Raw genomic sequence first — 72,089 nt, forward strand, 5'->3', positions numbered from 1 at the left:
AAGAGTGCTATTAGTGATTCGCTCTGGGGTTCCTGTCTGATCTGAACAAGAGTGACACTTTGAGGAGCAGTCATAGGGCTGGAGCTCCTAATGGGGCTGAAGAGAAAGTAGGGGAGAGGAAAAGGATAGGGCAAATAAAGGGACCAACTGTTGTGGTCAGAGCTTGGTCTCTCTTTGAAGAATCCATTGCTATTTCCACTGGGCTTTCTAAAGTAAGACTTAAATTATTTTTATTAAAAATATTTTATTATTGGAGTATAGTTGCTTTACGAATGCTGTGCTATTTTCTGCTGAACAGCAAAGTGTATCTGCTATACGAATACATACATCCCCTCCTTCTCGAGCCTCCCTCCCTGCCACCCCCCACCCCTCCCCTCCAGGCCATCACAGCACTGAGCCGAGCTCCCTGCGCTATACGGCAGCTTCCCACTGGCCATCTGTTCTACACACGGTAGTGTATACATGTCGATGCTACTTTCAATAAGAGTTAAATGTTTTAAAGATTTTGAGCAGAACCCTGTCTGCCTGAGAAACATAATAAGAACAATCCTTTCTTTAATTATTCTAGTTAGCAATTATTTTTGCACCGCATATTAAGTGCACCCAACTTGGGGAGTGTAATGGGTGGGTGTTAAAAGCACAGCAGCTGAAATTACAGATTTGTATCCTTGAGCAAGTATTTAACGCCTCTTTGCTTCTTAGTTCCCCTACTTGTAAAATGGGGGTGATGATAGTACCTGCCTCATAAGGTTGTTGTGAACTTCAGATGAGTAAAAACCATTACTAAGGCATGCTAGGCAATGTGTTTGGTTTAGATATGAAAACCTTTTCGTTAGTTCAATATGCCAACAATTCATGGTGGGGGAAAGTGAGGAAGGTCATAGGAACCGTAGAGTCAACATACCTTCTTCAGTTCAGTTCCATTCAGTTGCTCAGTCGTGCCCAACTCTTTGCGACCCCATGAACTGCAGCATGCCAGGCCTCCCTGTCCATCACCAACTCCTGGAGTTCACTCAGACTCACGTCCATTGAGTCGGTGATGCCATCCAGCCATCTTATCCTCTGTCGTCCCCTTCTCCTCCTGCCCCCAATCCCTCCCAGCATCAGAGTCTTTTCCAATGAGTCAACTCTTCGCATGAGGTGGCCAAAGTACTGGAGTTTCAGCTTTAGCATCATTCCTTCCAAAGAACACCCAGGACTGATCTCTTTTAGAATGGACTGGTTGGATCTCCTTGCAGTCCACGGGACTCTCAAGAGTCTTCTCCAATACCACAGTTCAAAAGATCAATTCTTCAGTGCTCAACTTTCTTCACAGTCCAACTCTCACATCCATACATGACTACTGGAAAAACCATAGCCTTGACTAGATGGACCTTTGTTGGCAAAGTAATGTCTCTGTTTTTGAATATGCTATCTAGGTTGGTCATAACTTTCCTTCCAAGGAGTAAGCGTCTTTTAATTTCATGGCTGCAATTACCATCTGAAAGCAAGGCAATCAGATATCCATAGTGAAGCAGGACTCTTAAAAATATTCTTGGGTATCGGTGGATGAATGGATAAAGATGCTGTGTACACACACACACACACACACACACACAAACACACACACACATATATTCAGCGATGAGAAAGAAGGAAATCCTGCCATTAGCAACAACATGGGTGAAACCTTATACTAAGTGAAAGACAGAGGTAGACAAATATTGTGTGATTTCACTTATATACAGGATCTTTAAAAAAAAAAAAAAAAAGATCACACTCATAGAAGCAGAGTGCAGATGGTGCTGCCAGGGGTGGGGAAGGGGAGAGGGGAAATGGGGAGATGCTGGTCAGAGAAGAGCACACAGTGACAGCTTTATTGGATGAGTCTGTCTAGAAATCTAATGTACAGCATGCTAGCTACACTATTGAATACTGGAAATACACTTAAAGTAGATATTAGGTGCTTTAACCACACAGAGAAAAACAGTAACCATGGGAGCAGTGTATGTATATGCATTAATATATATGTATATATATATACACACACACACATATATGCATATTTATGTGTTTAAATACCTCATTATATATATGTATATCAAGTTATCATGTTTTACATCTTACATATATACAATTTTTATATTAAATAAAATATTTGGGCATTTTGTTTCTTCAGACTTTCATGTCAGAGTTGAAGTTGCTTGATGATAGATGTTGTGGTTTAGTCCCCATGTTTCTCATAACGTCCACATTATTTCTGATAGCCCTGGCTCATGAGTAACTAGAATTTGGCTGACATGTGTGATGCTTGGGAATTCAGGATTTCTCAATATATAAAAAAACTCTCAGATGGTTAGTTCTTAATATATGCCTGCTATTATTATTATATGACTTATAAATAAGCCCCTGCCTGCCATGGGAGATTGTTTATACAATGAGGAAAGAGGGCTATTCTGGTTTATTTATTCAGCATAATTTATTCTTGAATACTACTACAAACTGAAGGTAGAGATGAAAAATATAGTGTTTGCCTTCAAGTTGTTTTCCTTCAGTTGAGCAACAGACACATAACCTGGCAAGAAGAGATTTATGTATTACATGCAGTGGATATACTTCTTCCATGTTTCCAGCAAAGACGGGAGGGAGAAAGAGACTAAGAGAGTGATGGGTGAGAAACTGAAGAGAAAATTGGAGGAGGGCTCTCTGCTGCCCTTCAACTCCCTGTGAGGACAAAGGGACCTGGGAAGGGAAATCCCAGAGCTGAGAACTCATTTTCAGGCTATGCATTCTTTTCCTAAGGATGGCTCATTGGCAGAAATAAATTGGATATATGTATTAAATCTATTTTTCTTGTACTCTGGGCAGTAGTGAATGGAGAGTACGGTGTTTTTTTTAACCTAACTGACTTTAAGGACATTTGCTCAGAGGGGACTCATTAATCAAGTAGCCATCCACTGTCGGGGGTCCACCCACCCCTGGACCTGAAATGTGAACACGGCATCAGTTGACAAAGGATGCTCGCTAGTCCACTGGCTGCAGAGGAGGTTTTCCAAACAACACCTGGGAGTCTGGTCGATACCCTGGGGTGGGTAATTTGATGGGTCTCAGCATTCTACTATACACCTGGGCAATGGCACAGGGCAGGACAGCATTCTCGGCTGAGGTATTAGGACGTAGAGGTGGATGAGAAGCCTGTGGATATCATCACAAGTCACCTATTAGAAATAATAAACAGATAAATGATGCTTGCTAGTCATTGTCTTTAAAAATACATTACAGAGGATATAAGCACCTGCTTATACTGATAATAACATGAGTGTCACACACTCTTTACTGATATACTTTCTTCAGTCAAAACACAGGGGTCGTGGGACTTCCCTGGTGGTCCAGTGGCTAAGACTCTGCACTCTTAATGCAGGGGTCTGGGCTGGATCGCTGGTCAGGGAACTAGATCCTGCATGCCTCAACTAAAGATCCCACATGCCCTAACAAAGACCTGGTCCAGCCAAATAAATAAATATTTTTTAAAAAAGAAAAGAGAGAGGGGTCATGTCATACATAGCATGCAAGAAATGTGTAACTCATGGGAGCATGTCACACACCAAATAGCATTCATCATCATTTTAATAAAGAGTGGGCAAGTCACTTGACCTATGTGATCCTCAATTCTAGGTTTGTTTGTGAAAAAAATAAAATAAAATAAAAGAGAGACATCTTACAGAAAAACCTGTGAAAAGTAACGGCATACAATTAAATTTAGCACAGTATCTGATAAGGTATGTACGGAACTGCACAGACATCAGAATTAGTATAAAGATTATTGTAAAGTGAAAACATCTGAGCTAAAATGATGCAGAAAGAAATCTTATCTGAATGTTTCATATCTAACTGAAGCAGCTCCCCAAAACACAGCTGCAATTAACCCCCTGTAAATACACCTTTTCTCTTCTCCTGTTAATCGGCTTATTGTCAGTTAATTTGCAGGTCCCAATCACTAGACCCAAGCTGGAAGAGGATAAATATGTCTTCCTTGACACTTAGATGTTATTTTTCTTTCTTCTCAAATTGTCACTGAAAGTGGTAAATAAGATGATTCCAATTCATAGCAGAAGCTTTAAAAGGAAGAAATAATTGTGAATGCTTAAGACTTAGTATAACCCAGAACAACAACAAAATGTCCTCAAGCCCAAGCAAACTGCAAGAATGAATAAATTCGCACTAGCACCCAAATTCTGCAAGCTCACAGCCCCACCTGCAGGATCTCAACTCTTCCTCAAAGATCCCCTCTTATTTGACGGAGTCCCTAGGTCTCAAAAGTCGCTTCAGTTCTGTCTGACTTTTTGTGACCCCCATGGACTGTAGCCTGCCAGGCTCCTCTGTCCATGGGATTCTCCAGGCAAGAATGCTGGAGTGGACTGCCATGCCCTCCTCCAGGGGATCTTCCCCACCCAGGGATTGAACTGCACCTATTACATCTCCTGAATTGGCAGGCAGGTTCTTTACCTCTAGCACCACCTGGGAAGCCCTTACTTTCTCAAGATTACTAGTCTAGTAAGAACTTAAGAACGAGTCCAAACTTGTCCTATTGCAGTAGCCTCCTTGCTGATGAACATTGCTCCAAGACACTCGAATGTCTCCACCACCACTGATGCCTTCCCTGACCATCCTGCTTCCCTACCTGGCCTTCCCTCATCAAACCCCCAAACCCTGGTATGTTGATGTTTCACTGTATCAGAATCATGCATGGTGGGTTGTGCAGAAATGTAAAGAAAGACAGTGTCTCACACTGGTGCTTTGCCACACCCTGCCCATCCTATAGATGACATAAAAACCAGTAGGACATGCAAACAGCTTCTGCTGAGGCCAGATAGAACAACAGACCCTGGGCTAACCCCTCTCATATGCTGCCATTATCCTGCCATCCACTCATTCATCCACCTACTCACCCACCCATCCATCCACCCATCCCTCCATCCATCCATCCACCCATCCATCCACCCACCCATCCATCCACCCACCCATCCATCCATCCACCCATCCACCCACCCATCCATCCACCCATCCATCCATCCATCCACTCATCCATCCACCCATCCACCCATCCATCCACCCATCCACCCATCCATCCACCCATCCATCTACCTATCCATCTTCATGTCCACCACAAACCATATCCGGATCTTCAGTCATTCAAATGGAGAACTTCCTACTCTTATTTCTCTGTGATCCTTGAGCTCTTTTAAATCCTTTGAAATTCAAAATGCTCTTAATATTAAACATATGTATCAAACATACGACTAAATGCTTTACATATACTGCTGCTGCTGCTGCATCGCTTCAGTCGTGTCCAACTCTGTGCGACCCCATAGACGGCAGCCCACCAGGCTCCCCCGTCCCTGGGATTCTCCAGGCAAGAACACTGCAGTGGGTTGCCATTTTCTTCTCCAATGCATGAAAGTGCAAAGTGAAAGTGAAGTCGCTCAATTGTGTCCAACTCTTAGCGACCCCATGGACTGTAGCCCACCAGGCTCCTCCATCCATGGAATTTTCCAGGCAAGAGTACTGGAGTGGGGTGCCATTGCCTTAAATTTTTTAACATTTTGAGGTAAGTACTAGCCTTAATCTCATTGGACAGATGAGGAAACTGGCACATAGATGTCAAGCAGTTTGCTCAAAGTCACACTGGTGACTGTTGACAGAAACAGGACTTGAGCCTGGGTTTCATGTCAATTTCTCTAAATCTAGAACCCTTAATCTCTATAAAACCCTGCATCTCTAAGGGGAAAATGAAGCTGTTATATTACAGGATAACTACTTTTTTCACTCTCCCCCAAACAATGAGCACATTTAATTTTATGAAGTACTATTCATTTCAGTTGATGTTTTTAAAGTACTTCTTGGGATCAGATTCTCTGCTGGCTACTCCTTACAAGGCAGGACCTGTTTCTTAGGCTTCTATGTAGCCCAATTCCCATCAGTGCTTGGATCCCTAGTGTCTGACGCATGACCAAATGACTAAGCATATACAACACCAAACAAAATTCCTAGACAAGGAAGGAAATCAAATAGAAGTGCAGATACTAATTAAATTAGCAGGTCACAATTTCTCCCAGACATTCCTTCCCTGCCAGTCATCATAGGTCTCCTCCTTCTTAATAATGATTAATCCTCCTTGGGTGAAGTATGCTTCTTAAATGCGAATATTTTTCCCCTCTAAATTCAACAACAGTGCTGGATTCCAAATTGGCTGTTAAAACTCCTGCAAGCACCAACATCACAGATAATCCTCAAGGTGATTCATTGCCTTTAATCCAGAACTTGAATTGATTAATGCATGGATACATATGGGAACGTGCCTGATAACCCTGGAGCAAAGCAGCTTACACTGCCTGGAAACAGGACCCTGGGGACTGCCCTGATGGCGTTAAGGCTTCTACCAGGTGACACTCCTGCCAAAGGAGGAAATGCAGGAGACGTGGGTTTGCTGAGTCAGGAAGATCCCCTAGAGGAGGAAATGGCAACCCATTCCAGTATTCTTGCCTGGAAAATCCCATGGACAAAGGAGTCTGGCAGGCTGTGGTCCATGGGGTCACAAAGAGTTGGACCTGACTGAGTGACTTAGCACGCACGCACAAGTTCACAGGCCTCACAAGCCCTCAAAGGAATGAGGATGTTTATTCTTCTGAGGACCATCCCAGAGAAGAGAAGAACATCCTCATGTCCTTGAAATACTCAACAAACACTCCTGTTGATCAATTGCATGGATTTAGGGGTATACAGTGATATCATTTCCTTTTTTGTTCTCCTCTTTATTTTCCAATGTAGGTGCTTAAAAGCAAAGAGATGGATAAATTAGGTCTTAAAGAATTTAGGGTTAACTTGCCTTTTTGTGTACACTGAATCATTTTCCTGTTCAGTTGTGATATATTGTTTTAATGAATACATTTTAAATGGAGTAGACAAAATCCTTAGATTTCTCAGATGGCTGATGCTGCCACAGGACATTTGCACAGACTATTATTTCTGTGAGAAATGCTCTTTACCTGCTCTTCACTTAGCTCCTATTAACTTCAGATCTCAGTGAAGTACTACTTCCTAGAGAATCGTCACCTGACCTATCTTAGTAGTCAGATCACCTCATTATTTACTTATAATGATGCATGCAAGTCCACCTTCTACCACTGGTCACGATTGTAATTATGTATGTATTTGTGTGACCATTTGATTTTCCATCAAGTCCATCTCAAAAGTAAAAGAACTATGTCCATTGTTGCTCATCATTTCTTGTCAGTGTTTTGCACAATGCCTAGCAAATAACAGAGGCTCACTATATATTTCTGGAATATATGAATAAATTAATGAAACTATTTTTAAAGCACTCCATTTCACCACAGTAATAAATATATAGAACAGGAAGAGCACATAATCTGGAAACCTGGTTTTACGTCTATAATTCACTTATTAGTAATATTGTGATCTTGGCCATGTTAACATTTCTTAGCTTCTAGGTCCAGGAGTATCACCTATGTTTTTTGAGTGCTACAGATACAGAAGTTTTCATCGAATACTTGCTACCCTAAGGAAGATATGTTTTTCTTGAGCTTTGAAAACATATATACACACACAGACTGATTATATAGACTGTCAAAACTCATAAAAACACAAATGGACCGTGTGGCTTAAAAGGGCGTGCTGTAATTCTCTGAGAATGTTTGAATGATCCTAGAAGCAATTAAACTCCTACCTCACACCATATACAAAAATGAACTCAAATAGTTCAAAGTTGAAAATGTCTTAGAAAAAAACATAGGTGTAAAATTCGTGACCTTGAATTAAGCTATGGTTTCTTAGCTATGGCACCAAAAGCACAAACAACAAAGAAAAAATAGAAAAAAATGGACTTCATCAATTAAAACCTTTGTGCTTCATAAATGTCATCAGGAAAGTGAGAAGACAACACACAAAATGGGAGAAAATATTTGCAAATCATATATCTGATAAGAGAAAAATAACATATATACAGAAAACTATTATCAGAATATACAAAGATCAAACTCAACCAGAAATTCAAGAAGAAAATGACAATTCAAATAGCAATGGGCCAAAGATTTATATGCACAGTTCTCCAAAGAAGATATATACACACATCAATTACAACACATTCCACTGTAGAGAACTTGTCGACACAGTCACACTTACTGCTAGAAGACTGGGAAACTTAGCCCTTGATAGAGAAGCTACAGCTGCCTATAATAAAAGGAGGAACACAGATTTTTGGTGGAAGTCTACCCATGTTGGTCTCAGTAGCAATTGTCGGTCATATTATTCCATCATTTGAGGCAGAAGGTATATAATGCCTTAAGAATCGTTTCAATCTCAAGGTCACTTCAGTTCAGTGAGGCTGACCTTTGGTGTCTCAGTGTTCAGGTTGTTATTCTATCCTTGCAGCCCAGAACTCTCCTCATCCAAGGCACGTAGTCTGGTGACACCGGGTTTCCTTTAATCCCATGTGGAATATGTAAACTCAGAACAAGAAAAATATGTGCTTTGTGTCATTTGTACATAAGTCATTTCCCCTCTTGGCATCCCAGAGGCTAATGAATGAGACTTTTTCATCCTCTCTAAATAGTCTTCATGCTTCATGAGCTGTCGTGAAAAGGAATGACATGCTCTGAATCCATTTGATGTAGGTGCATGCAGATTGAATGTCTTGTCATTAATTATACTTTTTGATTTGTGGTAACCCACGTGATAATACCATTTCCCTTTTATTCTAGAAAGAAAAACTTGGAAGAAAAAAAGCAATGCAAAGACTCCCAGCCCAGTTTGGTTACATTTGGATTAGTTAGCTATGTGCTGATGCCAGTAACAAAAGACTGACCCAAATCCCAAGGCAGGCAAGCACTCAGAAAGTTATTTTATTTTCAGAGTGAGGTGATCTCAACCTTATTTGAGTCCTACCCTGCCAAGTAATAAATCTGATTTTCTAAAGTCAACAAAAAGATAATACAGTGGCAAAGCCCTTTGCAGCTTTGCAAATAGCTCTCATATCTTTTGTTGCAGCGCAGCAGAACATCTAATATGCATTTAGTGAGTACCTACTATGTCCAAGACACTGTCTCAGGCATTGGGTTTTTATTTCCCTTTATTTATGAAGAAATTGAGATTCAGACATGCAAAGTGGTTTGCCCAAGGTCACAGCCAGTGGGATTAAAACCTACTTTTCTTAACTCTGGCTCTCTTAAATTAACAATAGGCTATAAGAGCAACTGTAGATTACTTACCTGGTGCAGGCGAGGTAGTAGAAATTTTATATACCGTATCTCATCTAACCTTCTCATCAACTGTGAATAGGTATTGTTTTCCTCATTCCATAGATGAAGAAATTAAGGCTCAGAGAAATAAGGAGCATTTCTTACCTGAAGCCCAACACCTGTAAGTGGCAAAGCTAGCATCTACACGTAGCTCCATCTACGGGAGACCTCCTTTGCCTGTACTACTCTTCCTCTCTGCTGATTGGCTGTGGCCTCTTCCTCTCTGCTGATTGGCTGTGGCCGTGAGACTCTGCTGGGGGCCACAGCTGATTGGCGGATACACACCGGAAACCAGCGCGGCTTTCCTAAGCCCAGGGCGCTGTGCGTCAATTCCCCCGAGGCACGCTTCAAGACACAGTTCTACTGCAGTGTCAGTTGCCGCCAAGGTCCTTGCCTATTCAAGCTGGGTCCCTAACCTCTGTTTGGTTCTAAATATTAGGTTCTAAAATCACTTGATGACTGCCCCCGTCCCCTGCCCTAATAACCAGGAGGGGTAACTACTTCATGCTTCTCTTGTTTATGCCAGCTTGTATTTCTGGAGATAAGTCTTCGGTTCAATGCTCCCTGGCCAGGATCAGCAACATAATTTTCAAGGCCCGGTGCAAAATTAAAATATAGGGTCTCATGTTTAAAACTTCTTAAGAATATCAAGACAGCAACAGCAAAGCACTTAGGTAAGCATGGGGCCCTTCTGGGGGTGGGACCCCATGCAACCCGACAGCTCACACGCCCATGAAGTCAGTCCGGGTCCTGCAGGCTTTATTGAAATCTTTAGAATGACCTAGTTTTTCACCACAGATTCTCCCTCTGTTTTTGCAACGCATCTATCTCCCTGCTCTAACCTAGTACAGGCTTGCCTTGACCATGGCTGTTAGGACTTCTTGTTGTTCAGTTGCTCAGTCATGTCTGACTGTTTTGCGACCCCATGGACTGTACCACACCAGGCTTCTGCCCTTCACTATTTCCTGGAGCTTGCTTAAACTCATGTCCATTGAACCAGTGTTGCCATCCAACCATCTCATTCTTTGTTGTCCCCTTCTCCTCCTGCCCTCAATTTTCCCCAGCCTCAGGGTCTTTTTTGATGAATTAGCTCTTAGCATCAGGTGGTTAAAGTATTGGAGCTTCAGCTTCAGCATCAGTCCTTCCAATGAATATTCAGGGTTGATTTACTTTAGGATTGATATTGGTTTGATCTCCTTGCTGTTCAAGAGACCCTCAAGAGTCTTCTCCAGCACCGCAATTTGAAAGCATCAGTTCTTCAATGCTCAAGCCTTTTTCATTGTTCAACTCTCACATCCGTGCATAACTACTGGAAAAACCAGTTTGACAATACTTGTCAACAAAGTAATGCCTCTGCTTTTTAACATGCTGTCTAGGTTTGTCATAGCCTTTTTTCTAAGGAGCAAGGTTCTTTTAATTTCATGGCTGCAGTCACCATCCACAGTGATTTTGCAGCTCAAGAAAAGAGTCTGTCGCTGTTTCCATTGTTACCCCATTTATTTGCCATGAAATGATGGGACCGGATGCTATGGTCTTCATTTTAGGACTCGGTCTCCATTTATTGACCCTTTCCCTCATTTGTCCCAACCCCCACCCTCCCCAACCTCGAGTAACCTACCCCACTCTCCAGACCCGCCCTCACACTCGGACATTCTCAGGAACACAGCTCACCCATTCAATGTTCCAGTCAATGACTATGCAATGTGTACAGATAGGGAACTGATGGAGAGAGAAAGAAGGCTGTGCATGTTTGGCAAGGTATTTGTTTATAACAATCTCTGGCATCTGGAGTAGTTTTTGCTTTTTATTAAATATATCTCTGTACTCTGAAGTTGACTCTCAACTTGGCCTGAGCTTCTCGAGGGAAATTTTGGGCGTTTTGCCAAACGACAACACAGAGCTTCATATTTATGTTATACAAGCCAGCACTGTCCTCACGGACAACTTCCTTCCTTTGCCCGAGCAATTTTCAAAAACACAGATCACAGCCTTATTCAGTACAGTAAACCACACCCTCCACCCTTTTAAAGTTATTGACAACAGCAAGGCAAGAACATGGAAGTCATATCCAAATGGAAAACACTGGCTCCAGCGCATCCTGTTGTGAAATCCTCAAGCATCGGGTTCCAGCACTGACAACAAGGGAGAAATGAACCAACATCAAGAGGGGAAACAGAAAGCGACTCCAAATGGAGAAAGACAAAAGGGGGAGGAGTTCAGAAGGCCCCATAGGCCAGAATGTCCTGTGGTACCCAAGACTCCGGCTCTTCTAAATCACTTCCGGCGGATAATAGCGATAATTTTTGGGGTATTTACCATGGGCCTGGCATGGCTGGATTACATGTCATATTTATCTGGTCTTCCTAACAACCGTGGGCTTCCCTGGTGGCTCAGATGGTAAAGAATCTGCCTGCGATGCAGGAGACCTGGGTCCAATCCCTGGGTCAGGAAGATCCCCTGGAGAGGGGAATGGCTACCCACTCCAGTATTCTTGGGTGGGAAATCCCATGGATGGAGGAGCCTGGAGGGCTACAGTCCATGGGGTCATACAGAGTTGGACACAACTGAGCAACTAACACTTTCAGTTTTCACTTAACAACCCCAGGAAGTAGGTATTATTCCCCTCATTTTATAGACAAGGAAAACTAAGGTTCAGAGGAGAAGGAAGCCTTGCCCAGAGTCATGTGTCTTGGAAGTGGCTCGGTTGAGTGTATGATCCTCTGTGGGTCAGGAACCTTCCCTCATCTATTCTCTCACTTCCGGCTGACTGACTGCACCCATGATAGGTGATGGCATGAGGCTGGACGTCTGAGACAAGAGCAGCTAATTCATGGGACGGCCAGCAGCCTATGACTTGTGCAGCCAGGCTCAGAAATGCGATCTGGGCCCATCGGGCTCCTCTCTTAGATTTTAGAGTCTAGAAAATTACAGCCACCAAGTCATGGAAGCTGAGCTGAAGGCTGGAAAGATGCACTTAATATAGGAGCAGCCATTCTGGGTCACATGTTAACAAAAGTGAGGAGAACTACAGGCAGAGGGAGGGGAAAACAGCATGGATGCACAGAAAGAAGAAGAGATGTCAAATGTCAAGAGAAAGTTAGTATAAAATCAGAGAGAGACACAGAGATGGAGAGATCAGGGCGGGGACACAGGGTCAAAGGGAAGAGAGCCAGGGTTAGCCTCTCGGGTTCCTGCCAAAGCCCCGACTTTAGGCCCCAGGAGTCTTGGCTGCGTTATGGTGCCCAACTTGGGTTCCTGTGATGTCTCTGGGACCCCACGACAATCCTTTCTACCTCAGGAGAGTGGGCCTCCATGGCAACCCCCTGCCAAAGTTCTGACTTCAACAGCCTGACTGCAAAGCTGTGCTTACTCTACGTGACTGCATGCCCCACCCCCTTATTCACGATAAGGGCGCCACTCACCGTGTGCCCCAGGGACAGCTGAGAAGCCAAAGGTCCCCTGGGCCGAGCTCCATGAATCTCTTACTTTTCTTAACCTTCCATGGCCACCATCCCTGAGTAAAGACCGGGTCTCTGCCTCTGGGCCACTCCCCAGCAGTCCCAGCTTCCCCTCCAGGGTCACTCTTCAGGCCTCCTGTTGCCATGGTTACAGCCACCATCCTCTCAGGTCCCTGACCTGGAGCTCAAGGGGCACCAAAGCAGATGGTTAGCCTTGAACTGGCCTCCTCACTTTCCTCTATGTCCCCTCCTCCCCCAACACCCAGATGTAGGCTTTGTAGAGTCTAGAGATTAATCTGGATAGTGAGTAAACAAAAGCATAAATAGTTGAGTCAAGAGGTTAAGATGTGAGCAGACCCTGGCTTCAGGTCTGGATCCTCCTCCTAATGGCTGGGTCACCTTGGGCAAGCTGTTGATCTGAGTCCTGGGTGACGTGGATGTCTGTAGAATGATAGGGAAGGTGATGAGCTGAGGCCCCTTCCAGCTCTGACTTTCAAAAATCCCAACGTAGATGCCATTCCCTGTGTATGGTGTTTAGAGAAGGTCACCCTGTCTGGATCCTTTCTGGAATTTGTGCTTAATCATCATACCATTTTGGCTGCAAATATCAAAAAGGCTCTTCCTAGGTGGCACGGTGGTAAGGAATCCATCAGCCAATGTAGGAGACATGGGCTCGATCCCTGGGTGGGAAAGATCCCCTGGAAAAGGAAATGGCAACCCACTCTGGTCTTCTTGCCTGAGAAATCCCACGGACAGAGGAGCCTGGTGGGCATGGTCCATGGGGTCAAGAAGAGTCAGACACGACTGAGCACAGCCCATAGCACATCAAAAGGGCACATACAGAGGGGCTGAGCAGACTACAGGAAAGGACCCACCTTCGCAGGAAAGATACGGAAACAAACTAGCTGAGGGTTCAAGCAAGAAGGAAGTTCTCACACCTGAGAGAAGCCTGGTCACACCAACGGCCCCAGGAACTTGCGGGCAACTGTGTGAACAGCAGAGGTGCAAGGGCGTGTGCATTGCTGAATTAGCAAATTTCTAAGGCATCTATCACAGCAGGCCCGCTTGCAGGCTTTATTTAGGTAAAACTCCCATTGAGCCTCAGCTCTCAGGGCTCAGTCTGACTCAGAGCTTCAGAATCTTGGCCTGCAGTGCGATGAGTCATGGTGATGAAATTTCAAGAGAAAAGGACATTCTTAAAATTAGCTTTGAGACAGCAACTGGACGTACTTTTGCTCTGGAAGTGCCGTTCCCAGGTTATTTCAGTTGGTGTCCTCTTTAAAGGGACTCAGATGGCTGGGTTTGCCTCTGGTTCCCTAACCCTCGGGCCCCTCAGAGGCCCAGTACTCCAGACCCTCCCCGTGCAGTTTCTTTCCAGGAAGCAAGTGCAGGCCCCGGGCACAGACCCTCAGGCCTGCTCTGACCCTCGCACTTCCGGCTGTGGTGGTTCCAAGAGGGGCTGGAGCTCTCAGAGGAGCCGAAGGCGAGGATGGGGCTGGCTTGGCTTGACCACCCCCAGTGCTAGAAGTTCCACCGCCGAACACAGATGGGGTGTGGGGGTCTCTGCTCACCCCATCTCACGAGCCCTCTGACTCTGCACAGGCCTCCTTGGCGCCTTTTGACCCGGCCTCCTCCCAGGGCAGGAAATCAAAGCCGATGCTGACTTTGCAGTCGGAATATTTCCATGAGCAATGAGATGTGGATGAACAATTTCTCCACTGTTCCCTGTACAACAGAGGGTTCTGTTGAAATTGGGCAGGAGTGGCTCAGCTCCCATCCTTGATTTCCCCGGATGGAGAGCTGGCCCTCTTCATCTCCATCTCTCCTCAGGGACATGCTGTCTTATGGGGACAATTGGGATTGCCCTCAAAAGTACAAATGGGCACAGAGTTACTGGGTCTTCAGGGAACCTGGTAGGAGCTGTAAGTAGAAACAATGGGCACAGCCCAGCTGATGAGCTCTGAGAAGGTCCCAAAGGTCTAAATAAACACATCTCCCTTTTGCCATCCTTACACTCATTTAATCATTCACTTAACAAGAACTGAGGGCAAACCAACCATACAGCATCATGATGCTATTTTACAGGAACTACTGCCGTGAAGAAGATACGGCTGCTGCCCACAAAGAATTCACCTTTTTAGATGGTTGTTGTTTGAATTGCTAAGTCATGTCCAACTCTTCATGACTCCATAGACTCTAGTCCACCAGGCTCCTCTACCCTTGGGATTTCCCAGGCAAGAATACTGGAGTGGGTTCCATTTTCTTCTCCAGGGGATCTTCCCAAGCCAGGGATCGAACCTGCATCTTCTGCTTAGCAGGCAGATTCTTCACCTCTGAGCCACCTGGAAAGCCCCATTTATATGGTGGATACTGGTAAACAGGGCAGGGCAGTGTGCACTCACAGAGGCTTCTACAAAATATGATGAGATACAGAGAGAAGAAATGGAAGGTACAGATGAGGGCAGGCTCTGAGAGAAAGGTGAAGGTGTTTATCATTAATTAAGAAAATTAAAAAAAAAATTCTTCAAGCCAGTCTTCAGCAATAGATGAACCGTGAAATTCCAGATGTTCAAGCTGGATTTAGAAAAGGCAGAGGAACCAGAGATCAAATTGCCAACATCCGCTGGATCATCAAAAAAGGAAGAGAGTTCCAGAAAAACATCTATTTCTGCTTTACTGACTACACCAAAGCCTTTGACTGTGTGGATCACAACAAACTGTGGAAAATTCTGAAAGAGATGGGAATAGCAGACAACTTGACCTGCCTCTTGAGAAACCTGTATGCAGGTCAGGAAGCAACAGTTAGAACTGGACATGGAACAACAGACTGGTTCCAAATAGGAAAAGGAGTACATTAAGGCTGTGTATTATCACCATGTTTATTTAACTTATATGCAGAGTACATCATGCGAAATGCCAGGCTGGAAGAAGCACAAGCTAGAATCAAGATTGCCGAGAGAAATATCAATAACCTCATATATGCAGATGACACCACCCTTATGGCAGAAAGTGAAGAACTAAAGAGCCTCTTGATGAAAGTGAAGGAGGAGAGGGAAAAAGTTGGCTTAAAGCTCAACATTCAGAAAACAAAGATCATGGCATCTGGTCCCATCACTTCATGGCAAATAGATGGGGAAACAGTGGAAACAGTGGCAGACTTTATTTTTTGGGGCTCCAAAATCACTGCAGATGGTGACTGCAGCCATAAAATAAAAAGATGCTTCCTCCTTGGAAGAAAAGTTATGACCAACCTAGACAGCATATTAAAAAGCAGAGACATTACTTTGCCAACAAAGGTCCATCTAGTCAAAGCTATGGTTTTTCCAGTAGTCATGTATCAATGTGAGAGTTGGAATATAAAGAAAGCTGAGTGCCAAAGAATTGATGCTTTTGAACTGAGGTGTTGGATAAGACTCTTGAGAATCTCTTGGACTGCAAGGAGATCCAACCAGCCTATCCTAAAGGAAATCAGTCCTGAATGTTTATTGGAAGGACAGATGCTGACGCTGAAACTCCAATACTTTGGCCACATGATGGGAAGAGCTGACTCATTTGAAAAGACCCTGATGCTGGGAAAGATTGAAAGTGGGAGGAGAAGGGGATGACAGAGGATGAGATAGTTGGATGGCATCACGGACTCAATGGACATGAGTTTAAGTAAACTCCGGGAGCTGGCGATGGACAGGGAGGCCTGGCGCGCTGCCGTACATGGGGTCGCAGAGTCGGACATGACTGAGCGACTGAACTGAACTGAACTAGTATGGTTTGTGTAACTAGTCTGTTGGACAAACATGACTTGTAGCACGTTAGAAATGCAACTTTTTGGCTGACTCCTCCTGTCCTGGTTTTTCCCCATTCCTCCCTCTCTCTCTCTCTCTTTCTCTCTCTCTGCTGTTTGAAGTCAAAGCCATGAGCAAGAGGAAAGGTAAAGAGATTGGAGAGCTTTGATTTGGCCAAAGGAAGAATCCCTGGTTGGACCAGGGCAGGACTCGTCTCTTGGGGTCATGCCATGGATGCTCCCAAGACCCCTTTCAGAGGCCTCCATCCTACAGTTTCCTTGACTTTGACAAATGCAACTCCATTCCTGGAGCCACTTGAGGCACTGGGACCTGCACATCTCACCTTTCTGCCCTATTCCCTCCTCCCTCAGGCACTCTCAGACAAGATCTAAGGGGACCTAATCACACACTTATTTTTTGGCATGACCCACATCTCATGGGCAGGAAACAGTTGCATCCTTTACCCTGAAAAACTCTGCGGGTGCAGTCTAAGCCCCTCCAGCACTCTATCCTGCCTCTTGCATCTATGTCGAAAGTAACCCCTCCTTCATTCTCTACCTCTTGGGAGGAGCCAGGTGCTAGTCACAGTTGGCTAGGTCACCAGTGCCTGTGTCTCCCTACTGCAAAAAATAGCTCTCTGCATTCTCTGGCAGCATCTGCACGCTCCCCTGAAAGAGGAGTCTCCTTCCCTCAAAGGAATCTCTTCTCTCACCCTCTCCCCTCTCCACCCTCTCTGACCCTTTCCCCTATCTTTTATGTGGATGAAGAATAAAGACACATGAGCCCTTCCCCTTGAAAATCTGCATCTTGGGGTATGCTGTTATACTCATTGTTGGATCCTGATTTCATCTTATGAAGTCTCAGTGGCAAGAATCCCATTTCAATGTCTTGTTAATGTCCCATCATTGTAGCAGCCCATCTGGACATGGCATCTCCCAGGATGCTCAGCCAAGCTATGGTCTGCTTGGATGCAGAAGTAGGGGACCTCTCAAAGATCCAGTTACTTTCAAGAGGCTCCTCATTGGCTGATTTCCTTATTCACAACCCAGGTGAGTTTTTTCCATCCCAGAGTTTACCTGGAGGACTTCAGGGTGGGGTTTAAAACAGGAAGCTACAGACTGAAGTTTTCTGAGCAGTGTAGTTGAGAAAGGATAGGGTTGAAGTGAATCCATGTTTCTTCACACAGAGGATTTCTTCCTCTACAGGGTGTTGTCTTCCTCTGACAGACCACAGCCACAGAAGGCCACCCACGGAGTGGAGGATCCACAGTCAGCGTCTACACAGCAGCAGCAGAAATGGAGGCTGACCTCACTGGTGAGGCCACTTCAGCACCCTTGGTCTTGGCCCATCCATGAGCACCTCTGACAGATTAGAAGATGCTCCCATGAGCAAAAGGAAAGAAGTACAGCCCAGGATCCCTGGATTACCAGCATATCGCTAACCTTCTGTTACCTCCATATAAAGCCAACCCCAGGAGCCCAACAGCCAAACTCTGAGCCCTGAGTAGGATGTGAAAACTGAGTCATAGATTGGTGACTCATCAGTGAGAGACCACACAATGAGTCAGGCAGAGGAGCCCTGGGGACAATAGTTTTAAATCTGAATTCTCTGGACTGCCTCTAGAGAACCACCCTTGAAGGAGAGAAAGCCCCAGAATACATGGGTGGGAAGGCAGGTCCAGACACCAAGGTCCCCTCTGAGAACAATGACACACCTTGGCTTTCTGCATGGCTCTCTGGGAGCCTGGGGTTTTGTGCAATAGATTCTAAAGTTGTTCTGTAATCTCTGCTTCATTTACTGAAAACAAGTTCATCCATGTCCTCACGTTTGCTGCCTGCCCTTGGTGACTCATCACTGTTCATTTCATTATCTGACCCTGGACACAGAAGGACCGTCGGGGGACAGGATGGTGGCACAGAACAGCAGCTGAGGACATAGCCTGACTTATTACACAAACCTGGGTTTGAAACCTGGCATCACATTTGATGGGATCTGGAGCAAGGCACTTGCTTCATTTTCTTTTTCCCATCATTAAAGCAGAAATGATAATGCACTTGAAGGGTTGCATGGAGAAATAAGAGAGATGCTGTTTCTAAATGGCCCAGAGTGTAGTAAGTGAACTGAAGTAAAAGCTCAGTTGCTTCTGACTCTTTGAGATCCCATGGACTGTAGGCCACCAGGCCCCTCTGTCCATGAATTCCCCAGGCAAGAATTCTGGAATGGGTTGCCATTCCCTTCTCCAGGGGATCTTACCAACCCAGGGATCGAACCTGCATCTCTCGCACTGCAGGAAGATTCTTTACTGTCTGAGCCACTAGGGAAGCCTCAGAGTGTAGTAAGTACTCTATAATTGGATAAATATTGTATTGTTTACTAAGGATTTGTGTTTCATTGAGGATTTCTCTTCCTCAGAAATTTGCTATTTGCTTACAAAGTTAGGTAATTATTTATCACTTACTTGGGGGCAAAAAAAAAGAACACTGTGCCAATATATCCCCTCTTCCCCACCACCCTCCAAAAGTCAAATAGCCGGAAGGATCTAAACTAGCTGGAACACACAAACCCTTGAGACAAGGGCCTCATTCAGTCCATTTTGTATCTGCAGGGCCTGGCAAAAAGTTCTTGGGGAGCGGTTCGAGATAAATACAAGGCTGAACAGCGTGTATGTCGACATTGAACATTTTTGGAATTTGTCTCATGCATATCTGGACACATTCATTCATCAAGAACCTCCCTGTAGAGCCTGCACCCCATATTATGTGAGACATGACTTGGCCATCCACATGTGTGCGCATGCTCAGTCACTAAGTCGTGTCCACCTCTCCGCAACCTCACGGGGACTGCAGCCTGCCAGACTCCCCCATCCATGGGATTTTCCAGGCAAATAATACTGGAGTGGATGGCCATTTCCTGACCTGGGGATCCAACCTGAGTCTCTTTGGTCTTCTGCATTGGCCACCACACCACCTGGGAAGCCAGCAATCCACACACAAAATAACAAAAACTAGACGTGCTCAGGTGAGGGGATTCAAGGCCACAGAGTGACTGGGAGGATTCGAATAGTCCTGGAAAACGTTTCGGAGGCAGACTTGGAAGCTAAGACTAGAAAGAACAGGTGGAATCCTACACCAGGCAGGATGAGATGGGGCACCTTGAGAGGGGCAGGGCTAGCTCACGAGGGTGGTGGCAGCCGTTGCCGCGTTCGGCAAGCAGCGCCCAGCACGGATTCATGGATACACGAGCGCTCCAGGGGCTTTTCAGAAATGTCTCGGAGGGGTTTCTGTCAAAGGCTGGTCTTCCGACTTTCTAACAGGTAGAGCCTCAGTGACCTAGAGACTTGGGTTCTTCATGTAAATGTGATTGCCTTGGTAACACGTGGGATGTTTAGATCACGGACCTATAAGATTGGGAACAACCCTCATCAAATAGGTAATCTCTGGCTGTTGCTTTGTTATTAAGGCTTCCTTTGGTTTAGTGGTTCCTCCCTACAATGGAAACTGCTTTCCCAAACGACAGCTTGCTTCTCACACCAGCCACTGGGCAGCTCATCCACCATCTCTTTTTCTGTCCCTTAATCTCAGGGTGATGGGAGGTGTATCCCAGTGAACCTTCCCTCCACCGCCACTGCCCTCTGCACATGGCTTCTGGTTTCCCAGGTAACAGCTGCTATTTAGCCTCAGAGTTGCAGGAGAGACCCTGGGGACTGATTGCAGTGGATTCCGCTGGGTTCACAGTCATTCTCCCTCATGTTTTGCCAACTGGGTTCCACCCAGGCTTTTGGTGAGGGCAGCTGCAAAATATGTGGTGTGGTTACACAGAGTATTCTTTTTTTTCTAATGGGGATATAGTTGTTTTACAATAGTGTGTTGGTTTCTGCTGCACAATACAGTGAATCAGCTCTGTGTATAAATACATCCCCTCCCTCTTGAACCTCCCTCCCACCCATCCCTCTCCCCCATCCCACCTCTCTAGGTCATCCCAGATCATGGAGCTGAGTCCCCTCTACTATACAGCAGGTTCCCACCAGCTGTGTTTTACCCATGGCAGTGTATATGTCAATCCCCATCTCCCAATTCACTTCCCATTCCACATGTCTGTTCTCTATTCCTGCCCTGCAAATAAGACTCATCTGTACCATTTTTCTGGAGAAGGCAATGGCACCCCACTCCAGTACTCTTGCCTGGAAAATCCCATGGACGGAGGAGCCTGGTAGGCTGCAGTCCATGGGGTCGCTAGGAGTCAGACACGACTGAGCGACTTCACTTTCACTTTTCACTTTCATGCATTGGAGAAGGAAATGGCAACCCACTCCAGTGTTCTTGCCTGGAGAATCCCAGGGATCAGGGAGCCTGGTGGGCTGCCGTCTATGGGGTCGCACAGAGTCAGACACAATTGAAGCGACTTAGCAGCAGCAGCAGCAGTACCATTTTTCTAGATTCCACACATATACGTTAATATGTGATATTTTTCTCTTTCTGACTGACTTCAGTCTGTGTGACAGTCTCTAGGTCCATCTACATCCGCCATGAAGATGTCAGGGAGGCAGCATAAAACTGTTGAAATAATGAGTTTGGACCCTGAAAGGTGTGGCTCTGAACCCCAGTTCTGACACTGACCAGCTGTGCAGCGTTGCACAAATCGCTCAGCCTCTCTGAGCCTTAGTGTCATCCTGTGCAAACCAGACTTGGTAACTCTGCCTCACAGGGTTGTTGTGAGCACGAGCGACGGTGCAGATGAGGAACCTGGCACAGAGGGGCTCGGGTAGTCAGTGGCATTAGGGTACCAGGGAGGGAGGCTGATTTCAGAGCCTGCATCTCAGGACTGTGCTTGCAGCCCATCATTCCCAGACTGCCAGGCACCATCCTGGGCACATGGCTGCGCTGATGCATGGAGTTCACCTCCTCTACCCCCTCCAGTGGGCTCAGTCCAGTGACCATCCCGTCTCCTTCCCAGTGGCACAGCCTGTGTTGGACTCTTCCTGACTCTGGGTGGGGCCCGTTCTGGATGCCTCTGACTCGCGCTGTGCTGGGAATGAAAATAAAATGGCTCTGGGATGTAAACAACAGATTGGTGTGGAGCTGGGAAGCTGGCAGTGGGAATGTGAAAATAAGATCTTGGTTGAATAGCTGTGGCAAATATTCTTGACATTCAGACATTCAGGCAAATAATCAGACATTCTCAGTCTATTCTTAGGGTGAGAGGAGCTCTCGCCCCAGATTGTGGGGCTGGAAAAATCCGTTCTTCATGAGGGGGAGCAGTTCTCCCAAGCAACCCCATGGTGACAGCCTGGGTGCTGAGAAGCCAGGCCAGCTCTCACCAGCACAGGGAACCAGAGCCCAGGGCACAGGCTGCGGAGGGCGGGGGGCTGTGAACAGCCAATGGAAGTGGCAGCTCTCCCTACCCTTCTGTTCTGCTCAAAGGCGTGTTTCTCACGGTACCCTCCATAGGCAGAAAGGGAACGATCCTCCTAGCACAGCCCCATTCATTGAACTCCTGCTTATCAGAGGGGGAGTGAAGACACCCCAACATCTCTAACCAGTCTTCTCTGTGCTTCAGGCTTTGCTTGCCCTCCTCTTGCCTGGTATCTTGGCTAATCATTCATTGAGAAAATAGACCCCCATCAGGCAAGTGCACGTCACTCCCTGCAGCCGTCAGAATTCAAGCAGAAAACAGAACCTTCCCAAGTGTTTAATCAGAGGAAGTAGCACTGACATACATACAGCACCATGCGTACGACAGAGGGATAGTGGGAAGTTGCTGTATAACACAGGGAGCTCAGCCTGGTGCTCCGTGATGACCTAGACGGGTGGGATGGGGGAGGGAAGGAGGCCCAAGAGGGCCGGGAGATAGATATAGATATAGATATAGATATAGATATATGTAGTTAGTGGCATTAGGGTACCAGAGAGGGAGGCTTGTTTCAGAGCATGCATCTCAGGACTGTGCTTGCATCTCATCATTCCCAGTGTGCCAGGGACCATCCTGGGCATGTGGTTATGCTGATGCTTTATATGTAGGTATTTTATATATATATATATATATATATATATATATATATAGTTATGACTGACTCATGTTGTTGTACAGCAGAAACCAACACAACATTGTAAGCAACTATCCTCCAATTAAAAAAAGAAAACAGGGAATCTAATACCAGGAAATGGCTGTGGAGAAGAACGAAGACCACAGGGGGTGATGCCTAGGGGGTTTCCGACGAAGAGGAGGAGGGAGGCAGTCTTGTCCCCCAGGAGGTGCTGGGCTCCCCTGCAGAGCCCGACCACGGGGGGCGTGCCTGCAGGAAACAGGCTGAGAAGCAGCATCTGCTCTGGAGGTCTCACCCACAGACAGAGGGAGAAGGAATACCCCCGCGTCTCCCTTCCCCCACCTGATAACCTCCCATCAGCACCTCGAATTGACTACACCCGGAGAGGAGCCAGCTGACGCGGGTCGTGGGAAATGCAGGGGCCGCCCGCGGCAGGCAGGGCCAGGCAGGGAGGGCCGTGAGACCTCGTCAGGGACCAGCACGCCAGGGGCAGCGACGCTGGCCTTCCTTTCACCCTCAGAAGAAACAGTCACACGCTCAGGCAGGCGTCCCTCTTCACCCGTTTTTCTGATACGGAAAATGAAGTTCAGAAGGGTTCCAAAAAAATCGCCCATGGGCTCTTAGAGCTGAGATTATTTTGGCATCCGAACTAATCTAAGCTGTCTGAGATTTAAGCTCTCAAACTTTGTTTTCTCTCCTGACAGGAAAGCTGGGTAAGTTTTGATGAAAGTGAGCCAGATCTATCTTTAGACTCAATCAAAGGCTTTAAACTTAATTTTTGAAAACCGCAATTAATGGAAAATACATTTGTGCCAAAGAGCAAGCAACTAAAGAAAACAAGCCTGTGGCCTGCTGGAGCTTGACAGCAGGTCAGCCTTGAAGAACGAGCCTGGGGCTTGAACCATCTCCAGGGACAGCGCGCTGCGCTCAGGAACGTGGACGGGATCCGCTCCCGGCCGGTCAAGGCCACCCCAGGTCTCTCCGAGTCACTGAAGCCTTTCCGCCCGTGTCCCTGCCCGGCACCACTCTGTGGAGTTCCCACAGCTTTATGTCAGCGATCCATGAAGTCCCTGCACTGAAGGTTATTCCAGGCCACCGTGGGACCCCTCCTTCTGGGACTCTGACCCCCAAGTCGGGTCATTTGATGCCCCTCCCCACTCTCCTCTCCACATCCTGTGCCAGGCTCCATCACGGGACTGGATGCACGGCTCTGCAATGGTCTGTTTTCTCCGTGATCTGTCCTAAGGGACTGTGAGCACCACAGAGTGAGTGCAGGGATATACAGGGACCCGGGATATTCTTAACAACACAGTTCAGTGAAAAGAATGTGCAATCGGGTGTCCCTTCGACCTCGAATTATATCTCACGGATGCTATCCTTAAAAGGTAGTCATTTAGGGTCTGAACTTCAGTTTTTTCCTCTAAAAAATGAGATTACTATTACCTTCCTTAGCTGTGTAACACAGGGAGTTCAGCTCTGGGATGACCTAGAGAGGTGGGATGGGGGAAGGGGTACTCAAGAGGAAGGGGATATATGTATAGGTATATTGCTATTTCACGTTGTACAGCTGAAACTAACACAGCATTGTAAAGCAAATATACTCCAATTAAAAATAAATAAAAGGAAATGTAATTCAACTTAAGAAAAAGGAATAATAAGAATTAAAGAACTTAAATATTACCTTTCTTTAAGAAAGGGTTGCTGTGGCTGTTCACAGTTTAGACTTGCTCAAGCCCTATCATTTCCTTTCTTCCTTGACATTTTGAAAGCAAACTACTCTGTTCTCTCCTAAAATGTTTTTGGATCATGAAAGAATAAAATATTGGGATAGATAGGCCATGATTTTGAAGCAAGGTGATGATAGGAACTAAAATTCAGTATAGGAAATGGAAACCATTCCGAGTAATTCAAGAAGAAAGTGATTTAACGGGGGATATTCAGTTCAGTTCAGTTAAGTCGCTCAGACGTGTCCAACTCTTTGCGACCCCATGAATCGCAGCACGCCAGGCCTCCCTGTCCATCACCAACTCTTGGAGTTCACTCAGACTCACGTCCATCAAGTCAGTGATGCCATCCAGCCATCTCATCCTCTGCCGTCCCCTTCTCCTCCTGCTCGCAATGTGGGATATTAGGGGAGTAAAATTGCCAAAGGAGCTAGAAGAATGGACGTCACAGGCCCAGCACGGACTATGGAGTTCAAGGGCATCCAGTCCATGGTGGCTGCCCACGTCAGGAGGCTCTGTTGCTGCCACAACAGCCAAATCATCTCCCAGCTATAACCTCACGCGTTCGCTTCCTAGGGCTTCCCAGGTGGTGCCAGTGGTGAAGAACCCGCCCGCCAGTGCAGGAGACATAAGAGACGTGGGTTCCTTCCCTGAGTCGGGAAGATCCCCTGGAGGAGGGCATGGCAACCCACTCCAGTATTCTTGCCTGGAGAATCCCATGGACAGAGGAGCCTGGTGGGCTATAGTCCATGGGGTCACAAAGAGTCAGACACAACAGGAGTGACTTAGCATGCACACACATTAGTCTTCTATTGCCGCATGACAATTTCATCATAAACCTAGGGGCTGAAAGAAACACACATTACTATCTCATAGTTACTGTGGTCAGGAATCCAGGCATAGCTTACCTGGATCCTCTGACTCAGCGTCTTGTGAAGCTGCCATCATGGTGTCAACTGGGGCTGCAGTCTCATCTGAGTCCTGCCCAGGGAAGGAACTGCTTCCAAGCTCACATGGCTGTTGGTGGCATTTGGCTTCTTGCAGGCTGTCAGAGAATGGGCTTCAGTTTCTTACTGATTATTATTAGCTGAGGGCATCCTCAACCTCTTGCCACATGTCTACTAGCTTCCCAAAAATCAGTAAGAGAAAGAGCATCTCCTAGCAAGATGGATGATGCTGTCTCATACAACATAATCATGTACATGTAATTCCATCACCTTGCCACATCCCATGGCTTATTACAGGGGTCCCCGACCTGTGGGATCTAATTCTTGATGATCTGAAGTGGAGCTGAGGTAATAATAGAAATAAAATGTACAATAAATGTAATAACCTTGAATCATCCCCAAACCATCCCCACTCTGGTTTATAGGAAAATTGTCTTCTATGAAACCCTTCTATAAATCCATTATAAATCTATAATGTCTTCTATAAATCCCTGGGGCTGCTGGAAGTCACAGGTTCTACCGCCCATATTTCAGGAGAAAGAATTTCACAAGGGTGTGAATGTCAGCAGGGAGAATCTCGGGGCCATCTGAGAGTCTGTCCGCCACACCTTGTTTGCCAGCAGCCTTAGCAGCAGGAGGATGGCTTCACCTCGCTTCTGCCTCTCATGTTACTCACCAATGCATTTAACCTCAAAGCAGAATTTCCATTATAACCCTAGACACCAAGGATTCTGGAAAATGTCATGTATCCTTTGACAACGTCTCTAACTAGATGGAAGGTAGAATTGTGGTTGAGAGAGTCAGTTCAAAATACCCACACCGGTGGCATGTGGTATTGAGCATCTGCTCTAGTGGGAAGTTTTACTAACGCGATGACAAAACACGCATTGAATATTTGTTGTGGGAGCATCAGTGTTACAAAATGGTCAAGAGCATGGGCTTGTAGTCAGATTGCCTGGATGCGGATTCTGTTTCTATCTTAAAATCCTCATCTGTAAAGTGGGCATGATAAGCACACCTATAGAATCACGTAATCAGTGAGGGTTTGGCATAGAGTCACAATTCAATAGAGGTTAGACGACATCATTATTCCTGTGGGTCAAGCGATTTCCTAAGTGCTTTCCACACATCATCTCATTGGATCTTCACTAGAGCATTATGAAGTTGCTACTGTTATTCCCATTTCACAGATAAGAAAACCGTCTCGGGGAGGTTATGCAATTTCCCCAAAACTATTAAAGCCAATTATCGGAAGAGTTCACGGCTCTTAGTCATTGGGTTAAACTGCCTCCTCTTCACCCTTTGAAGATAAAATTGATTTTTATAAATGGCTGTAATCAAAATAACAGGAATAATAATAATCCTTTAAAATCATGGAGGGCTTTACAGTTTACAAGTTGCTTTTTCACTTGAGCCCTCTGATAAAATGCTGTAATGTGTATATTCATTGTTTGGTTTGAAAATACTCAATTCTGAAACAGAAATAGAAAAAACTAGACAAATGAAATTCATAAAATATGTTATTACAGAAATTATGACGTGTATATTTAACCATAGATAGAAAGAGATAGAAAGTTAAAAAGATATCTACTTTTTGCTGCTGCTGCTAAGTCGCTTCAGTCATGTCGACTCTGTGTGACCCCATAGATGGCAGCCCACCAGGCTCCCCCATCCCTGGGATTCTCAAGGCAAGAACACTGGAGTGGGTTGCCATTTCCTTCTCCAATGCATGAAAGTGAAAAGTGAAAGTGAAGTCGCTCAGTCATGCCCAACTCTTTGCGAGCCCATGGACTGCAGCCCACCAGGCTTCCCCATCCCTGGGATTCTCCAGGCAAGAATACTGGAGTGGGTTGCCATTGCCTTCTCCAATGCATGAAAGTGAAGAGTGAAAGTGAAGTCGCTCAGTCATGTCCGACTCCTAGTGACCCCATGGACTGCAGCCTACCAGTCTCCTCCGTCCATGGGATGTTCCAGGCAAGAGTACTGGAGCAGGGTGCCATCGCCTTCTCCGATCTACTTTTTAGGAGGCACTAAATATTCCTGAGGCACCTGTGCACTAAATATAAGTGACACATAAATATGCATGAGTCCTGTGAGGTTCTGATGTTCTGGGTGTGCTACATATACATGAGCAATCAATATCCATGAGGCTATAATTCAGCCACACATTGATTGACACCCATTCTGACTTGTGTGCCCCCTGCAAAACCTCATGGCTGAAACTCAGGCCTGCTCAGCAGGTGAGCTGCAAGCTACAGCTATTGTGCTGATGTACTTGTGCTGTCTCTCCAACAATTTGTGTGCTCTTGGCAGTGGACTTTCCACTGGGGAGCCCCTTAGCTCAAACCTCAACTCTCATCCTGTAACAGAACCATCAGTGGGGAAGGTCCCCAAGGGGGAAGGTTGATGTGGTAGAGGGTGAGGTGGGCAGATGAACACTGCCCGCCCCATGGTTTGGTGCTGTGGTCCTTCCGCCCTGATCACACGGCACCCGAGTGCTCATCTCTTTCTTCTTGCTTCCTTTATGTGTTTTACAATGATTCTGTAATCCATTTGGTTAGTGAGCCTTTCTGTTCCATGACCTCAGGTAGGGTGTACCAGTTGGCCTGGTAGTGACCTTAGAGGCTACCACTGCAACATGGTAATTTCCCTTGCGATAAGTGATGGGAAGCAGGTAATGATCATGCTCCTCTCATTATCAATAAGGAAATTAAGAAATACAGAGGATATGTGATTATCTAAGGACACTCAACCAATTAGTAGATTAATTGGAATTAACACATAGGTTTCTCCAAGTTTAGTTCCTTTTATTCTAAACAAGATCCACATAACAACAACAACAACAAAAATCAGAAGGTACAAAAAAAAAAAGAAAGAAAGAAACAGGTTTTTCTTGTGGGCCTCCAAAGAAAATTTGCAAAGAAAAATTCCAAGGCTGTTCTGAGCAGCGGGGTTCCTGGGCAGAACAAGGCATTGCTCTGGCAAATGCCTTGTTTTTATGGAGCCACTTGCACACGTGCCCATGCTGGAAGCATCCTTAAAAGAGGCCTCTTGTTTAGATACACAGATGCCCTTCCTCTGTTCCTCATCGATTCTGTAAACACCCTCCTTAGGGACAAGGCTGCCAGCCGACAGACGCATGAGAGACTCTGATACTATTAGGCATTACATCCAGAAAAAAAAGAGGCTTGAGCCAGAAAGGGGTCAGTCATCTGTGTGTCCTTCCTGAAGTTGGATCTCTTGCTAGACAGTATAGCCCTCAGAGATTTGACCTGTGTGTTTGATCTGGCTTTTTTAACTGTTGACTTTTGGATCAACTTTAGTTTGGCTAGGGTATGAAACTTTCTTTCCTCAAATTAATAGTTACTTGAATAAGCACTTTCTGGTCTTCCTTCCATTCCTTTCCTCACTGGCTTTGAAGCCACATGTAAATAATGGTTGCTGGCCGAAAGGATCTGGGGGCTATGACTAAGGCCTTTCTAGAGAGGGAAGGCTCCTGGGTAGAGACTATTTATGCCAATTCCCAAGCTTTTGTAGGAAGCATCAGTCTTTTTAGGGTTTCCCCGGTAGCTCAGATGGTAAAGAAGCTGCCTGCAATGCAGAGACCCAGGTTGATCCCTGGGCCAGGAAGATCTCCTGAAGAAAGCAATGGCAACCCACTCTGGCATTCTTACTTGAATAATTCCATGGACAAAGGAGTCTGGTGGGCTACAGTCCACGAAGTCACAGAGAGTCACGACTGAGCGAAAACACTTATCAGTCTTTTCATAGGAGAAAATGGTTAGCCACAATGGAACCTTGGAAATAATTTTCAACAATCATTAGGCACCCCAAATGTGTAAATTTTCTGCAAATTTACACTGGCTTTGCTCTTGTTTCCATTTCATCATAGCCATATTACCTCTTTCAATTGTTCATCACGTCACTAGGTTCGAAGTACATCACAAAAACTACTCTATTCATGGATATGAAGAACTCAAGTTATTAACAAGGAAAATGAACACAACGTCTTCCTGTATTTTTCCAATCATGTTTTTGTGGATGTGTTTGAGTGTGTGCAGGCACACACAGAGACAGCAATGAAAACACCTGGAAGGAGAAATAACAAAATGTTTACGTGTACTTATGGAAGAATTATGAAGCTACTGGTGGAAGATGGTAAAGAATCTGCCTGCAAAGCAGGAGACAAGGGTTCAAATCCCTGGGTTGGGAAGATCCCCTGCAGAAGGGAATGGCAATCCACTCTACTATTCTTGCTGGGAAAATCCCTTGAGCAGACGAGCCTGGTGGACTGTAGTCTATGTGGGTCACAAAGAGCCAGACACACTGAGTGACTCACACTTTCACTTTTCATGGAGGAATTATAGGTAATTTGTACTTGATTTTTTAAAATAACTCTCTGTATTGCTTAAATTATTATAATCATCTTTCATTGCTTTTACCATTTTATTTTCTTTAAAAAGTTTCTCTATTTCCTTTCTGAATAGAAATAGCAATATTGAGAAGGTCTTTACTGTTATCAAGCAGCTTTTTGAAAGCTAAATAACCTCAGTGGAATTTATAACATCCCTGGGCAGTTAGTATCATCTTTATATCCATTTTATAGATGCCTCAGACAGCCTGTTGTATCCAAGGTTACACAGCCTCTAAATAAGCAAAATTGAGAGGCAAAGACAGATTTTTTTGGTGTCAAAGCCCATGTACTTTCCACTCTGCCATAGCTGCTCCCTGTAGGGACTTTCAGCACTGTGTCCCCAATTTCAATCAACAATTGTTTTCTGGCATGGCACTCCGGGGGGTACAAAGATAAAAATCTTGCCCCTCCAGGAATGCACAGTCCAGACCAGGGGTTCACAGCCACAGCTGCACAATAGATTCACTCAGAACCAATTTTCAAACTTTTGAGGCCTGGGTCAGCCTCAGACAATCTTTAAAACTCCTCAGATGATTCCAATGTGCAACCAAGGTGAGAACAACTGGTCTACCAAGAAGTTGGCATATCCGTAAATGCACAGATCCTGCCAGAGACAATATATATATACATTCAATTATGACAATTCACAGCCTTGTTTCCAGTAATTGCTTCTTTCCTGGCATCTTATGGGTCCTTGGCATATGGGTCTCTTTGCATGGATGTCACAATTTAAGACTATAAATTTAACACTAGGTACTATAAACAGCTTTTCATGTTTATTCTTAAAATTAGTTGGAAATAGCTCTTTTACTCTCTTAATGCAGTGTAGTTGGACAGTGTCATGTAGCGAAGAGAATTCTAGATGTGGAACTCTGAAGACGGGTTTAGTCTTGACTCAGGCTATAAAAACTGTGGTTTGGGACAAGTCACTTCTCCTCTCTGGGCTGGGTTTCTTCCTCTATAAAATAAAAGGGTTTAATTACATGCTGTCTTCATTCCTCTAGCTCAAACTACCCATATAATTCTCTTTCATGTAACCCTTACTAAAAAGCAGCTAGCCCAAGATAGACAATGAATTTAAAACCTATGTATTTTAGTTATCAATTGCTTCATTACAAATCACCTCAAAATTTAGTGGCCTAAGACGACGGCTTACTATTTTTGATTCAGTGGATTTACTGGGAGGTTGCACTGGTTTCTCCTGGGCTCACAGGTGTGGCTGCAGACAAGGGGAGTCAGCTGTAGCTGGAATATCCAAAAGGGTCTTACTCAATTGCCAATTGGTGCTGGCTCTGGGCTGGAGAGCCTTCATCCTCTCCATGTGACCTCTCATCCTCCAGGGGATAGCCTGGAATTTTGGTGGCCTCAAAATTCCAAGAAGGTAAGAGTGGAAGTTGCATAGCCTCCTGAGCTCTAGGCTCTGGAACTCCCACAGTGTCACTTCAACCATAATTATTAATCAAAGCAAGTCATGCGATTAGCCCAGGTTGCTGCTGCTGCTAAGTCGCTTCAATCATGTCCAGGTTAGATAGGAAAAAAAAAAAAAAAGAGGGTGGAGCAAGAGATTCCACTTCCCGATAAGAGAGGCAACAATGACAGACTGCAAAGGGGTGTGGACACATGAGGTGCGGTGCATGTGTGGCTATTATTGTAATAATCGTCCGTGTTATTTTTGCCTGGAGGTGCTATATAATGTAGTGGTTAAGGGCACAGTCTTTGGATTTAAACAATCTGGTTTCAAATCCTGCTGCTTCTGTTGACTTGGAACATAGGACAGGAGACTTAAATCTCTCTGTGCCTGATTCCTCATTGGTAATTTGGGAAGGATAACAACAGTGCCCACAACCCTTATGAGGCTGACTGTGATAAATAAATACGATTATATCTGTTAAGCCCCTGTGTAGTGTGCTCAGTCCTGTCTGACTTTGACACCACATGGACTGCAGCCCACCAGGCTCCTCTGTCCATGGAATTTTCCAGACAAGAATACTGGTGTGGGTTGCCATTTCTTTCTCCAGGGGATCTTCCCGACCCAGGTATCGAACATGTGTCTCCTGTGTCTCCTGCATTGGTAGGCAGATTCTTTACCACTGCACTACCTGGGAAGCCCGTAAAGCCCCTAAACTCATAGTAAATGTGTCCTAAAAGCTCTTTGCTCTTACTACTGGTCCTAGTTTTCTGCAGGGAGTGAGGGAGCTACTTCATCCTTCAGGTCAAGGCAGCAACCCTTATCCCACTCCTTCCCAACGTTACATCAATTAGACTGCCTGCAGTCACTTGTTATGATCCTGAGGGGTGACAACGCATTTGGTAATGATTAGCACCAAGCTCATTTGCATACAGCATCTCTTCCGTGAAAAGCCAGCTCTGAGCACTCATCTGAAAACAAGGAATGTGATGTATGGTCTCAGTGGGAAGGGTGTGCTTCTGGCATGAACAGCTCTTGTTCCTCGGTAGCTCCTGGCTCCTGACTGCCCAGTGGGGTGCAGTCCCAAGTGAGAGAGCCCTCTGCCCCCTGGAGCCTCAGCCTCAGCTGCACAAACCACGCCACCACTTACTGGCCAACGGTCCCACCAGGACTCACCTGACTGTGGGCTGGAAGGGCCCTCGGGTCACTGGTGTGGTCCAGCCTGTCCTTAACTGCCTGCTGTGCACAGGCTCCCTAAGTCAGGACTTAACCTGTGACTTGTCTTCTGGGAGACACAACCTGAGCTTTCTGCAAGGCAGTTCAACTAAGCTCAGTAGTCTGACTTGCAGCTTTGGAGTCAGACAGACATAGGTTCCAATTCCTTACTGACACTTACAGTCATCATGACTCAGGGCAAGGGGGATAACTTCCCTATGCCTTAGTTGTTTCCTCTGCAAAAAACATCTACCTGGGACTTCCCTGGTGGTCCAATGGTTGAGAATCCACCTGCCAATGCAGGGGACATGGGTCCGGGTCATTCCTTGGTCCAGGAAGACCCCATATGCTGTGGGCAACTAAGCCCATGTGCCACAACTTCTAAGCCCGTGCTCTGGAGCCCCAAGCCATAACTACTGGAGCCCATGTGTCTAGAGCCTGTGCTCTACAACAAGAGAGGGACTGCAGAGCCCATTCACAGCAACGAAGACCCAGCACAGCCAAATAAATACAAAATTGAAAAAATCATCTACGTTACAAGGTTGATGTAAAGATTAGAAATATGTATACAAAGCACTCAACTCAGACTCTGGATATTAGTAGGATCAAAGTAAATGATTTGTTCAAAGTGCCCGTGAGCTCAGGGTACATAATAGGCACCCCCCTCAAAAAATGTTACTTCCCTTTCAAGTACCAGGGTGAATCTAAGCCTGAAGCTATTCCTTTATTAATGTATTCCACAAACCACTGCAAATGTTGCAGAGAACGCAAATGTATATATCCAGTTCCAAACTGGAAGCCCATGAAAGCAGGGATCCTACCTTTTGGTCACTTGTCGTTTAAAAGGTACCTATACAGTACCTGAAATACAGTGGGTGTAAAATGAATGCTTGTTGAAGGAAAGATAACCTGGTCTTTGCCATCCCTGAGTTTGGATTTAGAGAGAAGATGAGGAATATGCATAAATAACCGTATCCAGGTTGATTGATTCAAGTGGTCAGGGAGGAGTAAGGGGTATGTAAGAAAGTACCCCCTGCAGGGGGCTCAGGCAAGGCTTCACGGGAGAGGCACATGAGAATCAGCTTTGAGGAAAGGGAGGATTTCAAAGTGCAAGTATGAGAAAGAAGGCTGAGTATAAAAAGGAGGACCCGTTTAACCCATGGCTGAAATTTACAACTGAAGCTGGAGGTGGCTCCCTCTCTGTGTGTTTGTTGTTGCCGTTGTTGTTTAGTGGCTCAGTCGTGTCCAACTCTTCTGTACTCGGTGGCCTGTAGTCCCACCAGGCTCCTCTGTCCATGGGATTTCCTAGGCAAGAATACTGGAATGAATTGCCATTTCCTTTCCCAGGGAATCTTACCAACCTAGGAATCAAACCCAAGTCTCCTGCATTTGCAGGTGGATTCTTTACCATTTAGCCACTAGGGAAGCTCTAAGTTGGCATTACTTCTACTAAATATATAGAATTTTAGAATGTTTTAATTCAAATATTTGTTTAATCATACCAAATCATTCTGACAAGCTTTATTTCAATAGTAATTATGTTTTCTAGTATGTTAGCTTGAAGATAATTTCCAAGATCATTAGGCAACTCTCAAAATCCTGGACAGATACTAAGCTGACTTCATTAATAAATATGTTAGATACTAAGATCATTTCTAAAAAGACAGAATACTGAAATGGTGTCACTAAGTATAATTTAGATTGTATACTTTTGCTTATTTTTATATGCTATGTGGGTCTGTTAATAAATGTGTTTATGTTTTGCCACTTTGAGAAGTTATAATAAAGGATATGCAATGGATATAGCAAGTTGTAGAAGGTTCCTGAAAGGGGATTTAATTGTGGTCAGAGCTGGCTACATTTAATGAGTCTATTTATGAGATTGTCATTGTATTTGAGCTATTTTATACCTCTCTATAAACTGCAGACAATGGATACACAAACTTTGTCTTGTCAGGCAGAGATTAACTGACTTCCTGGAAAAACCAGTTTTGGTACCTGGGTACCTGCAAATTGAACCAGATCCTGTTACCTTGCCCAAATAGTCAGTTTTCCCCCAATTTTCAGTTCTTCCAGATTCCTTCAGTATCTGGCTACAACCTTCCAAACTAACTTTTCCAATTTATCTGCCTTCTGCCTCGTGGCATCCCTAAGAACTACAGCGTCACTGTCCATATTCTTTCTGGGACTCTTGGTTGCCTTGCAGCTGGCCATTGGCCCCAGGACCTGAAGAAGGTCTGGAAGCTGGAGCTCTATTGCTTGATATAAAGCTTGAAGCACTATCCATCACACAGAGCATGCGTGAGCTGGAATTCTCTCTTGACAAGCCACTCTCTGGACTACTAAGGAAGGCTGGTGAAATGCTTGGGTCATGCATGCCCTTAGAGAGGTGACCTTGATTGTGGACAGCAATTTCACCAAGAACACTGACATTCTAGCTCAAGAACTTCAAGAAACTCAAGGAGCTGTGCTGCATAACTGGATGTATTCCTCCACTGGCCTGTGGGAATCCACTGGACTGGTTACTCTTAGAGTACAACTCCTGGTTCTTTAATATAACCTTTTATATCACTCTTTCCCTTTTTCACTTTAAAGTGAAAGTCGCTCAGTCATGTCCGACTCTCTGTGACCCCATGGACTGTATAGTCCATGGAATTCTCCAGGCCAGAATACTGGAGTGGGTAGCCTTTCCCTTCTCCAGGGGATCTTCCCAACCCAGGGATCGAACCCAGGTCTCCTGCACTGCAGGCGGACTCTTTACCAGCTGAGCCACAAGGGAAGCCCTTTAAACATATTTCTTTTAAGATGCCTGATCTCCAGGACCCTAAAATAACCTACCTTTGCCACCACTTCTCTGCAGATGGTTGAACTGGTTTTGCAGGAATAGAAGCAACAAAAAGTCCTTAAGAGACTATTTCTCAGACTCTGCTTCACTCCATTCAGGGGTTTATAAATTACTTCTGAGTTGGTCAGTGACAAGTGATATTCATTCATTTTTCAAAAAAAGGGCAGGCAGTGTTGAACTTTACCTGAGGCCTGTGCTCTAAGAAAACAGAGCTGGCTAAGAAATTCCCCCACACATTTGTCCTCTGAAATCTCTCTTCTCTTTTGTATTCCAAGAAACAGCTACAGCAATGCTCTCCCATGCACTAAAAGAAGACTCATCTCTAGTCTTCTTCATGACTCTTATAAGACTGTGGACGACCCCTTTGCTGACCTACCCTTATTAAAATTCCAGGCCCCCCTTTCCTTTCTTAGAGAACTTTCTCATTCATGAACATTCTTCCTATTGCAATAGCTTGAATAAAATCATCTTCTTACTCGACAATCTGTTCTGTCTGTTATACTTTCCAATTTAAAAAATAAAGATAGATGTGGGAGGCTTTTTTCCAGTCTTTGGAATTGTTGTGTAAGGAGGTGATGTCTGAGACAGTGTCTGCCAACTCCAACCATGGAACAAGCCTGACAATGGAGGGGCGGGGGGCACAGTGGGGGGGAATATGCAAAGTACCTGGGTCCTTGATGACATTGTTATATTGCTGAAAAGAGTCAGTCTTCTTACTCCCCATCACTTCCAGACTTCTTGTTCCAGTAAACAATATTTCGTCTTATGCTTTAAGTTACTGTCTTTTGGGTATTCTGTTTTGAAGCCTCAAACACCCTAATAAGAATGCTTGCAGGTTTCAGGAATAAAGAAAACCTGTGCCAGAAATCTCGAAAGATGTTTGAGAAGAAATGATTGCCTGTTATATGCAGGTTATGTTGCTGTTCAGTTGCTAAAGTCATGTCCGACTCTTTTCTACCCCATGGACTGCTGCTTGCCAGGCTTCCCTGTCCTTCACCATCTCCCAGAGTTTGCTCAAACTCAAGTCCATTGAGTCGGTGATGCTATCTAATAATCTCATCCTCTGTTGTCCCTTTCTCCTCCTGTCCTTGATCTTTCCCAGCATCAGGGTCTTTTCCAATGAGTTGTCTCTTCGCATCAGGTGGTCAAAGTATTGGAGCTTCAGCATCAGTCCTTCCAAGGAGTATTCAGGGTTGATTTCCTTTAGGATTGACTGGATTGATCTTGCTGTCCAAGGGACTCTCAAGAGTCTCCTCCAGCACCATAATTCAAAAGCATCAATTCTTCAGCGCTCAGCCATCTTTATGGTCCAACTCTCACATCCATATGTGACTACTGGGAAAACCATAGCTTTGACTAGACAGACTTTTTGTTGGCAAAGTGATGTCTCTGTTTTTTAATATGTTATCTAGCTTTGTCATAGCTTTCCTTCCAAGAAGGAAGTGTCCTTTAATTTCATGGCTGCAGTCACCATCTGCAGTGATTTTGGAAGTTATAGAGAGACTTAGTTTCCTGTGTCATTGTGTGACACTGGAGTTAGAGAATCATTCCTGAGAGGCCAAAAGACACAAAAGAAGCTTTCAGATGTGAATGAAGAATGATTCAAAGGCAACCTGGATGGATAGATGATTGAGGACCTGAAAAGCTGTTGGACATCTCAGCAGACGTCAGCACAGGCATGTAACCTCACAGATCAAATGCACTCTGTGCCTCCCCTAGCACGCACAAGGGTCTCCAGGGAAAAGTGGGCACGTTCAAATGGACTGAGATGAACTTTTACCCACATGAAATAGCCAGATTCATGAGGCAAGGGCTTTGAGGATGGCTATCTAGTGGGGTGGCCTTCACGAAGAACTCCTTCCATCTCTAGAGTTCCCAGGAGGAAACTTGGAGTCTTGGCATGAAGTGGGAGTGGGGGAGCAAGAAAGATGGGCTCCCGACCCCCTGTTGCAATTCAACCAGAGCAGTCTAATTTTATTGCACTATATTTGCACTATATTTGTGGTTTGCAATTACAGTTTTACTCGGGAAAGAATTCCAATGCTAGCAACAATTATTTGAAACCTGTGAGCTAGAGGATACATCTCAACATCTCTCTCCCACCTCCATCCTCAAGTACACCTTGAGGGAGCAGGTATGTGGTTGGGGTTGAAAGTAGGTGTTGGTACACAAGTTTCAGGAACCTTACTGACAAATGTATATCTTTACTATGGGTCTGAAACAGGGGGTAGAGTGGCCCAGCATAGCAACCATATTTTGATAAAGAAATCTACTGTTACTTTATCCCAATAAAAGAAAACTCATATCCTTGAAATTTGGCCTGGAAGGAGGACCTCAAGGGGAAGGATGGGAGTTGGACCTAGAAACTCTTCTTCTGCTCCTCTAGGTTCTAAGTGTTCTGTTCCCCTTTGGATTTTCTCAATTTGTTCACTTCCTCCATTCTCCAACAGCTCTCCAACCCTCTCAACAGAATGATGCTCCCCCAGCATTTTCTTTCTTTCTTCAAATATCTACTTTCCTCTTAAAATGGCAACAAGTCAGTTTCACAGATTCTCCAGCTAAAATGGACTTTCAAAAACAACCGAGGGTTAGGGAAGAGCAAAAGAAAAACACATGAGTATCGATCAAGTAAATGATGCAATTTTCAAAGCACAGGATGATTCCACTTGAACTGGATTGTTCTCAGGGATTTTACCTCTTCCTGTTTCATACGAGCTCCTGTTTCATACAAGCTCCGTGAATGTCAATGAGCTAGCCATCCAAAGGGCTGACATCACTTCCCAGATCCTCTGCCTAAGCCCTCACTTCAAAAGTGGAAGTGAAGTCGCTCAGTCATGTCCGACTCTTTGCGACCCCATAGACTGTAGCCTACCAGGCTCCTCTGTCCATGGGATTTTCCAGACAATAGTACTGGAGTGGATTGCCATTTCCTTCTCCAGGGGATCTTCCCAACCCAGGGCTCGAACCCGGGTCTCTTGCATTGTAGACAGACGCTTTACTGTCTGAGCCACCAGGGAAGTCAACCTCACTTCAAAGCTCCCACCTGTTGCCTGTGGGTAATACTGGCCACCACCTAGGATCTTCTCCTAAACATCTTGACTCTTCCCATTGACAAGGTCAAAAAAGATTCTCTTCCAATACCTATCTTGGCTTGGTTGTGACACATATTTTCTGCCCAGGATTGACACGATGATTCATTCTTCAAGAGAGATTGCCCAGTACAATCTCAGTACAAACACTGGTGTGGCTTTATCCTTCCAGATCAAAGAGTCTATTGTTATCTTAATCCTTTTATAACCAGACAGGGGAAATTATACACTAAGATTCCTCTTTTTTTTTAATTTTTATTTTGTTTCGGAGGATAGCCGATTAGCAATGTTGTGAGAGTTTCTGGTGGACAGCAAAGGGACTCAGCCATACATATACATGTGTCCATTCTCCCCCCAAACTCCCCTCCCATCCAGGCTGCCACATAACAATGAGCAGAGTTCCATGTGCTGTACAGTAGGTCCTTGTTGGTTATCCATTTTAACTATAGCGGTGTGTACAGGTCCATCCCAAACTCCCTAACCATCCCTTTCTCCCATCCTCACCCCCCTCCCCCCCCACCTTCCCAACTATAAGTTTGTTCTCTAAGTCTGTAAAGTTTGTTCTCTAAGTCTCTAAGACTCCTTCTGTTTTGTAAATAAGTTTATTTGCCATTTCCTCCTCCAGGGGATCCTCCCAAGCCAGAAATGTGCATCTCCTGTGTCTCCTGCATTGGCACGTGGACTCTCCATTATTGAGCCGCCTGGGAAGCCCAGTTCATTTGTATCATTTTTTTTTTTTTAGGTTCCCCATATAAGGGATGTCATACGATATTTAGGATTTTTAGAATTCCTTTCATGAAGAACATTGTATTTTGGCCTGAAGGTTGTTGGATATGAGGTGGAAAAGCTTTTTTTAAACACCTGGGGCTTGAAGTCTATCTTAATCCCTGGACCTCAGCCTAGTTCTGTTCCTGGGCCTGGGGAACATCTTAACAGAAGAATTCAAAGTTTCAACAGGTGATCCAGGAAGTGAGGACGGGTGCCTTAGGCCAGTTACTGCATGAAGGAGGAATTTGGAGAGAACAGGAATGTCTAAAAGTGGACTTTGGTGTGACTGCTGTAAATTTTTCCTTTAACTCCTCTAAGAAATCTTTAGTTAAATCTACAAGGCTCATGTGCTTTGGTGTGAGTGAATTCTTTTGCACATTGACTTTCATGCCTGGTTGGGGTCATCCTTGATGCAACACAGGACTGGAGGAAGACAAAATCTAGACTCAAATGGGCCATGAGAGAGTAAGTCCTCAGGGAACAAGTGTTGGGAGAGACAGACTGTGAAACTGGAAGTGTAGGGCAAGTTTAGCTGGATGTGTAGGTCAAGGAGGCCCTCGTTGACTTCAGAGCCACAGCATGATAAATTAAGCATTGTAATCCTTCACTGATCCCCAGTAGCTAAAGTCCATACTCCTTGGGGGAGAGGGGCCCCTCCTCCAAATACTTTTCTTTCCTCAGATTGTCTTTCCATTTTCCTTCTAAAATGGCAACAAATCTCATCTACAAATTTTTTTTTTTTTTTTTTTAGCTAAGACTGGAATTTTCAAAACAACTAAGGATTAGGGGACTATCCATCAATTAAATGATGCAATTTCCAGACACAGGGCTCTGAACGTTTGTATGCATGACACACAAAATCCATTAAAATTTGGCCTCCCCAACTCTCCAATGTCATCTCTCCACCACTCCTATCGTCATGGATACTGCTGCACTGCCACTGTTAAGAAATGATGACCTAAATGATGACTAAATGATGACCTTGTCACTCCACCAGGTAGAAGTGACCACTCTTTACCCCCTGTCTCACTGGAGCATCGCATTCCAAAATGCTCTGCGTAGATATTTATTCACATGCTTTTCTCTTCCAATAGATTGTGAGTTTCTCTCCCCAGAACCTAACAAGTCCTTGTGAAGTAGTAGATTCTCAATAATATATGTTGAATGGGAAGGACTCCAAAGCAGGATATAAAAATAGAAAGAGAGCAGAATGACTAGGCAGGAATGACAATTCTCTCTCTTATGATCCAGATGACTTTGAGTAGGTTTCTGAATCTCTCCAACTGTCAACTGCCTCATCTATTAACAAAGGCTACTTTGTAGAGAGAAGTTTAAAGTATGTAAAGGACCTGGCCCCTAGCAGGTATATAGTAAGTGGACCCTATTACTCAGTAGGCTGGTGGTTTTCAAGGTATTGCTTTTCTAGCAGTGTAACTCTTTTAAAAATGAAATGTTCACAGCCCTGAGTAAGAGCAGAGCTGCTCTAACTTGGGGGTGCAGCCTCAGAGCCCCACCTGCTGAGCTACTTCCCCATCTTGACACAGCCACTCTTCACCCCAGAAAATCCCTGGGCTCCCAGAATAGGGAGTAAAATCTACTGCCTTAGACCAGCATGGAAGATACACAAGTGGTAGCATGGGAGATGATTGTAAGTGGCTTAAAGATATAGCATTAAATAACACTGATATCTTTTAAAAAGTTAGTCCCTGTCCAATTAAATTTTTTTTTCTGAATTTTTAGAGGAAAGTCTGCATCTGGAGCTAATACATTTTTAACTCCTCTCTTACTTTCTCCTAAGACTCCAATACTCAAAGACAGCAGGCTGCAGTCTCAGAATCTTCTAGGAGTACCTCACTGGAAGTTAACACTATGGATTTTGCCGGAGTCCAACTCCAGCGGCCAGGGATTCAACCTGAAGAGATGGACAGTGTTGACAAGTAATGAGACAGCCTCTCATTTTTCTTGGACTGCCTGTTTATTTCAAGTTTAAGATTCTCTTTTATACTTTTACAAAAACATTAGGCCAGAGGTTTGACATTTTCAGTTGCCCTTCTCCCAGATTTATTATCTCCATAAATCATTGTTGCTCTTCAAACAGAGTTCCTGCTTCAGTGATTCTCTCGGAATCAGCCTTATCATCTATTATTTACCTCCTCTAATGTGACCTATAGTTAACTTGTGATTACATTGTAGCTCATGCTACATTACTCAGTTTACTACTTATCTTCCTAAATCCTATTTGCCCCTAACATCTTGAGCTCAGGTCAGATCAGATCAATCACTCAGTTGTGTCCGACTCTTTGCGACCCCATGAATCGCAGCACGCCAGGCCTCCCTGTCCATCACAAACTCCCAGAGTTCACTCAGACTCACGTCCATCGAGTCAGTGATGCCATCCAGCCATCTCATCCTCTGTTGTCCCCTTCTCCTCTTGCCCCCAATCCCTCCCAGCATCAGAGTCTTTTCCAATGAGTCAACTCTTCGCATGAGGTGGCCGAAGTACTGGAGTTTCAGCTTTAGCATCATTCCTTCCAAAGTAGGAAGTCAAGAAACACCTGGAGTAACAGGCAAATTTGGCCTTGGAATACAGAATGAAGCAGGGAAAAGACTAATAGAGTTTTGCCAAGAAAACGCACTGGTCATAACACCCTCTTCCAACAACACAAGATAAGACTCTATACATGGACATCACCAGATGGTCAACACTGAAATTAGATTGATTATATTCTTTGCAGCCAAAGATGGAGAAGCTCTATACAGTCAGCAAAAACAAGACCAGGAGCTGACTGTGGCTCAGACCATGAACTCCTTATTGCCAAATTCAGACTTAAATTGAAGAAAGTAGGGAAAACCACTAGACCATTCAGGTATGACCTAAATCAAATCCCTTATGATTATACAGTGGAAGTGAAAAATAGATTTAAGGGCCTAGATCTGATAGATAGAGTGCCTGATGAACTATGGAATGAAGTTTGTGACATTGTACAGGAGACAGGAATCAAGACCATCCCCATGGAAAAGAAATGCAAAAAAGCAAAATGGCTGCCTGGGGAGGCCTTACAAATAGCTGTGAAAAGAAGAGAAGCAAAAAGCAAAGGAGAAAAGGAAAGATATAAACATTTTGAGCTCACTATCTCTTAAAAAGGCTTCTAGCTATAGTGTCTCTAAAAATTCCTAACTTCTATAAGCCATAGTAAAATAGGCTAACTTTACAACATTCCTTAAATCTTACTAACTGTTTTAATTATTTCTAAGCCCTAAATTCAGTAAATTCCTTTGCCATAAACATTCTCCTCACAAATAGGCTTCAGATAGCAATCCCTCCCATGGCCTCAAGCTACGGCCTATGTGCTCCTCCTGGAACACTCTTTTGTAAAAGTCCTTGAACAAATGTCAATGATTAACTTTATGAATTATTTTCTGAGCACAGCTACAGAAGGCTTTGTGCCTTCTCATGCTCCTCTTAAGAACAATAAGCACCTTAATATTCCTTTTCAGTCAACTCAGCCAAAGAGAGGAAAAGACAAGTCAGAATTACAAGGCCTAACTCCTTCATCCCAGGGCTGTGCCTGCGGAATGAGGAGAGGGGGCTAGGGACCGTGCCTCCATTTTGTCAGTAATGCCTAATGCGGCTCCCGACAGGATTTGTTCAGTTCCCATCTCTACCAGTATCATACTGTTTAGGTTTGGGGAAATTATTTGACAACAAATTTGTAAAACAAAAGTAACAATGCTTACTTCATTTGTGAGTATCAGCATGTATTTATTCTAGATATATCTATTGAGAGATTTCCGTGTGCCAGTTAGCCTGGTGGAATACAGTGGTAGACCAGACAAATGATCTGGTATTTGGAAAAGATCACATCTTTGCCCTCCAGCAAATTTGGAAAACTCAGCAGTGGCCACAGGACTGGAAAAGGTCAGTTTTCATTCCAATCCCAAAGAAAGGCAATGCCAAAGAATGCTCAAACTACCGCACAATTGCACTCATCTCACACGCTAGTAAAGTAATGCTCAAAATTCTCCAAGCCAGGCTTCAGCAATACGTGAACCATGAACTTCCTGATGTTCAAGCTGGTTTTAGAAAAGGCAGAGGAACCAGAGACCAAATTGCCAACATCTGCTGGATCATGGAAAAAGCAAGAGAGTTCCAGAAAAACATCTATTTCTGCTTTATTGACTATGCCAAAGCCTTTGACTGTGTGGATCACAATAAACTGTGGAAAATTCTGAAAGAGATGGGAATACCAGACCACCTGACCTGCCTTTTGAGAAACCTATATGCAGGTCAGGAAGCAACTGTTAGAACTGGACATAGAACAACAGACTGGTTCCTAATAGGGAAAGCAGTACATAAAGGCTGTATATTGTCACCCTGCTTATTTAACTTATATGCAGAGTATATCCTGTGAAATGCTGGACTGGATGAAGCACAAGCTGGAATCAAGATTGCCAGGAGAAATATCAATAACCTCAGATATGCAGATGACACCACCCTCATGGCAGAAAGTGAAGAGGAACTAAAAAGCCTATTGATGAAAGGGAAAGTGGAGAGTGAAAAAGTTGGCTTAAAGCTCAACAAAACTAAGATCATGGCATCTGGTCCCATCACTTCATGGGAAATAGATGGGGAAACAGTGGAAACAGTGGCAGACTTTATTTTTGGGGGCTCCAACATCACTACAGATGGTGACTGCAGCCATGAAATTAAAAGACGCTTACTCCTTGGAAGAAAAGTTATGACCAACCTAGATAGCCTATTGAAAAGCAGAGACGCTACTTTGCCAACTAAAGTCCATCTAGTCAAGGCTATGGTTTTTCCTGTGGTCATGTATGGATGTGAGAGTTGGACTGTGAAGAAGGCTGAGTGCCGAAGAATTGATGCTTTTGAACTGTGTTGTTGGAGAAGACTCTTGAGAGTCCCTTGGACTGCAAGGAGATCCAACCAGTCCATTCTGAAGGAGATCAGCCCTGGGATTTCTTTGGAGGGAATGATGCTGAAGCTGAAACTCCAGTCCTTTGGCCACCTCATGTGAAGAGTTGACTCATTGGAAAAGACTCTGATGCTGGGAGGGATTGGGGGCAGGAGGAGAAGGGGATGACAGAGGATGAGATGGCTGGATGGCATCACCGACTTGATGGACGTGAGTCTGAGTGAACTCCAGGAGTTTGTGATGGACAGGGAGGCCTGGCGTGCTGTGATTCATGGGGTCGCAAAGAGTCGGACACAACTGTGCTACTGAACTGAACTGAAGCTGGGCTCAAACCCCATTAGTGCAAGTAAAAAGCTGGTACCCTTAACCTCAACCCCAAGCAAGCAGAGCAAAACACAACTTGTGCATGCTGCCCACACAGCCCACACCTGCCCACACCAACAAAATCAGGGGCATGCCAACAGAAACTGTGCCAAACTTTGTTTCTGTTGACTTTGTGAGCCTTTAGGGCACTAAATAAACACTTATTCAGCAAAATGGGGAAAAGAGAAGATTGAACCAAGCAATTTCAGTCATGAAATCTTTTTTTTTTTTTTTCTGTTGTGAACCACATCGTCTCAGATTGCACTTTATCAGTTTAATCTTTCTTAATTTGCAGTCACTGCAACAAGAGACTCAGTCTCCGACAGCAGAGAATAGCTCAGTCTCTGCCTCTGGAATTATATAAATAACATGGCCCCAGAATTCACAAGTTTTTCTCATTTTGCAGAATGAGTTCTTCTTCCCAAATCTCAACACCCAGAAGCTGGCGTGCATGCTAAGTCACTTCAGTCGTGTCTGGTCTTTAGAACCCTACAGACTGTAGCCCAGGCAGGCTCCTCTGTCCATGGAATTCTTCAGGCAAGAATATTGGAGTGACTGCCATTTTCTTCTCCAGGGGATCTTCCCAACCCAGGAATCAAACCCTTACCTCTTAGGTCTCCTGCATTGGCAGGCGGGTTATTTACCACTAGCATCACCCGGAAGAGCAATGTAAAAACTACTAAGAAAATCTTTATTCTTTAAACATTTGCCTTCAGATCCCCATAGGTGGTTGACCTTCAGACCCGTCAGTGCCCCCACTCAGAACTGTGTCCCTTTGAGATTAGTTAGGCCCTGAATATGTTCCTTCAAGATTCACCTCAAACATAGATAATTTCCACCATTTGTAGAGGGCCCTAGTGGTTCAGATGGTAAAGAATCTGCCCGCAATGCAGGAGACATGGGTTCGATCCCTGTGTCGGGAAGATCTGCTGGAGAAGGGAATGCCTATCCACTCCAGTATTTCTGCCTGGAGAATTCCATGGACAGAGGAGCCTGGCCGGCTACAGTCCATGGGGTCACACAGAGTCAGACACGACTGAGTGACTGACACACTTATTGGCCAGGACCTGAGCAGAGTCTCTTCCATTCGTTGCCTCTGTACTTTCTGAAGCCTGCATGGGTCCTGTGCTCCTCTCCAATGGCCCTTTCATGTGACCTCCTCTTTCTAACTCTATCATTTTTCTCATTTCTCATTTTCAGCAGCTTTATAAAGGAAATGGAGCTAATTAGACAAGATCAACTCTTCCCACCCCCACCTAAACCCACCCCCTTCCATTTCCTGGGCTCTATGCCATTTCTTATCTTTTCTTTCTTAAAATGTGAACCTCTCTCTCTCTCACCTCCCTACACTCTCTCTGTTAGAATCTTTCCTTCCTTAAACCCACATATCTTCTCTTGAAATTCGGATCCATTCTTGCTTTTACCTTTTTTTCTTTTCTACTGAGAAACAGTTCTCAGGTTCTCTTTCTCTTTTCTCTCCTACTTTTCAGTCATCTGTGGGCGGCCTTCAATTCCCACTGGCCCATCAAAACGTATTTGGCAAAGGTCGCATGGGATCTCCCCGTTAGCCAGGCCTGTTGGTGAGATTTTTGAAACTGTCTTATTGGGCATCCTTAGGATACTCAACACTCTATCATTCTTCACTCTAATAACCTCCTGGCTAACCTGACTTAGCGACTGCACTCTTTATTCCTCTGATCCTGCTGTCTCAAGTTCCTTCAGAGGCCCCCTTTCCCCTGCCCCCCAGGATGAGGTCCTGGCCCACCTCTTCAGCCCCATCTCCCATCACGTTCTCCTTTTACTTGACCCTGGAAAGACACTCACCCGCATGTGTCCATCTATATAGACCCCGCAGCCTCAGGCCTCCATGCCTTCCCCCCAACCTTCCTGGCTAACTCTTACTCGTCCTGTAAAGGTGACCTGGATTTATGTTTTGGGAATGACCCTGGCCCCTCTCCCCTTCTTCTCCTCTTGCCCACTCCCTCCTGTGCTCCCAGCAGCTCAACAGCCCCATGTATCTACATCCTTGTCACGCTCTCTAGTGGCTTTTGTTCTGGCCTCTCAAACACTCTCAGTGGAGTTACTGGATTCACTTCCATGAGGCCTGAGAGACACGTGGCAACCCGGTGCTGGTACCAGCTGCACAGGGCAGAGCGGTGCACGGGCTCCTCATCAATGAACGAATTAGGAAGCTCACGAGGAATCCCTGTGGTCCAGTGGTGACTCCTGGACCCATAATCTGAAGCTTCCCTGCTGAATTTGTTCTCTCTTTGCAGGCTGACAGGAAGAAGTCAGGCCTTGGCTCTGATCAGCACGACCATAGATCCCATTATCTAATCTCAGTGGGGCCTCAGTGCCACTCAGACAGCCTCCTTGATCCTGGCTGACCCCCTATCACATTCCTCGAGCACATTTTCCAACTGTTTCCATTTTTCTTAAACCCCAGACCCACTCCACCCCTCTGCCCGCAGCTCCTGCTTTGCTTAGAAGACTGAAGTCCTTGACTTCCTTCTTCTTCCACTAAAAACCTCCTTGTTTCAGGGCTCCCCTGGTGGCTCAGTGGTAGAGAATCCACCTGCCAATGCAGGAGACAGGGGTTAGATCCCTGATCTGGGAGGATCCCAAATGCCATGGAGCGACTAAGCCCACGCGTGTGTGCTTGGTCGCTCAGTCGTGTCCAGCTCTTTGCAACCACATGGACGGTAGCCCGCCAGGCTTCTCTGTCCATGGGCTTTCCCGGGCAAGAATGCTGGAGTGGGTTGCCATTTCCTCCTCCAGGGGATCTTGCCAACCTAGGGATCAAACCCACATCTCCTGCGGCTCCTGCACTGGCAGGTGGATTTTTACCACTGAGCCACCTGGGAATCCCAACTAAGCCCGTGGGCCACACCTCCTGAGCCTCCACTCGAGAGCCTGGGGGCCACAGCTACTGAGCCCACGTGCCCTAGAGCCTGTGCTCTGCAACACAGGAACCCATGGCGATGAGAAGCCAGCGCACCGCAGCTAGAGACTGGCCCCACTCTCCAAAACTAGAGAAAAGCTGTGCAAAAACAGAGACCCAACACAGTCATAAATAAGTAAATAAAAATATTTTAAAAAAACCCTGACCTGGGAGGATCCTACGTGCTGCAGAGTACCTAAGCCCGTACACCACAACTATCGAGCCTGTGCTCTAGAGCCTGGAAGCCACAACTCTGAACTCACGTGTCTCAGAGCCTGTGCTCCAAAAAAAAAGGCACCACAATGAGAAGCCTGCATACTGCAATAGAGAGCAGACCCCGCACACCACAACGAGAGCAAAGGTTATACAAAGACCCAACACAGCCAAAAATTACAAAAAAAAAACCCCCACAAACTTCCTGTTTCTTCCGAGTCTCTCCTCTCTCCTCTCAGGGATGCCCACGCCCTGGACTGGCGGAGGTATCCTCCACCCACCAGTCCTAGAAATCCATCCCCAGGAATTTTCCCCTGGTTCCTGCATCTTCTTCTTCAGCTCCCCAGGCTCATCACCTCAGCTTAAAAAGAGATTCCAGTGTTTCCCACTCAAATAAATACGTGAATGGGTAAACAAACACCTTTTTTTTTCAACATGCAAAACACCATCCTACCTTTCTCTGTAATGACTGCTTCCCCTCCACACCTCTTCCACTTACAGATTTGGATTACATCAGTAATCTCTGTTCACAGCAGAATAGTTAGAAACTGTACACAAGCAAAAAGGAGGGAATAAAGCGATTATCATGACCCCTCTGAAATGACTCTATTAGTACCTGGAGTACAACTTCCAAACTTCTTTCCATGCATATATGTATGTAAATAAGGTTAAAAACAACAGATTTTAAAACAAAGATAAAATCATCTTCTATGTTGTGTTCTGTGACTAGCTTGTCTTATTTCACAGAGTACTTAGAGTGTCTTTTTGCTGAGCTTAGCCAGATAATTCAGGATCATCTCCATCTCAAGATTCTTAACCCCACCTGCTAGATCCTTTTGGCCATATAAGGTAACATATTCAGGGTAACATATTCACAGGCTCTAAGGATTAGCCCGTGGACTTCTTTGGGGGAGGGGGACATTATTCTGCCCGCCCTAAATAGTCAGTAGCCCAAAGACATGAGAAGGGTCACAGTGATTGGTGGGATTTCAGCACGGGAACAGTGGTGCTCTGATGAGACCTCAGTTTTGTCTCATCACACACTCTCCATGCCCATAAGTAGAGATCTACACTGTCTCTTAAAGAAACAAACTCACAGTTATAACAGTAGCTCTTTAATGGTCCATTCCATCTTCCTTCTTTGTGGAAGTCACCTTTCTCCCCCACAGCACATGATTCTGGTGGGTTTGTCACAGAAGGCACCTGTGCTCTGGGCTGACCAATCACAGTACTCCACGCGTTTGGGCACAGCAGTTGAAGGATGGGCAGCGATGTAAACAGGGCCTGTAAGATTCTTGGGGGAGGGGACTGACCTGGATGCTGAGACAAGAAAGTTTTCTCTCTTGTGGAGATGGTGAGCTCTAGAAATGCTGGATCCAAGGGAGGCCGTCCTTCCCATCATGGAGAGAGATCCTAAGAATGAATCCATTCCAGAGGAGAGGAGAGAGACATGGAGGTAAGCGGGGGCTGTGAGATCTTAAGAATAATGGACATCAAATCTGAGCATTTGGGTCCAGACCTGCCTAAAGCCAGACAATTTCTCGACTCTTCAACTGCATGAGCCTATAAATTCATTATATCTTTCTTTGCTTGAACTTTAAACTAGTTTGATTCAAGTTTCTGTTACTTAAAATAAAGAATCCTTACTAATACAATACTATTCTACAATATGGATTCATTAGAATCAATTTAACTAAATACTTCAATATTTGGCCTATAGATGGTTTCCAATTTGTACTACTACTGTTTAATAAGACCATAGTTAAGATCCTTGTACCTCTATCCCTATGCATATGGCATTATTTAGACAACATCTGGGGACTTCCCTGGTGGTCCAGTGATGAAGACCTCAGGCTCCCAGTGCAGGGGGCCCGAGTTTGATCAGGGAACTGGATCCCACAGGCCAAAACTAAGGATGCCCCATGCACCTGAGACCTGGTGCAGCCAAATAAATAAAGTGTAAGAAATGAAAAGAAAACAATCAAGGAAATACATTTAGAGTATTGTGCTGGGTGAAAAGTTTGTTCGGGTTTTCTATAACATCTTGTGGAAAAACCTCGAATGAACTTTTCGGCCAACCCAATACATTCGAATGTATTCTTTAGAGTATATTCAAAGAAACCCATCAATTTTACCCATTGTGATCTGGCTACAACCCCACAACCCTCCTTAAATCTCCTGCTCCTAGGTCACCAAACATCAAAGTGCCTAGTCCAATCATCCTTTTCTCCACCCTCACCCTACGAATAAGCCTTTTCTCATTTCTTCCACCTAAATGATCCTCTTAGACTCCGATGAGTCTTTCTCCCTACCTTCTTTTCTCACTTCCAGGACTGAACCCGGATGCCAATTCAAAGATACTGGTGAAAAGTTGGGAGTACTGGATTAAGACCGTTTGGGGTCTGTCTTTACTGAATTTGTTACAGTACTGTTTTGGTTCTGCATCTCGGTTTCTTGGCTGTGAGGCATGTGCCAGCTCCCTGAGCGTCGAACCTGTACTCTGCACTGGAAGACAAAGCCCCAGCCACTGGATGGCCAGGGAAATCCCCCAGAAATGGGTCTTAATCTTCTAGAGGAGGTCTTAGATAGCTTTAAAGACCTGATAAAAGCTATGTTTTTTTCCTTTCCAGAAATATGCACAGTCAGACAAATATTCGCATACAACTCCAGAGGCTTCGAGAGGCCCCTGGGTCACTTTGGAACCCCCAGGGAATCTCCTGATCTATATCCTCCAGGTTAAGAACCTCTGGGTACAGCAATGGCAAATGCTTGACTCCTCTACAATCTTTACCACTTGCCACTTCAGTGCCCCTGCCTCCAGTGCCTTCAGTTCAGTTCAGTTCAGTTCAGTCGCTCAGTTGTGTCCGACTCTTTGTGACCCCATGAATCGCAGCACGCCAGGCCTCCCTGTCCATCACCAACTCCCAGAGTTCACTCAGACTCACATCCATCGAGTCAGTGATACCATCCAGCCATCTCATCCTCTGTCGTCCCCTTCTCCTCCTGCCCCCAATCCCTCCCAGCATCAGAGTCTTTTCCAATGAGTCAACTCTTCCCATGAGGTGGCCAAAGTACTGGAGTTTCAGCTTTAGCATCATTCCTTCCAAAGAACACCCAGGGCTGATCTCCTTTAGAACGGACTTGTTGGATCTCCTTGCAGTCCAAGGGACTCTCAAGAGTCTTCTCCAACACCACAGTTCAAAAGCATCAGTTCTTCGGCGCTCAGCCTTCTTCACAGTCCAACTCTCACATCCATATATGACCACAGGAAAAACCATAGCCTTGACTAGATGAACCTTTGTTAGCAAAGTAATGTCTCTGATTTTGAATATGCTATCTAGGTTGGTCATAACTTTCCTTCCAAGGAGTAAGCGTCTTTTAATTTCATGGCTGCAGTCACCATCTGCAATGATTTTGGAGCCCAAAAAAATAAAGTCTGACACCATTTCCACTGTTTCCCCATCTATTTCCTATGAAGTGATGGGACCGGATGCCATGATCTTCGTTTTCTGAATGTTGAGCTTTAAGCCAACTTTTCCCCTCTCCTCTTTCCTTTTCATCAAGAGGCTTTTGAGTTCCTCTTCACTTTCTGCCATAAGGGTGGTGTCATCTGCATATCTGAGGTTATTGATACTTCTCCCAGCAATCTTGATTCCAGCTTGTGCTTCCTCCAGCCCAGCGTTTCTCATGATGTATTCTTAGTGCATTGGTGAACATCGCCCACTGGTCACACATTCTCCTGCTGAGCTAAACCTACTGTGGTAATCATTTCACAATAAATCATTTCACAAACCATCATGCTCTACGCTTTAATCTTATACAGTGATGTATGTCAATTATTCCTCAAAAAAACTGGGGAAAAGAAAACACTCTCTAAGAAACAAATGAATATTTATCCAATAGTCACAAGAAATCAAATGATTTTCCTAAAAGATGCTTCTCTTCATTTTAATTTTATTTTCCATGATCCACATAAAAAAAAAAAAAAAAAACCTCTTAAAAAAAAAAAAACAAAAAACCCAGCCATTTCTGCAGATGATCTCCTAACATGTGTTTTCCTTAAGTGCCCTTCATCAACTGGAGTTCACAGGTTGGAGAAGGAGAGTCAAGTAACTCAGTCATTACCAACCAACCTGCCATGTGCAATGACTTCACGACCATATGGGAGGTCCTTGAGAGAGTCTTCAGGGAGAAACTCAGGGGCCACTGACACTTTGAGCCAGACCAGAACAACTTAACAGAAGAGAGGGGGGATGGGCAAGTTAAGAGGAAGTGCAGCTGCTCTTCATGACACACATTCATCCTTTCTCTAATCTGCCCTCCCCACCTTCCCCCTTAAGCTCTGCCTTGGCATCTCCCAAACTACTCCGAGCGCTCCCAGACCTGGGAAACCAGCTCAGTGCTGACCAGTGTCCTCCCTCCAGCTGTGCCCCCAAAGCATGGAAGTCTGTGACATCTGGGATTCTGCACATCTGGGAAACAGCGCTCAGGCCAGCGACCACATTTCGCCTTCAATATAATTTCCCCTCTGCCCTTCTGTCTATCCCAGGCCTCTTAAATCATGGCGGCTCCATCCAGACCTCCGTATCTTAGTGACTATCTGTTTTGCATTCCTTGCTTCCTCCTCCCCCCACGTTTAATGGGTAACGTTTCCTGTCAACATTTCTTCCGTCCTTTCTGGTGACTGTAACTCCAGCCATTTTGTTATCTTCAATGAATTTCATTAAAAAGGGATGAAGATCCCACGTTCCAAGATCACTAGGGTAGATATTAAGTGAACTAAGTTTGACCCTCAGGCTTCATCACATCCTCCAGAGACCTCCCAGAATGCTGCCTAATAACTGTTTGTGTTTTTATGTGGTCCAAGGTCATAGTTCTATACTGTGCCTTGACAGACCACACTGGATTCCTTCCAAGAACACAATTTCTTGAGACCAATTCAATGTCCCATTAAAATTTTAATCCGCCTTCTGCTACCCATGAATATTTGTAACCCACGCTTTCCAAATACCAATTCTCCACAGAGAATTTATATTTTAGATATTTTCTGCTCACATGACTCCATGGAGCACTGCTGCACATACACAAAAAGCCCATGTATATCAGGGCCCTACAACTTGATGCCTTTTCCTTCTAGACGTGTGTTCTCTATAGGAACAGGAGCTCTGAACTCAGATGCATGCTAAGTCACTTCAGTTGTGCCCGACTCTGCCATCCTATGGACTGTAGCCCACCAGACTCCTCTGTCCATGGAATTCTGCAGGCAAGAATACTGGAGTGGGTTGCCATTTCCTTCTCCATGGGGTCTTCCCAACCCAGGGATCAAACCTGAGTTTCCTGCACTGCAGGATTCTTTACTGTCTGATGCACCAGGGCCCACAGTTAAGGTTAAAGATCTTCAAATAGGGAGATTATCCTGAATTATCTGGGTGGGCCAACTTAAATTACATGAAAAGCAGAGACCTTTCTCTGGCTACAGGCAGAGGAGAGACAGCAGAAGGAGAAACCAGAGAAATGCATAAGCTTTTTGTGTCAGGCCCCATGCATACTAGTTACTGAATTTAATTCTTATAAGAACACTATGAGGTAAATAGATATATTTCTTTTTATAGGTGTCCCAGTAAAACAAACTTGCCTAAACTCCAACAGCTGCAAAGAAGAAAAGTATGAGGTGACTTTCAGAGAATTCAGGTCTGCCCGATTTAAATTTACTGCAATGTCTTAGGGTGTTTTCCATAAATACCACTTTTGCCATCATCACAGCAGACATCCCCGCAACCCTGCAGAAAGCAGCTCATACTCACAGCAACACCTTGAGGAAGGTTTTGTGGCTCAGCTGGTAAAGAATCTGCCTGCAATGAGGGAGACCTGGGTTTGATCTCTGGGTTGGGAAGATCCCCTGGAGAAGGGATAAGGCTACCCACTCCAGTATTCTGGCCTGGAGAATTCCGTGGACAGAATAGTCCATGTGGTCGCAAAGAGTCAGACACGACTGAGCGACTTTCGCTTTCACTTTATTATCTGAACTTTAAAGATGAGAAAATTGAAGCCCAGGGAGTTGAAATGCTCAAGTTCACAGCCCCCCACAGACCAATTAGATTTAAGCTCGGGATTCCTGAGTGGGAACATGCTAAGGGGCCTTTCCACCCACTACAGCCAGTTCCAGCCGGTGCTGAGGAGTTAAATGTTGTGTTGGCTCTTTTCTAAAATTACTGCAAGGCAGTATTTCTAGCACCTCTGAGTCAGATTTTGGTTGTTTCTCTGCCTTGATCATACGTGCCGCACCTCCCCAGCGCTGCGGCTGCAAATTACATTGGTGTCACTGACTTCTCCAGATCACACACACCCAGCTCTGGAATGAAACGGATTCTGACGCCAGCACCGGAAGCCTCTGAGGCCCACCTCCCCCAACGCAGGCAAACCGGCTCACGGTCCCTCTTGTTTAAGATCTTTTGGTCAATTTTTAATCAACATGTCTTTGTACAAGTAAACTTTTATTTACCTTTGTGTTTCAAAAATAACACACCAATTGTCAAAAAAGGAATTAAACATCACATTTAGTTTCATCACCTAGAAAAGCAAAGGACGTTACTTTTAAATTGAAACGTTCCTAAAGGTTACTTGTTTTTCAGTCACTAACTCCTGTCATGTCTGAGTTGGTAATGGACAGGGAGGCCTGGTGTGCTGCGGTTCATGGGGTCACAAAGAGTCAGACACGACTGAACGACTGACCTGAAGTCATGTCTGAATCTTTCAGACCCCATGGGCTGCAGCATGCCAGGCTTCCCTGTCCTTCACCATCTCCCTGAGTTTGCTTAAACTCATGTCCATGGAGTTGGTGATGTCATCCAACCATCTCATCCTCTGTCACCCCTTGCTGCTTCCAGATTCTATATCTAATACTATAAAAATGAAATGCATGATAATATCTACCTTTATTTAGGAACCTAGTGTTTTAAGATGAATTTCTTATATGTGCCTGACCCTTTTAAAGCTTTACATGCATTACTTCATTTTAGTCTCATAATACTTTACTGATATATAACTGACATGAAAAAATTAAATAAGATGTATTTAAAGTGTAAAAAAGTAAAATAAGTTGGTTTCTTTGGTGTGACATACTTTCTTTCAAAAAAGAAAAGGAACCTTATTGAACTCTGCTGATTGTTTTTTCCTTAAGGTCTCTAGGTTTATCTTCTAAATTTCATAACTGTTTCATTAGTGCTACTACTTGATGAAAGAGGATCTACATTCCACCTAGCTCATAAATCACCTCTCTGATTCTGACCTCTAGAGCTACCATAGTTTTTCTTTACTGTATACACATTAATGCAAATACCCACTTCTAACACCCCTAGGAATGTGCATCTCGCTCTGCAGATTCTGCACAGTTCCTGTTTGCTAAGGGTTTTCAGCCTGCTTTCCATCAAAAGTTATGACGGTGTTTTCATTACCTCCTAATTCTCTGTACTCCTCTGCTCTGGGTCCTTGTGAACGGAAGCAAACAATAACCTGTGTAATGGTGTGTTCTGTTATTTTGGCTATTTCTTCATCTATAGAACTTGACTGAGTGCAGCATTTTCGGTTTCCGTAATTCTAAAAAAACAAACATTTTTCTCAGAGCCCTCAGGCTTGTGCTACAGATGCCATCATTTTTTCAGCAATCCCTGACCTTATTTCAGGATGCTACAAGTTAGGTTACTAGGGTTTGTTGTTGTTTTTTTTTTTTTTCCACATTTCTCCTTTTCATAAAGTGAGAGCATTGCTTTTTCTAAGCTAACTTCACTAATATGGTCCTGCTTTAATTTCCTGAAAAGGGAAACATTAAATCAGATTTTATTTGTAGTGTTAGTTGCTCAGTCGTGTCCGACTGTTTGCAACCCCGTGGACTATAGCCCCTCAGGCTCCTCTGTCCATGGGGATTCTCCAGGGAAGAATACTGGAATGGGTTGCTATGCCCTCCTCCAGGGGATCTTCCCCACCCAGGGATCAAACCCGGGTCTCCTGCACTACAGGCAGATTCTTTACCATCTGAGCCACGGACAAACCCACCTTATTTGTAGAGGGTGTGCCTGTTTAGTCACAATAAAGTCTATTGAACAGACCAACTGATGTTTTTTAGTGATCCACATTGAATTATTTATCATTTATTAGAGTATTCCATGTAGAGACTTCCCTGGTGGTTCAGTGGCTAGGACTCCACATTCCCAATGCCTGGGATTTGATCGCTGGTCAGGGAACTAGATCCCACATGCCCCAATTAAAAGATCCTGCATGCCCCAATGAAGATGTAAGATCGTGTGCACCTCAACTAAGACCCAACACGGTCAAATAAACAAATGAACACATATTTTGAAAAGAAAGAACTCCATGTGTATGGACTATATGCCTAGTAATAATAACAACAACGTTTTCTAAGTGCTTACTAAGTACCAGACATCGCTCTAAGCATTTTACACATACTAATTTATTCATCAAAACAAATATGCGATAATTTAACAGTCTTTGTTTTACAGACAAGGACACTGAGGTACAGAAATATTAAGCATTTTGCCCAGGGTCACACACCTAGTAAGAGACACAGCTACAATTTGTACCCAGGCAATCTGAACGCTACATTAAGTGCTAGGTCATGGGAACAGTGGCTATCTAAGAAGATGAGCAAATTTTCAAATGAGGATTTATTATTTCAAGAATTAATTACAGGATGTATCATTTTTTCAAAAAGCACCTACCAAATATTGACTCTCTGCCTCCACTGGAGTAGATACTATGGAGAAGAGAATTAGCAAACTGGTCCACATATACTGAGCAGATTTAAACCTAGCTGAGGAGATCCAGGATACAGATATGACACCCCTAAATAATACAATCAGCATCTAAATAAAAGATGCTGCTGCTGCTAAGTTGCTTCAGTCGTGTCCGACTCTATGCGACCCCATAGACGGCAGCCCACCAGGCTCCACCATCCCTGGGATTCTCCAGGCAAGAACACTGGAGTGGGTTGCCATTTCCTCCTCCAATGCATGAAAGTGAAGTCGCTCAGTCGTGTCTGACTTTTAGAGAACAGCTTATCTGTGACAATGGAAATTATAAAATGGGAACATTAACTGTGGATCCATTTTGTCAAAGTAGTACAATGGGAAAGCACACAGTGTGAATTAATTTAAAGGACATAAAAGGAAAATCTTGATACTGTGACTTCATTCAGTTAATTCATTTAGTTAATATTTACCAGGCACCTACTATGTGTCAGGCAGTGTACTTGTTGCTGATTGTTAAACCATGGCACAATTTACTGAGAGATTATAAAATTACTTTCTCTTGGGGAACTTCAAAAAGTAGGACAGTCTATATTTAGCTATGCCCAGAGGCAGGGAGATGAGCTGGGTGATGATAACTGTACCTAATAATACCAGGCTGACCTGAAAGAGGGTGCTCCGTGACCCTCTCTCTTGCTGCCCCATCGAGGTTCACAGGCAGAAGGGTCTTTGGGTCACCTCAAGTGCTCACAAAAGTTTAAGACTCAAGCTACATATTTTTCATCATGTAACCCAATCCTTCATCCCTCACTTTCCCTTTTCTAGAGCTCTCTGTGAAGAGATCTGTGGCCAACAAACTCCCCCATGTCATCCCTGCTCTGACGGTCCCCTCTTCTCCTGGCTTTTCCCTGAGACACTTATTCCCCTACAATCTCTCAAGGCCCTGTTATCTCTCCCACTGAGTGTACCTCAAGGCTCGAAGGTGGGGAGAGCCTCATCTCTGCTCATGCCACACTTTAGACCATTTCTCTCACTTCCTCTCTCAAAAACTGCGGCTCCTGCCTTCAGCTCACACGACTTGTGGTTGTCAGCTGTCGGCCCCGCCTCTAGCTGAAGGCTTTGGCTATGGGCTCCAGGTCCTGCTCTGCTTCTGCTGTCTTCTGGATGCCTTCAACAGGCCTATAAATGGACTGTCCACCTCCCTGGCCTCTGTGTTTCTTGTTTTTGTCCACCTTCTCAACCACAAACATCCACTCCCCCAGTCACGCCCTAGACCTTGCCATGACCTTGCAGCTCCTCCCTGATTCCAAACAGCCCACTCCCTGACATCCACCTTATCAAAACTTGTAGCCTACTGACTCCATCACTTTCTCTCCTCTATCCTTCTCTCCATCACCTTCTTACCCAGTTCAAACAGCCACTCCCTGGCAACTGTCAGCCCCAACTCCTTTGCTCAACTCTGCTCCTCCTCCCTCTCACACTCACCTAGAAAAACCTCAGCAGTCAGTGAACCAACTTCTCTGCCTTTTTTGGGCCCGCGCCCAAGCAGTTGAATATTCCTGGGGGAAAAAAAAACAAAGCAAAGTCAATCAGCTTAAACAGTCTTTAAATTCATGCTAACAAACCTCAAATGAGCTGGGCTTCTCCAGCAAATCCATTTCCCACTCTCCAAGCCAACTAGCTCATACCTTTTTCTTTCTGTTTAAACTTCCCATATCCACTTTTATCACTTTCCCCTCTCAACTGAAGACCTTGATTTATGCTTCACTGAGAAAATACATGTTATTAGAGAAGTACTGCCTCAAATCACTTTCAATAAAATGTATACTGAAACCATTAAAAAAAAAAAAAAGACCATCTATGGAATGGAAGAAAATATTTGCAAATGATATAACTGACAAGGACATAACTTTCAATATACAAATAACTTATATATTAATAGTTCAACAACAACAACAAAAAACAAACAACCCAATCAAAAAAAATGAGTAGAACACCTAAATAGACATTTCTCCAAAGAAGAAATTGGGTGGCCAATAGGCACATGAAAAAATGTTCAACCTAGCTAATTATTAAGAGAAATATGAATCAAAACTACAATGAGATACCACCTCACTCTGGTCAGAATGACCATCATTAACAAGTCTACAAATAATAAATGCTAAAGAGGGTGTGGAGAAAAGGGAACCCTCCTACACTGTTGGTGGAAATGTAAATTGGTGTAGTCACTATGGAAAACAGTATGGAGGTTCTGCAGAAAACTAAAAATAGAATTACCAATGATCCAGCAAATTCCACTCCTGGGTATATATCTGGACAAAACTTTCATTCAAAATGATATATGTACCCCTATGTCCATAGCAGCACCATTTACAATAGCAAAGACATGGAAAGAGCCTAAATGTCCATCAATAGAGGAATAGATAAAGAAGATGTGGTCTGCTAAGTCTGCTAAGTCACTTCAGTCGTGTCCAACTCTGTGCGACCCCATAGACGGCAGCCCACCAGGCTCCCCCGTCCCTGGGATTCTCCAGGCAAGAACAGTGGAGTGGGTTGCCATTTCCTCCTCCAATGCATGAAAGTGAAAAGTGAAAGTGAAGTCACTCAGTCGTGTCCGACTCTTCTCGACACCATGGTCTGCAGCCTACCAGGCTCCTCCGCCCATGGGATTTTCCAAGCAAGAGTACTGGAGTGGTGTGCCACTGCCTTCTCCGGAAGATGTGGTACATATATACAATGGAATAGTACTCAGACATAAAAAAGAATGAAATAATGACATTTGCAGCAACACAGATGCAACTAGGGATTATCCTATTAAGTAAACAATTGGGTTGACCAAAAAGTTCATTCAAGTTTTTCCATAAAATGTTACAGAAAACACAAACAAACTTTTTGGCCAACCCAATAAGCGGGAAAGAGAGGAACAAATACTATATGATAGAAGGAAATGGCAATCCATTCCAGTATTCTTGCCTGGAGAATGCCATGGACAGAGGAGCCTGGCAGACCGTGGTCCATGGGGTCAAAAACAGTCGGACACGACTGAAGCGACAAAGCACGCACGCACCACTTATATGTGGAATCTAAAATATGGCACAAATGAACCTGTCTATGTACAGAAACAGACTCACAGATGTAGAGTTGTGGTTGCCAAGGGGGAAGGAGGTAGGGGCAGCATGGACTGGGAGTTTGGGGTTAGAAGATACGAACTATTACATGCAGAATGGATAAATCCTAAACATCCTACTGTATAGCACAGGGAACTATATTCAGTATCCTGGGAGAAACCATAATGGAAACTAATATAGAAATGAATGTAAAATTGGCCTTAAATCAACTATACTTCAATTAAAAAAAAAACTTAAAAAATGCGTACCAAATCTTCTCTCCTCCTCAACTATGAAAATGAAACAACTGTCACTTTCCTGTCCTTGTTCAACCCCTTTACCTGTGTGCTCCACCTCATTCCCTCTGGCCCTTTGAAGGACTACACTCCTGCCGTCCCCAACAGCCTCCACATGAGCAGTTCTCAAAGTGTGATCTGCCAACCACTGTCTATTGCTGAGACTCCAAAACTATTCTCTCCCCAGTTTTCCCCACCCATCCATCCATTAACAATAAGCAAAAACCTACCAGTCATCCTTGGCTCCTCCCATTCCCCTCTCGTACTTCAAATCTCTCACAAATGCTTGCCGATTCTTCCGTCATAACCTAGCATCCAAACCCTCCTCTCCACCTCCAATCTAACTCACCATTATCCCTCTGCTGAACTGATGTAACAGTCCCCTAACACGTTTCACTGCTTCTGCTGATAACTCTCAGAATCCATTCTCTACACACCAGCCAGAGTGATGTCTCCAAAAACCTGTATCAGAACACGTCATTCCCTCAGTTGAATCAGCTGATAGCTGTTCATTGCTCACAGAAAAAGCCCATGAAGTGCTGCAAACTCTAGCTTCTGACTGTGTCCCCAGTCTCAGGGCACTTTATTACAGAGCACAGCCTATTTATTTGCCTTCCTTTCTTGGGAGCACTCTGCCCTTTCCACTTCCTGGCTTTTGCACTTGTTTCCTTTGCTTGCAATGCTTGTCCACCAGCTCCTCAGCTGATTACCACATTCTCACTCTTTCAGTCTCAAAAATCCTACTCAGAGAGACCTTCCCTGAGAACTGTATGGTCGGTGGCTTCTTCAGCTTACATTCTTATCACTTATTTCCTACATGACATTTATTACAACCCACCACGATCTTCATTATTTGTTTCCTCATTTGTTATCTGTTTCCCCAACTAGAGTGTGAGCTTCAGGAGTGCAGGGACTTTACTTCTTTTGGTCATTTCTGGATTTCCAGCACCTGGAACAATGCCTAGCAAAAAGCAGGTACTCAATCAGCATGTATTAAGTAGACAGTGTGAATGAGTTTTTAAAAAACTTTTATGTCGGGTCCTTTGGCTATATTCTTAAAATGCGTTACAGTATCTCATCTAATGACCATAACAATCTAATGAGGCATGGTAACTATTATGCTCACGTGGCAGATAAGAAAAAGGAAGCTCAGGAGAGTTATGTGCTCAGTTACCTAACTACTACCAGCTTAATCGAAGCTTCCCAGGTGGCAGTAGTGGTAAAGAATCCTCCTCCAATGCAGGAGATGCAAGAGACGCGGGTTCGATCTCTGGGCCAGGAAGATCCCCCGGAGCAGGAAATGGCAACCCACTCCAGTGGCTGTTCTTGCCTGGAAAATTCCATGAACAGAGAAGCCTGGCAGGCTACAGTCCATGGAGTCACAAAGAGCTGGACACGACTGAGCACATACAGAGATAGTGCCAGCTGTATTAGTCAGCCTGGGCAGCCATGACCATAGACTGGGTGGCTTGACAGTCAACTTGAATTCATTTTCTCACAGTTCTGCGGGCCAGAAGTCCAATGTCAAGGTTAGCTGATTTGGTTTCTGGTGAGGCTTCTCTTCTGGGCTGGGGGACAGCTGCCTTCTTATTACCACCCCACATGGCCTTTCTCCAGGTCACTGCACATGGACAGAGAGATTGAGCTTTCTGGTGTCTCATCTTCCAAAGATACTAATCCCATGAGATCAGAGCCCCATCTTTATGATCTCATTTAACCTTAATTACTTCTTTAGAGGCCCCATCTCCAAATAAAGCCATTTTGAAGTTCAGGGCTTCCACATATGAACTTGGGTTGGGGGGAGTACAAACGTTCAGTCTGTAAAACTGACAGAGCCAGGATTCAAGTCCAGACTTGTCCAGTTCCCAGGCTGATATTCCTAATTGCTGAGTTATATTGCCATGTTGCTTCTGGGTCCTTAGCTCTGCCGTAACCTGAACTTCCTCATGCCTGGATTCATACATTGCTGGGGATTAGATCACTTGTCTGGTTTTCTCATGGGGCACACCTGCCTCGGAGTTAGGAGTCAAAAATGCAAAGCCTGGCTTCACTTCTCACTACCTTTGTGACCTGGAACCAATGGCTTAACGACTCTGGATACGTCTTAGTTTTCCCATCAATGAAATATGGGCGATATCAAAAGGTACTCTAGGAACTTCCTCCAGGTGTGAGGGGGAAAACAGTCCTCACGGGAATCCACTGATGGTCTTGGAGCAAACACACTGCGTGATCCCAATGCCTTGTTGTGATGAATATCTTCCTGAGTAACATTAACAGTTGCCTAGATGGGCATGAAAAAGCTGCTCCCAGCCCAGCATGGTGATACAGCCCGTGGGAAGGGACCTCTCATGGCTGTGACCAGTATTTTCCCCTTCCTCCTCATGCTGAATCATCACTGTGCTTTTGTTTTGCTTGAATTAAGTATTTTTCTATTTAGCTTAGTTGCTTTCCAGGCTGGGAGGGACTGCCTCAAGGGGATCATTCCAGAAGGCAGCCTGTCTGGAAGTTCTCAGCAATGTAATTTATCTACTTGAAATCCAAGGGTAGGGTAAATAACAACAATGATAACAATGACAACCCAATAGTCAACACTTACACTGCATCAAATGCTTTGGCCACTTGCTGTGAAGAGTTGACTCACTGGAAAAGACCCTGATGCTGAGAAAGACTGAGGGCAGGAGGAGAAGAGGACAAGAGAGGATGAGATGGTTGGATGGCATCACCGACTCAATGGACATAAATTTGAGCAAACTCTGGGAAATAGTGAAGGACAGGGAAGCCTGGCGTGCTGCAGTCCAAGGGGTCACAAAGAGTCAGACACGACTTAGAGACTGAACAACATACAGCATTAACTATATACCAGGCACTGATCTAAGTACTACGTAGATATGAATTTACTTACTCTCTACAATATCTTCTGTAACCACACCTAGAAATAAGCGATAGCATTAATGAGGCACTACAGTAATCGGTCCCACAGCCAATAAACACCTGGGCTGGGATTTGAACCAAGGGACTCTGGCTCTACACTCCATGCACAAGGCCTCTCCTAGCATCTACTGTTCCTCCCTGCCTGGCCTGTAGTGCCAGGAGGTGGGGCCATCCCCCAGCACAGGGGAAGCACAGGGCCCTGTGGGAGGGGAGTACGTCAGGGAGCATCCACCTAGGATTGGAAGCAGAAGCCAGAAGTCTGGGTACAACTGCCAACTAGGAGGTTATGGTAGGTGGCTCCCTGAGGGCTCCCAGGCACCCCATGCTTTCTACTCTTGTAGCAGTAACCAGCCTGCATCCCAACTCTGGGCTCATTATCAAGACCAGGAGTTCCTCCAGGGATGGTGTCTAGATGAGATCACCGATCCCTCAGTAGCAGGGGGGACAGGGACCTGGTCCATCACCGAACTACTGGTTTTTTTATTTTTTAATTAATTAATTGGCCATACCATACAACATACAAGATCTTCCCTGATTAGTGATCGAACGCATGCTCCCTGAATTGGGAGTGCAGAGTTTTAACCACTAGATCACCAGGGAAGTTCTATTTTTATTTATATTTTTTCCATGCACCCTGTGGGATCTTAGTTCCCTGACCAGGGATTGGTCAGGGTGCAGAGCCTTAACCACTGGACTAAACTGCTGCTGCTGCTGCTAAGTCACTTCAGTTGTGTCTGACTCTGTGTGACCCCATAGAAGGCAGCTCACCAGGCTCCCCCATCCCTGGGATTCTCCAGGCAAGAACACTGGAGTGGGTTGCCATTTCCTTCTCCAATGCATGAAAGTGAAAAGTGAAAGCAAAGTAGCTCAGTCATGTCCAACAGTGGTGTCCGACTCTTCACGACCCCATGGACTGCAGCCTACCAGGCTCTTCCATCCATGGGATTTACCAGGCAAGAGTACTGGAGTGGGGTGCCATCGCCTTCTCCGCTGGACTAAACTGCCCATCACTAAGCAAAATTGTGATCCTGGGGCTAAAAAAATGCACTTATGAAATGAGTAATGAAATAGGCCCACAAATACCACTGCAAGCACTGGCACAATGGTTTTGAATCTTTTATTCCTGCTTAGTGTAAAGGCCCTGAAACGAGTTACTTGAGAATTTTGAGAATATTCTTGAGAATATTCTCAGGCCCCAAACCTGTGATTCTGATTCATTTGGTCCAGGTGGTTCTTAAAAACATTTTTACTGGAATATAATGGGCAGCCAGAAAAGTGTGCATAAGTGACCAGCTTGCTGAATTTTCACAAACTGAATGTATCTATGCACCCTGCACCGAGGGCAAGAAACAGAATATTAGTGGAACAGTTTTGGGGAGTTTTAAACTTACAATCCTGATCATTCTTATGCAGATCTCCTGATCACTGAGAAACACCGCAGGATTGCTTAGCACTAAAACTGTTAAAATGGAAAGAGCCCGCACGTGCATCTTTGAGGATGACCAGGACAAGAGAAGGGAAGCACTGCTCATTGGGGACAACAGACAGTGGCATGGCTCCTGGGGTCCTGAAATGGAGACGGCCAACTAAGTCACCAACTGGTTTGCTGGATGTGAAAAGCAGAGCTCATAAGCTCCCAACACCTAATGAGGGGCCCTGATGAATCAATGGGAGAGAAGTCCATGGATGCCAGGTCCAGGCCTTCAGTTTATCAGCCGCTAAAGCAAACACATGGACATCACCAGATGGTCAACACCAAAATCAGATTGATTATATTCTTTGCAGCCAAAGATGGAGAAGCTCTATACAGTCAGCAAAAACAAGACCGGGAGCTGACTCTGGCTCAGATCATGAACTCCTTATTGCCAAATTCAGACTTAAATTGAAGAAGGTAGAAAAAACCACTAGACCATTCAGGTATGACCTAAATCAAATCCCTTATGAATATACAGTGGAAGTGAGAAATAGATTTAAGGGACTAGATTTGATAGAGTGCCTGATGAACTATAGACTGAGGCTCGTGACATTGTACAGGAGACAGGGGTCAAGACCATTCCCATGGAAAAGAAGTGCAAAAAAGCAAAATGGCTGTCTGGGGAGGCCTTACAAATAGCTGTGAAAAGAAGAGAAGTGAAAAGCAAAGGAGAAAAGGAAAGATATAAGCATCTGAATGCAGAGTTCCAAAGAATAGGAAGAAGAGATAAGAAAGCCTTCCTCAGTGATCAATGCAAAGAAATAGAGGAAAACAACAGAATGGGAAAGACTAGGGATCTCTACAAGAAAATTAGAGATACCAAAGGAACATTTCATGCAAAGATGGGCTCGATAAAGGACAAAAATGGTATGGACCTAACAGAAGCAGAAGATATTAAGAAGAGGTGGCAAGAATACACAGAAGAACTGTACAAAAAAGATCTTCATGACCAAGATAAGCACAATGGTGTGATCACTTACCTAGAGCCAGACATTCTGGAATGTGAAGTCAAGTAGGCCTTAGAAAGCATCACTACGAACGAAGCTAGTGGAGGTGATGGAATTCCAGTTGAGCTATTTCAAATCCTAAAAGATGATGCTGTGAAAGTGCTGCTCTCAATATGCCAGCAAATTTGGAAAACTCAGCAGTGGCCACAGGACTGGAAAAGGTCAGTTTTCATTCCAATCCCAAAGAAAGGCAATGCCAAAGAATACTCAAACTACTGCACAATTGCACTCATCTCACACACTAGTAAAGTAATAATCAAAACTCTCCAAGCCAGGCTTCAGCAATACGTGAACCATGAACTTCCAGATGTTCAAACTGGTTTTAGAAAAGGCAGAGGAACCAGAGATCAAATTGCCAACATCCGCTGGATCATGGAAAAAGCAAGAGAGTTCCAGAAAAACATCTATTTGTGCTTTATTGACTATGCCAAAGCCTTTGACTGCATGGATCACAACAAACTGTGGAAAATTCTGAAAAAGATGGGGACAGCAGACCACCTGACCTGCCTCTTGAGAAACCTATATGCAGGTCAGGAAGCAACAGTTAGAACTGGACATGGAACAACAGACTGGTTCCAAATAGGAAAAGGAGTATGTCAAGGCTGTATATTGTCACCCTGCTTATTTAACTTCTATGCAGAGTACATCACGAGAAACGCTAGGCTGGAAGAAGCACAAGCTAGAATCAAGATTTCCAGGAGAAATATCAATAACCTCAGATATGCAGATGACACCACCCTCATGGCAGAAAGTGAAGAGGAACTCAGAAGCCTCTTGATGAAAGTGAAAGAGGAGAGGGAAAAAGTTGGCTTAAAGCTCAATATTCAGAAAACAAAGATCATGGCCTCTGGTCCCATCACTTCATGGGAAATAGATGGGGAAACAGTGGAAACAGTGTCAGACTTTATTTTTTTGGGCTCCAAAATCACTGCAGGTGGTGACTGCAGCCATGAAATTAAAAGACGCTTACTCCTGGGAAGGAAAGTTATGACCAACCTAGATAGCATATTCAAAAGCAGAGACATTACTTTGCCAACAAAGGTCCATCTAGTCAAGGCTATGGTTTTTCCTGTGGTCATGTATGGATGTGAGAGTTGGACTGTGAAGAAAGCTGAGTACTGAAGAATTGATGCTTTTGAACTGTGGTGTTGGAGAAGACTCTTGAGAGTCCCTTGGACTGCAAGGAGATCCAACCAGTCCATTCTGAAGGAGATCAGCCCTGGGTGTTCTTTGGAAGGAATGATGCTAAAGCTGAAACTCCAGTGCTTTGGCTACCTCATGTGAAGAGTTGACTCATTGGAAAAGACTCTGATGCTGGGAGGGATTGGGAGCAGGAGGAGAAGGGGACGACAGAGGATGAGATGGCTGGATGGCATCACCGACTCAACGGACATGAGTTTGAGTGAACTCTGGGAGTTGGTGATGGACAGGGAGGCCTGGCATGCTGCGATTCATGGGGTCACAAAGAGCTAGACACGACTGAGCGACTGATCGAAAGCAAACAAGCTTTCAGAGCAAAGACAGAGAGGCCCCTTGGATGTGATCACTGAGTCACCCATTCCCAAAACAATGGGAGTCCCTCCTCTATCTGAAGCAGACTGGATGAGATCTTCAGAAATTCTTTTTCAATTTCAATCACAATCTCTTTCTCACACACACCCAGCTCTTGGTTGGGTACCAAGAGTTGCTCTGGAATGTTCTTTCCCATGCTTTCAATTGAGGTCTTTCACTATGGGTTGGACTCATTCACTGTCTTTTTCCTCCTATTTTTCCTTTCTTCAGAATTTTTTGACTCCTGATGTTCAGCCTAGAAGCTATGAGCCTGAACTTCTACAAAAATAAAGAAATTTGGTGATGGGAAAAGAAGAGAAGGCTTCATTCTGGTTATCTCTTGATCACCCATTCGTGGATTCGTGGAGGTCTGATATCAGCCTGAGTATTCCAAGCTGTTGAGTTTTCCTCCAACATCTAACATCCTTCAAAGCCTCACCTTTAACAAGTATAGACACAGATGGCCGAGAGGGAGAGAGGTCGTGCAGGGAAGGAAAGTCATTTTGATATCAGGCCTTAATTTCTCTAGTCTTCTATTGTTAAATCACTGACAATTTCCCTAACTTTAAATTTTTTTCAAGTGCTATATATTCAACAGAGGGCTGGGCTGTTTTGTTTTGTTTCCTGGGTTTGACTTCTAATTCTTCCAGAATTTTTTTTTTTTTTCCCTGTGGGAAAAGAGTTTGAAACATTTTCAAGTAAGTTTGGAAAGGAGCTGTCTAGATTCTATAAAGATTTAAGATGAGTTTCTTTTCTGTATAGCTCCTTGTCTCCAGCCAATTGGTAACCAAAAGGACAATCTGCATCCTGGTTCCTAAGGAAAGCTGAAGTGTAACCCCTCTCAGAAAAGTCACTTCTCTTAGTCTACTATTCATTCATCTGATCACCCATTCATCCACTCTTTTATTCAACAGATTGTCACTACTGAGTGTATACTGGGTCAGGACTTTGCTAGGTGCAGATCACCAGTGCAAGTTCCCTTCGCTGGCCTTTCCTTTTATTTCTGGAGGGGCAGTGGGGAGCACTCAGAAGAAAGGGATATAGATATCTCAAATTATCTTCTTTCCCCTCCAGCTGCCTCCAGGCTTCCAGTCCCTAGTTAGAAAGCTGCATAATTGGGACTTCCCTGATGGTCCAGTGGTTAAGAGTCCACCTTGTCACTGCAGGGGACCCAGATCTGAGAACTAATATCCCACATGTCACAGAGCAACTGGGCCCAGTTCTGCAACTAGGATTCCCCGGTGGTGCAGTGGTAAAGAACTTGCCTGCCAATACAGGAGATGTGTGTTGGGTCCCTGGGTCAGGAAGATCCCTTAAAGAAAATGGCAACCCACTCCAGTATTCTTGCCTGGAGAGTCCCATGGACAGAGGAGCCTGGTGGTCTACAGTCCATGGGGTCGCAAAGAGTTGGACACAAGGGAGGGCTGGTTGCAACTAGAGAGCCTGTACGCCACAGTGAAAGATCGTGAAGAATGCAACTGGGATCTGACGCAGCTAAATAAGTAATAAATAAATAAAAAGCAAACCTTAAAAAAAAGAAGAAAGACGCATAATTAAGGTAAAAGCGATTCTCTCCCAACCTGAATCTCCTCTCGGTATTGCTGTTAGCCCCTGGCTTGCTTCAGGATGACTCTTAAGAGCTTAATAAGGGCCAAGGCCATCATTAAAGCTGGGCTTTGCAAGGCCAGCTGCCATAATGCAGCTGTGGCCCTCAGAACGGAGGGCTGGGGATAGCAGTGTCCCTTGACTGCCTGCCGGATGGCCAGCTCATGCTAGACGAGTGCTCTGGTCTGCTCTGCAGAATCAAAATTCAACTGTTCCACCCGGATTGCATTTTCTAATTTTCATCCTTTTGATCTCATTCTAAACTAGATGTTAGAGCTATTTGCATTAGTGGGGTGAAGATCATTCTGGAAAGCTGAAAAAGCAGCTCAGCCATTATGCTTGAAAATGTGTTAGCGGCAGTGTGACTGAGGGCAAAAACCTGATTCAGGCTGCATGCGTGCCTTTGACACTTTTCAAATTGATGTTTTTCTCCTTCAAAAGAAACACTGACTTCCAATGGAGTTTAACATTTTTCCTTAATTCAGTTCAGGTGCAGGTATCTGGCTTTACAACAGATCCAGTATGTGAAAATGGATGTGTACCCATCAAATTAAGGGAAAAGAGGGGCACTTTCAGATGGACGGACTCAATTTACAAAATGATTCTTTTCTTCACCAACGAAATTTCCACTGGGTTTTCTGAAAAGGGGTTAGCTTTCCTAGTGTACTTAAACGCTTTGTAAAAGTTTCATTTAAAAACATGGTTTACACATCACACATCCTACGTAAAGAGAAGACTGCTCAGAACAGGTGGATGGCTCATGCTGATATTTTTAGAGCCATCACCCCATTTCAAATGGAATTCAGATGATTAGTCAGCATCTGGTTGGTATTCAACGTCCTGTCTAGACGGTCCTGAAGCAGAGCTCATACTTGCTTCAACACTCAGGTCAACAGTCACTCCTATGTTGAGCCCTCTCAGACAATGCTCACCTGTTTTGCAGAGGTGAAATCCTCCAGGCACTTTTGCAGCATCTGAACTGGCCACTGTGAAGGCTGCCCTAGAAATGGTCTAGGCTGTATCCATTTTATAAGTTAAGATATGTGCCAGGTCCTCAAGAAACTTACCTCAAAAAGTAGTTGCAGTTGATGAAATGGAATGAGAAGCTGCCTTCGCTGTTCTGAAATAGTGTCTTTTGGTTAGAATTCCTCAGAACGAGATCTGCTTTTGGTCACAGGGCTATGTCTCCTAGTGGCTTAGAGTTAGGTTGCCTTTGTGGACAAATCATCAAAATTATAATAGAAAATAAAAGACCATATATATAAGTCTAAGCCAGTCAGCATAATCTCTTGTAGCCAGAGGGATTGCTTCAGGAATGTGCAATGGAAAGCAGACCTGGGATGTTTGTTAGAATCGATGAGGAGACAAGCTCTCTCATCCACTGGATTTAATCCTCAGAAAATGTAAATTAGTAGCTTCTGAAGGCTGCCTTAGCAACCAGCACAGAAGAACTAATTGATAGAGAAGCTCAAGCCCCAATGATATCTTTTGAGCTCTGAGGTCCAACGTCTCCTGAGTGACACCTGTTTCAGGACTTTTCAATTAAGGGAGCAGGTAAATTCGCTTCTTTATTTAGACATTTGCCTTGACCTTTTGTCATTTGCAAATGAAAGCCTCCTGGGATTTCCCTGGAGGCCCAGTGGTCAGGACCCGGAGCTTCCACTGCAGGGAGCATGGGTTTGACCCCCGGTCAGGGAACTAAGACCCCACAAGCTGCGAGGCATGACCAAAACACAAAACAAATGAATGAACAAAACAAATGAAAAACTCCTGGCTCCCTGTTTCCCAACTGGCCTTTATATCAATTACCAAGATCTCTGCTTTCTCAGTCCAAACTATCCATTGGCTGATCTCCGTGCCAGTGCCCATAATCTGGTTCAGATTCTCATGGCCTCTAATTTACAAACTCTGAGATTTGTCTCTCAGCCTTCATTTTCTCCCCTCCTATCTAGCCTCCCAGAAGCTGCCGCTTAATCCTCATTAAGCACAGATATAATGAAGGCACTCAGTGGATTGCTCCACAGCTTCCACTGACTCGCCACTGCTCCCTGAGTTAAAAAAACCTACAGACTTTACCCCTCCCCACCCCCTGTGTCTCCTTTACTCTCACACAGAACACTTCACTTCTGACCCTTCTGGAGGAGCTTTCCCCACACCAAGGAATTTTCCACAACACTAGCTGGGTGTCCTACAACGTCCTTCAGTTCGGACACTGCTGTTGCTGCTGCCAAGTCGCTCCAGTCGTGTCCGACTCTGTGTGACCCCATAGATGGCAGCCCACCAGGCTCCCCCGTCCCTGGGATTCTCCAGGCAAGAATACTGGAGTGGGTTGCCATTTCCTTCTCCAATGCATGAAAGTGAAAAGTGAAAGGGAAGTCGCTCAGTCATGTCTGACTCTTAGCGACCTCGTGGACTGCAGCCCACCAGGCTCCTCCATCCATGGGATTTTCCAGGCAAGAGTACTAGAGTGGGGTGCCATTGCCTTCTCCAAGTTCGGACACTACCTACTTGGAAATAGTGCCAGGTTCCACGGAGTAAGGTCTTCGTCCCACAGGACTGCTCTCCCATTTCAGATGTCAGCTGGAAACAGGAGGTTCCTCAGGTTACCCACAACTTCTGTCCAATTTACCTATAAATGGGAGGGTCCCATGGCCCTCTCCTTGGGTTCAATTAATTTGTTGGAGTGGCTCACAGAATTCAGGAGTACATTTACTTATGTTTGCTGTTGTTACTGTTTAGTCACTAAGTCATGTCTGACTCTTTTGAGACTCTTTTGCAGCCCACCAGGCTCCTCTGTCCATGGGATTCTCCAGACAAAGATACTGGAGTGGGTTGCCATTTCCTTCTCCAGAAGCTCTTCCTGACCCAAGGATCAAACCTGCGTCTCTTGCATTGCAGGTGAATTCTTTACCATCTGAGACACCAGGGAAGCCCTTCTGAATTCTTACAGCCCTTTATCTCTTCACAGCTCAGGACTTTAACCGATCAATTCCTCTTATCTTTCTATATTTTGTTACAGCTATTTGTGGATATGTTCTATCTGGGGCTTCCCTAGTGGGTCCGAAGGCAAAGAATCTGTCTGCAATGCAGGAGACCTGGGTTCCACCCCTGGGTCAGCAGGATCCCCCTGGAAAAGGGAATGGCTACCCACTCCAGTATTCTTGCCTGGAATATTCCATGGACAGAGGAGCTTGGTGGGCTACAGTCCATAGAGTCACAAAGAGTTGGACAAGACTGAGTGACTAATGCTTTTCTACCTAGTCTGCTCTCTAGAGTTCTTCCCCAGTATAGTAGATCGTTCAGTTCAGTCGCTCAGTTGTGTCCGACTCTGCAACCCCATGAATCACAGCATTCCAGGCCTCCCTGTCCCTCACCAACTCCCAGAGTTCACTCAGACTCACGTCCATCGAGTCAGTGATGCCATCCAGCCATCTCATCCTCTGTCGTCCCCTTCTCCTCCTGCCCCCAATCCCTCCCAGCATCAGAGTCTTTTCCAATGAGTCAACTCTTCACATGAAGTGGCTAAACCACTGGAGTTTCAGCTTTAGCATCATTCCTTCCAAAGAACACCCAGGGCTGATCTCCTTCAGAATGGACTGGCTGGATCTCCTTGCAGTCCAAGGGACTCTCAAGAGTCTTCTCCAACACCACAGCTCAAAAGCATCAATTCTTCGGCACTCAGCCTTCTTCACAGTTCAACTCTCACATCCATACATGACCACTGGAAAAACCATAGCCTTGACTAGACAAACCTTTGTTGGCAAAGTAATGTCTCTGCTTTTGAATATGCTATCTAGGTTGGTCATAACTTTTCTTCCAAGGAGTAAGCGTCTTTTAATTTCATGGCTGCAGTCACCACCTGCAGTGATTTTGGAGCCCAAAAAAATAAAGTCTGACACTGTTTCCACTGTTTCCCCAT

General features: G+C 44.8%; 2 long non-coding RNA genes across 3 annotated transcripts; one reads left to right on the plus strand and one right to left on the minus strand.

Annotated features, from left to right (window-relative positions):
- Positions 1-7,650: 7,650 nt before the first annotated feature.
- LOC129652677 (uncharacterized) lies at positions 7,651-9,459 on the minus strand. 2 transcript variants are annotated; one of them, XR_008714678.1, is made up of 2 exons: positions 9,267-9,459; positions 7,651-8,505 (listed from the first exon to the last, which is right to left on the minus strand). It is a non-coding gene; the product is annotated as an uncharacterized LOC129652677 (long non-coding RNA). The 2 variants fall into 2 exon arrangements; XR_008714677.1 differs by having other exon boundaries at positions 7,651-8,628.
- Positions 9,460-30,943: 21,484 nt separating this feature from the next.
- On the plus strand, positions 30,944-39,326 carry LOC129652678 (uncharacterized). The gene is made up of 3 exons (XR_008714679.1): positions 30,944-31,042; positions 37,148-37,263; positions 38,844-39,326. It is a non-coding gene; the product is annotated as an uncharacterized LOC129652678 (long non-coding RNA).
- Positions 39,327-72,089: the final 32,763 nt, after the last annotated feature.

The sequence above is a fragment of the Bubalus kerabau genome, chromosome 5 (genome assembly GCF_029407905.1).
Source record: "Bubalus kerabau isolate K-KA32 ecotype Philippines breed swamp buffalo chromosome 5, PCC_UOA_SB_1v2, whole genome shotgun sequence".
NCBI classification, from domain to species: domain Eukaryota; kingdom Metazoa; phylum Chordata; class Mammalia; order Artiodactyla; family Bovidae; genus Bubalus; species Bubalus kerabau.